Source organism: Gossypium arboreum, chromosome 12 (genome assembly GCF_025698485.1).
Source record: "Gossypium arboreum isolate Shixiya-1 chromosome 12, ASM2569848v2, whole genome shotgun sequence".
Classification (NCBI taxonomy): Eukaryota; Viridiplantae; Streptophyta; class Magnoliopsida; order Malvales; family Malvaceae; genus Gossypium; species Gossypium arboreum.
In genome coordinates, this window is record NC_069081.1 from 89,402,733 (window position 1) to 89,463,680 (window position 60,948).

General features: G+C 34.3%; 4 protein-coding genes and 1 non-coding gene across 5 annotated transcripts; 2 read left to right on the plus strand and 3 right to left on the minus strand.

Moving 5' to 3' along the window:
* The first annotated feature begins 6,427 nt into the window (after positions 1 to 6,427).
* Positions 6,428 to 6,529, plus strand: LOC128286251 (small nucleolar RNA R71). The gene has a single exon (XR_008276794.1). It is a non-coding gene; the product is annotated as a small nucleolar RNA R71 (small nucleolar RNA).
* A 22,951-nt stretch (positions 6,530 to 29,480) lies between these two features.
* LOC108462036 (uncharacterized) lies at positions 29,481 to 30,289 on the plus strand. Its single transcript, XM_017762040.1, has 3 exons — positions 29,481 to 29,771; positions 29,885 to 30,070; positions 30,191 to 30,289. Exons 1-3 carry the CDS (start codon positions 29,481 to 29,483, stop codon positions 30,287 to 30,289), a joined length of 576 nt encoding a protein of 191 aa, XP_017617529.1.
* Positions 30,290 to 36,339: 6,050 nt separating this feature from the next.
* LOC108463553 (hevamine-A-like) lies at positions 36,340 to 37,236 on the minus strand. Its single transcript, XM_017763478.1, has one exon. The coding sequence runs from the start codon at positions 37,234 to 37,236 to the stop codon at positions 36,340 to 36,342; it is 897 nt and encodes a 298-aa protein (XP_017618967.1).
* A 647-nt stretch (positions 37,237 to 37,883) lies between these two features.
* LOC108462037 (putative ripening-related protein 1) lies at positions 37,884 to 38,667 on the minus strand. Its single transcript, XM_017762041.2, has one exon. The coding sequence runs from the start codon at positions 38,617 to 38,619 to the stop codon at positions 38,050 to 38,052; it is 570 nt and encodes a 189-aa protein (XP_017617530.2). The 5' UTR covers positions 38,620 to 38,667; the 3' UTR covers positions 37,884 to 38,049.
* Positions 38,668 to 54,076: 15,409 nt separating this feature from the next.
* LOC108463555 (hevamine-A-like) lies at positions 54,077 to 54,973 on the minus strand. Its single transcript, XM_017763480.1, has one exon. It carries the CDS (start codon positions 54,971 to 54,973, stop codon positions 54,077 to 54,079), a length of 897 nt encoding a protein of 298 aa, XP_017618969.1.
* Between the last annotated feature and the right edge of the window lie 5,975 nt (positions 54,974 to 60,948).

The window sequence follows — 60,948 nt, forward strand, 5'->3', positions numbered from 1 at the left end:
GTACCTTCCCCTTTTCTTCCTCCTTTAGGTCGTATTTATAGGCTTTGGAATGCCTAAGAACCCTCAAAATTAGCCTTTTCCGAATTGGACTTAATTTGGGCTCGGCAGGGATTCGCTCGTGTGACACGCCCGTGTGCAGGTAGTGCTTGAGCCTGTTAGAATGGCACGGGCATGTATTCTACCCGTGTGAGTTATGCTTCGATTCTGCCAAATTGACACGGCTGTGTGGTCTGCCCGTGTGAGGGAGTCTAGGCCGTGTTGATTTCGTACTTTGGCCCATTTTCTCCGTTTTTGGCCTATTTCTCGTTCCTTTCGCTCTCCTATGCTCTTCTAAGTATAAAACATGAAATTACGGTATTAGGAGCATCGAATTCACCAATTCTAAGGAAAAATCATCCATAAAATGTGTTAAGCATGGGGTAAAAATATGTATAAATTACAATTTATCAAATACCCCCACACTTAAGCATTTGCTTATCCTCAAGCAAAATTCTCAACTCATAATCAAAATAAATTCTTCTTAAATTATAATCTCTATCGATAATATCTCAAAATAATCCATAAGTAATCATACATTGAGAATTCAACTGAAAGAACATCAAAGTTTCAAACATTCCAAGTTGAGCATTTTATCATGAAAATATAGGTGTCTCCCCTCATCTAAGTAATTACCTTTGATTCAAAATGTCAAAGAGTTTCACATCTTTACTAAAGATTCACTCAAATCACTCGAGGTGTTTAAGAAAAATAAATGAAGCACTCAATAGTCAATAATGAAAAGTCATTACCATAGGCTTGCATGAAAATCAAATCTCCACCACTATAAATTGAGATGAAACATCAATCAAAAGGTTTTTAGAGGGTTGTAATGTGGCTTTTGGTTAGAAGGTGTGGTCACAAGCTGAGAGAAAGGGTTAGAATCGAGATTGATTTGAAAAATTACCTGGCTAGAAAAATGGCTAGTCATCAATTGCGTACAACAGAACTTTTCTTAGAATATGGAATTTAACTTCTTTAGCTCAGAAGATTACTACTACTAATATGTATACAATTTTTTTTTAAGAATAAGTCAACTTACAAAATAGAATAAAACATAGTTAAGCAACCATTTCAATTCAAATCTCGACAAAAATAGGGATCAAATTAATTTAGGGGATTTCAACAATAATGGGTTAAGGGTTAATATTAAGGGTAATACAAGAAATGACTTGTTAGCTCAACGGGGTTTACTAAGGGTTAATCGTGGAGGTAGGCTTTTCATGGCATGAGTGGGTTAATCCTAAGTGCCTCTATCATCTTGACATATCAAATCAAATAGTGTGGTCTTGACATGCATAATCAAGCAAGTTCTAGAATGACAATTCAATACTGACGCACTCATAATGAAAGTGAGCATGAAAGAATTAATAGATGCTCTAAAAGCTCAAGATCTCACAAAAATTATGGCTTTTTGATGTTTAAACTTGTGAATTCCAACTCAAGATAATACCTAAAATTAGGGTAACAACCTAAAAGATTTTAATTCTTCAAAAATCAACTTATCATGCTTGATTCCCTAATGTCTTAAAGTTTAAACAATAAATGCATAAATGCCTATGTTTTAATTCAAGATATATCAATAAAAGTCATAAATCAATCAAAATTTATCCTAAACATGATATGAGAGCTTTTCAAGAGAACAACGCAATCATTCAGGGATTTTTCTGATTGTGAAATGGATACCCCCTCACGCTTAAGATGTACATTGCCCTCAATGTACAAAGATAGATATAAGAATATAAAAATAAGATAGGGAGAGAAGTGAAACTTCCTGAGTGATGAATGAATTTCCTTGAACTGGAGTTTTGGAGAATAATCAATGTAAGGGTGGAGGAGGATACTCTGGCAGTGGTAGAGGTTCATTAGTCCATAAGTCCTGCGTCAAAAGAATATTATATCTAGTGGTAGCTATGGTCGTGGTCGAGCAGGACATGGTAGTCCTGGAGAACCTTTCCCGGTGGAGTTTTTAGTTCCTATGTGATGATGAGCTTAGGAGCTCTATATAATTGGGATAGGATCAGAAACTTTTTAGGGGGTATAAATAAGAATAATTACTCTTAATGAAATAACCGAAATTGATAATTATAAAATAAAATTATAAAATCTAATAAAAAAATAGTTTTAATAAAAATTAAAAACATAAAATAATAAATAAATATTTTTAAACATCTTCATCGCTGGATGGTTCGCGAGGTGGGACTGGTGATAAGATGTGGAGGTGCTGACAAATCTGCTGTAGAGTAGCATCAATGTTGTCAAATCATTGAAAATACTGCTACTTGAATCGAGTGAGGTGCTCAGAGATGTCAGCATATGAAGCTGCCGCATGAACTGGACGAGAGGGTGGTAGTGGCTGAGACGGTGGGTACTCGGGCTGTGGAGGGACATTATCTGTAATGTCCTTGGAGGCCTCCTACTCGGTAGATTGGGCAAGACGATATTGAGGAGGGTAGGTTCCTCGGTGCTTTTCGATCATTCTCATGCTTAGCATGCTCGAGATGCCTTATGGAGACATCTGACCAATGAGGGTCAATGATGATTCTTGGGCCGCGGTGTTGAGGAGCCCGAAGTGTCGAGCCAACCGAATAACATAAGGGCCATTGGAGATGACCCCCTTCCTATGCCGCTCTGTCTGGTGCTGAATTGCAAGGGCAATGAAATAGGTAAGGTCGATGACGTGCCCGTGTGGCATACACCATAGAAAGTAGGCATCATGAGTGTTGACGACGCCAGTGCTGTCTCGCCTTCCTGTTAACTTGTGAGCCAAAATAGCGTGTAGGTACCTCAGAGATGGAGGGGGAGCCGATGCCTTAGAGCGGCTAGGATTGTAGGTGGCCGAACCTGGTACTAGTGTATCCCAGCACCGTGAAGGAGAACAATGGTTGTGGCAGTTGAGAGCATGTAAGTCATTCTCCTCCTTAAACTCCTCCGTATATAAGTCTAGTGCAGTACCGAATTCTGGGACACTTAGCTGGCGGACTAATCCACCTAGGCAGAATTGGACCGTGTCGAGATCATCGTAGTTTGTCATTACGGTCTGAAGATAAAACATTGAGCATAGTTCCATTGTGAGCTCGAGATATGTAGGCTCGATGATCCCAAAGATAATCTCCCAACGGTCGGTGGTTAGGAGGGCCCGAATCGCATCAGCCAACTGAACTTGTTCTACTACAGCCCAGTCGATGCAGTGGGCTGCAATTAAAGGTTGGGCCCGGAGTATTTGGAAGAGTTTTTCTTGGGGCTCGATGGGGAATTGCAGGAAAGGGTGGCGAATTTTTGCGGTAAGACCCGAGGAAGATGACGATCCCTTCCTTTTCTTTGAAGCAAGGACGTAAACCTTTTTACCACGTGAAGACGACTTTGTATACCTGCAAAAGGAAGAAGAATAATAGTAGGTAAACGAATCTGAAAAGGAGAAAGCCATGAACTTTGAACTAACAATTTCAGCCAAAACTACTAATACTAACCAAACTTAACCAAAATAATCAATTTGATACCATAATTTTGGGACATTAGCAAGGTAATAGCATGAGAATAAGCATAGTAATGGCATGGGTATGACAATAGAATAAGGTTTGCGTAATAACTTGATTCAACATGAAATGTATGATAAATAACCCAAGAATGCAAAGTAAATGATAATAATGAGCAAAATGAAAATAGTATGAGAAAAATGATGATTATTTTGATAATAAGCATTAGAAATAAGTAAAATAGAAGTGAAAAGAGTAAATAAACGCTAAAAGAGAGAAATTAGGCGTCGAGAATGAAGTTGGAAGCAACGCACGGGCGTGGTGAGGAAGGCGTGTGGACTTACAGCAGCTAGGGTTAGGGTTTTTTGGGTGAAGAAGACAATGAATAGTGCAACCTGTTTATATATTTTGGGGCACACGGCCAGGGAACACGCCCGTGTTCCCTAATTTTTGCCCGTGTGACTCGCTATTTTTGAATTTGGGCGCGTCTGATAATTTCCCCCACGCCCGTGTTCCTTGGACGTGTGGGTACACACAGCCGTGTCGTACGACCGTGTCTGGCTTCGTTCGCTTCTCCCACACTCGTATATGTAGGCCCACACCCATGTGAATTTAACAGGTTCGACCACGGGTGTTGACACGGGTGTGTCATACGTCTGTGTTAATTTGGCAGGTTTGGCCACGGTTTTCAGGCACGGGCGTGTCGAACACCCGTGTTGTTTTGGCAGGTTCACCCACAGCCATGTCACACGGTCGTGGCAATTTATCCTAGCCCGTGTTGGGGAAATTTTTGTCTTATTTTCACACGACCCTAAGCACGCCCGTGTGCTTGGCCGTGTCTGTGTGGTAAACCTGTATTCAAGAGCTCCGTTAGTAAGTTAGGTGTTAAACACTAAAATCAAAAGAAGTTAATACAGTTAGTGCTAGGGTTGCCTCTCGAGAAGCGTTTATTTTTAGTCTAAGCTCGACTTACCTCTCCATTGAATGGTCATAGTGGTTCGAGGAGTTTGTACTCCTCATTCCTGCTATCATTCTCATCAAAATAAGGTTTTAGACGGGTGTTGTTTACCTTAAAAGTGCCGAACTTGGGATGACTTACCTCAACTGTACCGGATGGGAAAATGCCAAGTACCGTAAGAGGGATTTCTTCATTCGGTTTGGTAGAGATAATGTGAGGATCTGCGACATCTAATGAAACTTTATCTCTAACCTTAAGTTGATTTGGGAAGGTATTGAGCTTGTTCTGGTGTAGTTTTGATTTATCGTGTGTTCTTGGTTTATGCGTTCGCCATTCATCTAGCTTTTCGATTTGTAGCCTTCGATCTTCATGAATAGGTCCTCTACTATTTCTTGAGAATGGCTCATGTACTTCTTTCAGACTCATTTCCTTCTATTTCTGATGTGTTGCCAGAATTACGAGCTTGAAGGGTGATTGTTTCGTCTCTCACACGAAGTGTGAGCTCACCTGTGCCAACATCAATAATTGTTCTAGCAGTTGCTAAAAAGGGCCTTTCTAGAATGAAAGGAGTGTTGCTATCCTCCTCTATGTCGAAAACAATGAAGTTAATGGGAAATATAAATTTATCGATTTTAACTAGCACATCTTCAATAATACCCCTAGGAAATCTTATAGTTTTATCTTCTAATTGAATGCTCATCCTAGTCTGTTTGGGTTTCCCAAGCCCTAATTGTTTGAACATTTTGTAGGGCATAACATTAATACTAGCCCCTAAATCAGCTAATGCATTATTAACATCTAAACTACCAATTAAGCAAGGAATTGTAAAACTCCCTGGATCTTTTAATTTGTTAGGTGGCTTATTCTGCAGAATAGCTGAGCAAACCGCGTTTAGCTCCACATACGACACCTTGTCCAACTTCCGCTTATTTGCTAAAAGCTCTTTTAAAAATTTCATTACGTTTGGCATCTGTGATAGAGCTTCAATAAACAGTAAGTTAATGTGTAATTTTTTTAAGAGTTTAAGGAATTTACTAAATTGTTTATTTGAGCAGTCTTTCCTTGTCGCGTTGGGGTATGGCACACGAGGTTTATATTCGATATTCACTGATTTGTTTTTATTATGACCTACCTCACCTTGACCTCTGCTCACCATAGTTTCTTGCCTCGGTTCTGGCTCAGGCTCAATGAATCCTTCTTCATCTTGAACATTAATTGCGTTGAGCTGTTCTCTTGGGTTAGGTTCAGTATTACTTGGGAAGCTACCTTGTGGTTGTTCGAAGATTAGTTTGGATAGCTGGCCTATTTGAGTTTCAAGCCCTTGGATCGACACTTGTTGATTTTTAAGTGCTGTCTCGGTATTCTAAAAACGAGTTTCTAACACCGATATAAACTTTGAGAGTATCTCTTCAAGGTTCGGCTTCTTTTACTATTGCTAGGGTGGTTATTGAAAACCCTGAGGATGTTGTGGCCTTTGATTTCCTTGACCGCCCTACGAGAAATTGGGATGGTTCTTCCAACCTGCATTATAAGTGTTACTGTATGGGTTATTTTGGGATCTAGAGTTATTGTTACCCATGTATTGGACTTGTTCCTCCTCGATGCCAGGGTTGAAAGATTGATACTCTATACATGCTCCTCCTCTATTCGAATCGCATCTCATTACTGGATGTACCTGAGTAGAACTACATAAACCATCAATCTTTTTATTTAAGCATTCTACTTGGTTAGATAGCATAGTAACTACGTCGAGGTTGAAGACACCGGCTGCTTTCGTCGACTTTGTTCTTATAACTTGCCACTGATAGTTATTCAGTGACATCTCCTCAATAAATTCGTAAGCCACCTTAGGTGTCTTATTATTGATAGTTCCTCTAGCAGCTGCATCAATCATTTGCCGAGTCGAAGGATTCAGGCCATTATGGAACGTTTGAACTTGTAGCCAAAGCAGTAACCCATATTGAGGGCATCTTCTCAAAAGTTCCTTGTATCTCTCCCATGCATTGTAGAGTGTTTCTAAATCCATCTGCACAAAAGAAGAGATATCATTACATAATTTGGCTGTTTTAGCCGGTGGAAAATATTTTAATAAAATTTTTCGGTCATTTGTTCCTAAGTAGTGATTGACCCTCGTGGTAACGAGTTCAACCACTGTTTAGCCTTATTTCTTAATGAAAAAGGAAACAATCGAAGACGTATGGCATCATTAGAAACGCCATTGATTTTAAATGTATCGCAAAATTCTAGGAAATTTGCCAAGTGAGCGTTGGGATCCTCATCTTGCAAACCATCAAACTGAACAAACTATTGTATCATTTGAATTGTGTTAGGTTTCAGTTCAAAATTATTTGCAGCAATAGCAGGTCTAACTATACTTGACTCAGTTCCTATTAAATTAGGTTTATCATAATCATACATAGTGCGAGGGTCAGGATTCTAATTAACAACAATCGCAGGAGGTAGTGAATTTTCTTGGTTTTCAGCCATCTCCTCGGTTGTGGTTAAAGTATCGTCGTCTCGCTCGTTCTCTGTGTATCTTAAGCTTCGCCTTATTTCTCTTTGGTTTCTGCAAACTGTGCGATCGATTTCACTGTCAAAAAGTAATGGTCCTGACGGGTTTCTTCTAGTCATAAATTATAAAAACCTGCCAAGAGAAAGAAAAAGTAAAGTAATAAATAATAATAAAAATAAAATAAATTTAAATTGCAAAAATAAATGGCTAAAGTAATAAAAATTGAGTGTTCCAAAAACTTGATCGCGATTTTGTGTGATAAGTTTTATAAATTTATAGTTAATAGTTCTTGAAACTCGATGTAGGCAAGTGTACCTATCGAATAGCAGTACAGTTTTAGCAAGACAGGATTGTCGAACCCAAAAGAACTAAAAGTACTAGTAATGATTGTCTTTTTATTATCTAGCCTAAGAATAAGGGGGGTTGTTTTAACTAACTTAATTAACTAAACTAAGAATTCAAAGAAAATAGAATTGGGGGATTACTTTTGAAAAACGATTGAATTAAGACAATACCTAAGGGAGAATCCACCTAGACTTCACTTATTATTCTGACTCCGAATCGAACGATTTATTCATTTATCTTGTTCCGTAAAGATCCCTAAGTTATGTTATTATTCCTATTCAAGACTAATAACGTCTAATCCCTAGATTGAATAGTTGAGACTTTTCTTTAATTAACACCCTAGGGTTGCATTAACTCGATCTATGGATCCCCTTATTAGGTTTCACCCTAATTCGGTAAAATCTTGTCACCCTATCTCTAGGCGCGCAATCAACTCCGCTTAATTATGACAATTGTACTCTTAGACAGGGTCTATTCCTCATCTGAATAAGAGCTTAACTTGAATCAATATCCTAGAATATCAAAACAAGAATTAAGAACACATAATTAAGAACAAGTCAAATATTTATCATACAATTTAGAAAATAATAATAAGATTCGTCTTAGGTTTCATTCCCTTTAGGTATTTAGGGGATTTACTTTATAACTAAAAAGGAAAACATCTCAGAAGAATAATGAATACAAAACATAAAAAAAACCCAAAAATCCTAAAGGGAAATTGAGGGGAGATCTTCAATCTCAATGATGAATCCGACTTCTGAGATGGATCAATAGGCTTTCTTCGAGTAATTCCTTCCTTCCTCTCTGTGCCTACCCCTTTTCTTCCTCCTCTAGGGCGTATTTAGAGGCTTTGGAATGCCTAAGAACCCTCAAAATTAGCCTTTTCCGAATTGGACTCAACTTAGGCTCGGCAGGGACACGCCCGTGTGCGATTACTTAAGGCTGTGCTCGAGCTTGTTAGAATGGCATGGGCGTGTATTCTACCCGTGTGAGTCGTGCTTCGATTCTGCCAAATTGACACGATCGTGTGGTCTGCCCGTGTGAGGAAGTCCAGGTAGTGTTGATTTCGTACTTTGGCCCATTTTCTCCATTTTTGGCCCGTTTCTCTTTCCTTTCGCTCTCTTATGCTCTCCTAAGTATAAAACATGAAATTAACGTACTAGGAGTATCGAATTTACCAATTCTAAGGAAAAATCATCCATAAAATGTGTTAAGCATTGGGTAAAAATATGTATAAATTACGATTTATCAACTGAACCGTATATAGTGAGCCTTAAGAGCCTACCCTAGGTAGAACTGCACCAAACCCTAATGGTTACCCGAGCAGGTGCTTTACTTATTATTCTTCGCTTGCTTTAAACCGTGTATGATGTACTGACTTGCTTTGTTTTACTGTAATTGTATGGCATTTTCATCACAAAAAAGGTGTTGATTCACATTCGGTTGCTAAATAGATAACTTGTTATGGAAAAGGGGTTTCTTGATAAAGTGGAGGATAATATGGCCGTCTAGATATGGGCCGAGAGTAAGAGAAAGGTGATAGTCTTACAGAGGGGTATGTGTCAGAGTTGTGGGATTTTACTCATATCAGCGTAACCAGAATAAACTTCAAGAGATGAAAGAAATATGAGATCAATGGGAAGGCAAGATCAAGTAACTATTCTACTATAATTATGGTGATTTGCCCCATCTACTCGATATCAAAGTGGACAAGCATTTACTTCTAGCTCTCGCCCAATATTGGAACCCTGCTTATAGTTGTTTTACTTTTGGAAAGGTGGATTTGGTACCTACTATGGAAGAGTACACAACCTTGCTCCGTTGCCCAAAGATTCAAGTTGACAAGGCTTATTCCATAGCTGCCAATGTCCTAATGTTCTTAAAAAAGTTGATGAACATCACAAGAATGAGCCAACAGTGGGTTGCAGCCCGAATCAACCAAAAATGTGATAGTAAGTGCATTCCTTGGAGAAATTTGAGAGATTTGATCCTAGCATATCCTGATGTGAAGAAAAGGGTTGATATCTTTGCATTAAGCATTTACAGATTGGTTATCTTCCTTAAAGCTTTAGGGCATATAGACGAATCGGTCTCTGATTTATTTGACTGACTTGATAAAAGGGTCACACCCGTTTCCGTAATTTTGGTCTAAACTTTTAGATCCTTGAACGCATGCCGAAGAGCGAGCGAAGAGAGATTCATCGGATGCGCACAACTCTTACTAGCATGGTTCCACAGCCATTTTTGGAAAGTGGAAAAGGTTTCATATTGAATCTTCTCTGAAGACTATTCTCTGCTAAAAGAGTTAGTGGCTACACCAATACGAGATGATATTACGGAAGAGAAATGGATGATGATGATTCTTCAAAATCTACAAGACGAAGACATCAAATGGAGAGCCCCTTGGATGGTCCCTGATGAGATTCTATATCGGTGTGGTGAGGAATATGGGGGCTGTCGGGTATGCCCCTTTGCTCGCGTTAAGGTAGTACAGATCAAGACAGTTTACACCAGCAACACAAGGGTTAGTTCAGTGCGAGTTTGTATACAAAGGAGATAATTACAAAAAGAAAGTTCGTGAAATATTGAACGATTGGAACTGAACTCGTAGAATGAAAATGTTTGCAACTAACTCGATGACTACCCCTAAGTATAACTGATGGTGGGGGTCAGAGAATCAATGAAAACATCCCTATGTCAGACCAAGAAAACACCTGATCAATGGAAAAATACTTGCAGGTGATCCCATCTAAGCTAGAGATCATCAAATAGGATTTTGAGGGAAAGAGTTTGGAGCTAGAAAAAAGGATAGAGCAATTGCAGGAGGAGAAAATGCAGCTGGAACTGGATGTCGATGTCCAAAAACTAGAAACCGATAAGTTGAGAAAGGGAAAGAGTAAGGCTGAAGAGGATTTAAACAGTCTAAAAACAGACTACAAAAAGCTGCGGAGGTCAATGAGAACCGCTGGTCTCGAAAAAACATCAGAACAATGGCAGTAAGAAATGAAAGAGGAAAAGAGTAGAGCCAGTCAATAGGAAAGGAAATTTTGAGATGCTCAAGCGCAAGAAAACGTTCTACAAGTGAGTTTGGTAGAAAGTCAAAATGAGAAGGTGGGGTTAAGAACTCGGGTGTCAGAGTTAAAAAGATCCCTACATCAGTATCATAGTCGTAACTCTGTAAATGAGTTGAAGGTTAGTCAGAGCAAAATTGAAGAGCTAAAAGGAAAGATAAAAGAATTCGAAATCGCGCTACAAAACTGTGAACTTTGTGTTGAACTCCTGGAAGCAAATAATGAGCAGTGGCAAGAGCAGCTTCATCGATCTCAGGATCAGGTCAAGGATAGGAATTACGTCATGGGTTAAGTTTTGGCTCAAGTACAAGAGGTGGCTGATTATTTACAAACTTTAGCAGTCTAGGTTGATGTACTGAGTTTAAAATACGAGTCAGAGTCAGATCGAGGTCGGGAGTTAGCTTGGCTTCTTAGAAAGGTTAAGGCTTTAAGTGTTAGGGTGAGGCTATATATGTAATCCGTTTTATGTAAAGAAATTTGTTTTCTAGAAAAGTTACTCTAATGAAATTGAATCAGAATCAATGTCTTTTTTGCATGCATTTTATGAAGTAGCATTACATTGCATCATGTGCATTAAATTTCACAAAAAAGATCCTAAAATCATGGCAGTTACCCTGGAATATCGTTATGGTACATGAGGAAAAACTAGAGCAATGGACCAAAGACTAGAAAGATTAGAGAAAATGCAAAGAAAAATGCAAGATCAGCTGTAAATACAGATTGCAAGAGCAATTGGCCAAAATTCAACAATACGTGAGTGATCAGATGCTAGAATCCCAAAGGAATATGATGAGCCAATTAACCCAGTTGCTGATTAGAGGGCTAGAAAAAGGAAAAAGCCTTATGGTCAACTCCGGAGACGATAACAAGGACCTCGCTAACCCAAGCACAACCAAACGCATATCCACAAAGGGTGTCTGTTAACATCCGGCCCCAATGTCAGACAGGTACCTCGGTACCAACAAGTTTCTTGATAGGTTCAGGTTCCAACCCAAGAGACAATCCAGCAAATCCTATTGTCCCTGATCTCGATGATATAGCAGAAATAGAAAAGGCGAGAGTGGAGCTCCCAAAGCAACTTGAAGACTGATGCAAATGGCTAGAAGAGAAATTCAAGGCATTGGAAAACGCTGATTACCATTGTGGAATTGATGCTAAAAACTTGAGCCTGGTTCCAGATCTAATGCTCCCGCCCAATTTTAAGACCCCGAAGTTTGAGAAATATAATGAGACCAGCTACCCCGAAGCCCACATTACGATGTTCTGTAAGAGGATAACAGGATATGTCAATAATGATTAGTTGTTAATTCATTGTTTCCAAGACAGCCTAACCGGGGCTATGGCCAAATGGTATAATCAATCAAGTCGTGCCCAAATTAATTCATGGAAGAACCTGGCGCAGGCCTTCATGAAACAATATGGCCACGTAACAGATATGGCACCCGACAGAATCACACTGGAAAACATGGAGAAAAAGCCAAGCGAGAGCTTCAGGCAGTATGCTCAAAGGTGGAGGGAAGTCGCCATACAAATCTAACCACCTCTGCTAGAAAAGGAAACGACAATACTCTTCATTAATACCCTGAAAGCTCCATTCATTAATCACATGTTAGGAAGCATAACTAAGAGTTTCTCAGACATAATAATATTTGGTGAGATGATAGAAAATGTAATAAGGTGTGGAAAAATAGGAGCTGGGGAAAATGCTAGGAGAACGGCCTCTAGAAAAAAAGGAAAATGAGGTAAATAATGCTAGTACGTATGACAAAGGCTATTCAAAGCCGATTACTGTAAGCCAGTCAAGGGCAGTGTCTACTAGCCCTCAAGGTCCTCTAAGGCAAGAATCCAACAAAGGCAAAATACGGAGAAACTCTAATTTATGCCCATCCTAATGACGTATAGGAAGTTGTACCAAAATTTGTTTGATGCACATGTAGTATCCCCTTTCTACCAAAAACCTATGCAACCTCGATTCCTCAAATGGTACGACGTGAATGCCCAATAGAAGACCACGTGGAAATCACGGGACACTTGATCGAGAACTGCATCGTTTTTAAAAAGTTAATCGAAAGACTCATCAAAATGAGTATTATGAGATTCAGTTATCCATCTAGTATAGAGAATCTATTACCTAGCCATTTTGACAAAGGGGTAAATGCGATAATCAAGAATGCGGGGAAGAGAATGAAGATGAATATAGCAGAAATGAAAACCCCATTGAGATAGGTTTGGAAGAAAATAGTAGATAGTGGATTAATGACACGAGATTTAGGGGAGAAATCCCAAAAAGCAAGGAACTACTGTGAGTTTCATGATGAAGAAGGTCACAAAATTCAAAGATGCAGTGAATTCAGGGTCCTAATACATGGTCTGATGGATAATAAGAAGTTAGAATTCTTTGAGTATACTGAAGGCCCAGAAGGAGAAGATGTGTGCGCCTTAGAAGAAAAATCGACAGAGAAGGTTTATAGGGACAATCATCCAGTGGTAATCATCTCACGACCCAGAATCAATAAAGCCGGAGCAAAAGTTGCACCAAGGGTCATAATCCAGAAACCCATGGCTTTTCCTTATAAAGATAGTGAAAGGGTTCTCTAGAATTATAACTGCAACGTGACGATTCCGGAGAACAGAACCCAATTAGAGCTTTAGAAGAATGTCAAGATGTGGGTTTCTACACGTGCAATGGGAGGCGCTACGACCCATCAAATGCAAAAGCTGAGCCCGCAAAAGGAAAAGCCTTGGCAGTTGAAGAAAAGAAAGAAAAGGCAGCCAGCCTTGAATCGCCTGTTAACGAGCTGGCAATTGAAGAGGAGGTTAATGAGTTTTTGAAATTCTTAAAGCATAGCGAGTATAACGTTGTGGAGTAACTTCATAAACAACTAGCCCGCATATCAGTGATAGCTTTACTCTTAAGCTTGGAGGTACATCATAGCACATTGATGAAAGTATTAAATGAAACTTATGTCGCTAATGATATCTCTGTCAACAAGCTAGACCGTCTAGTTAGTAACATAAGCACTGATAATTTCATCTTTTTTAATGTTGATGAAATACTATTTGGAGGCATGGGATTGACTAAGGCTTTGCACATCACCATCCGCTACAAGGGATATACACTACTAGGAGTGTTCATGTATAACGGATCCGCACTGAATGTCTTGCCTTCATCCACACTAAATAGATTACCAGTGGATAGCTCTCATATGAAGACTTGTTAGAACATAGTGAGAGCATTCGATGGTACCAAAAGAAAGGTGATGGGAAGAATTGTGATACCTCTTTTGATTGGTCCAAACACATATGAAGTAGATTTCCTGGTGATGAACATCAAGCCTTCTTATAATTACTTATTGGGGAGGCCTTGGATTCACTCAGCTGGGGCAGTACCGTCATCACTCCACCAAAAGCTAAAGTTGATAACTGAGGGTCAAATGGTAACGATAAACACTGAAGAAGATATTATTGTATCCGTAACCAGTAACGCGCCATACATTGGGGCAGACGATGAAGCGATAGAATGTTCTTTTCAATCGCTGGAATTTGTAAATGCAACCTTCATCGTCGAAGGGAATAAGATCCCTGTGCCCAGAATATCTAAAGCTACAAGGATGGGCCTACAGCTGACGGCCGGAAAGGGAGCCGTGCCGAGAAAAAGACTAGGGAAATATCTCCAAGGGAGAGTCAATGTACCAATTCTGACAGATAAATGAGATCATTTTGGCTTGGGATATAGGTCAGATGTAAAATAAAAGAAGAAAGAGTTGGAGAAGAAGCAAGAAAGAAGAAGAGCATGATTAAGCGGAGAAGAAGTTAAATGGGAACCGATGAATTTTCCTCAAATATCTAGAAATTTGTGTCAGGAGGAATTATTCGCCCTGAACGGAAGATGACAAGAAAAGAAACTATTGAAGAAATGATGGAAAATCTGAACATCAATGCCATATCTAAAGAAGGAATTTTGGAAGGAAATTTATTAGATATTCGCCATTATATACCTAGAAGTGTTCTGAACAATTGGACTGCGGAAGAGATTCCTGTAGTTTTTAGAGCTAATTCAGAGTAATGTTCAAAACACGCTTGTTGCTTTAAGCCCAGGGGCAATAAGAATCCTTTTGTGAAATTGACTTATGTCCAACATCTTTATTTAAATGAAATGTATCTTTTTGTCTTATTTCAAGCAAATATTATTCTATTCTTTCATTTCATTCATAATCATAATATACAGATAATTATTCTTAGATCCTTTTGTTCTTTGGATTTGTTCTTCATCCCTATAATAGGTCTCTAGATATCAATGATATGAGCGATGCTACTACTAACTCAGAATATCCATTTGAGTGATATATGTGTTTAGAGGAACTTCAGGATTTTGAAGATGACAGAGATTGTAACCTATCTCATGATTTGTTAAAAATCGTAGAATAAGAGGAGAAACAGATTCTGCCTCATAAAGAGTCAATAGAGATTGTGATCTTGAAAGAAGGAAAAGAAGCTAAAATTAGAGCTTGTATTGTCACAGAGATAAAACGAGACCTCATTGAGTTACCTCAAGAATTCAAAGATGTTGTTGCATGGTCATTTCAAGACATACTTGAACTAAGTACTGATATCGTGGAACACCGACTCTCCATAAAGGAAGAGTGCAAGCCAGTTCAACAGAAGCTCCAAAGGATGAGGCCCGATGTTTTGCTAAAAATAAAAGAAGAGGTCAAGAAGCAATTCGATGCTGGTCTCTTACAAGTGGTCAAATACTTAGAATGGGTAGCCAAATCATCTCCGTCCTTAAAAAAGATGGGAAAGTACAAATGTGCATAGATTATAAGGATCTGAACAAAGTTAGCTCGAAGGACAATTTTCCATTGCCCCATATCGGCAGCTTTGTGGACAACACGGTAGGTTATTCATTATTTTCCTTCATGAATGGCTTCTCAGGATACAACCAGATAAAGATGCATCCTGAAGACATGGATAAGACCCCATTTGTAACCATGTGGGGAACATTTTTCTATAAGGTGATGCCATTTGAACTAAAAAAACATGGGAACGACATATCAGAGAGCCATGGTAACCTTGTTCCATGATATGATGCACAAAGAAATTGAAGTTTATATCGACGATATGATCGCCAAATCCCGAACAGAAGAGGAGCATGTGCAAATCTTGAAGAAATTATTCTTGAGGTTGAGGAAATTCTAGCTAAAGCTAAATCCAGCAAAATGTACCTTTGGTGCCAGGTTAGGGAAACTACTAGGATTCATAGTCAGCAAAAAAGGGATTGAGATTAACCCAGATAAAGTCAAAGCTATACAGGAGTTGTCTCCACCGCGCACTCAAAAAGAAGTCCGAGGTTTCATAGGAAGACTAAATTACATTACCCGGTTTATTTCACAATTACTGAGAAATGTGGCCCATATTTCGTCTTCTCAAAAAACACAATCCAAGTGTATGGGATGATGAATGCCAGAAAACTTTTGACAAGGTTAAACAATACCTATCCAATGCCCTAGTACTAACGTCACCTAGTCTAGATAAGTCATTGATATTGTATTTGGCAGTATTTGAGAATTCTATAAGATGTGTACTTGACCAACACGATGAGTTGGGAAGGAAAGAAAGGGCGATATACTACCTCAGTAAGAAGTTCACTGAATGTGAGACAAAGTACTCGCCGATTGAGAAATTGTGTTGTGCCTTAATCTGGACAACTCGAAAATTGAGACAGTACATGTTGTACCACACAACTTGGCTCATCTCAAAATTGGACCCTCTGAAGTACATGATGGAGTCGACTGCTTTGAATGGAAGGATGGCCTGATGGAAAATCTTACTTTCTAAATTTGATATAGTCTATGTGAATCAGAAAGTTGTAAAAGGGAGTGCAATAGCAGATTTTCTATCCAGTAGAGCTCTAAAAGATTACGAGCCTTTGAACTTTGATTTCCCAAACGAAGATCTAATATATATTGCCACCACTGAAGAAGACTCTCAAGAAGGTTATCCTTGGAAGCTAAACTTTGATAGAGCATCGAACGCTGTGGGTAACGGAATCGGAGCATGCTTGGTATCCCTAAACGGAGATCATTATCCCTTCACTAGTAAATTGGATTTTGATTGCACAAACAATATGGCCGAATACGAAGCATGTATCATGGGAATTTGTGTAGCCATAGAATACAAGATCAAAGTGTTGGATGTCTATAGAGATTCTGCACTAGTGATCTATCAACTTAAAGGTGAATGGGAGACGAGAGACCCTAAGTTGATCAATTATCGATGACTGGTTCTGGAGCTAATTGAAGAGTTTGATGACATCACCTTCTACTACCTTCCACGAGATGAAAATCAGATGGCTGATGCCTTGGCTACTTTGGCTTTTACGATCAAAGTGAACAAACAAAAGGATGTGAAATCAATTTAGATGAGTATTTATAAGGCTCTGGCTTATTATTACAATATCGAAGAAGAAGAAGAAAATGATTATCATTCTTGGTACCACGATATACTGCGATATATGAAGAATAGTGAATACCCTAACCAAGCTACTGAGAATGATAAAAGGATGTTGAGAAGACTAGCTAGTAACTATGTCTTCGATGGGGAGATCCTATATAAAAGGAGAAAGGATTAGGTGTTACTAAGATGTGTAGATGTTATCGAGCCAAGAAAATCTTGAAAGAAGTCCATGAGGGCATCTACGGAACGCATGCCAATGGTTTCACAATGGCCAAGAAAATCATGAGATTCGGGTATAATTGGTCTACCATGGAAGGGGACTGTATCAATTATGCCAAAAAATGTCATAAGTGTCAAATTTATGGAGATAAAATTCATGTACCTTCTTCACCTCTACATGTTATGGCTTCTCCATGGCCTTTCTCTATGTGGGGCATAGATGTCATTGGGCCGGTTTCGCCAAAAGATTGAAATGGGCATCGATTCATTTTTGTGGTCATCGACTACTTCACCAAGTGGGTAGAGGCCACTTCATATGCCAATGTTACAAAGTTGGCAGTCAGCAAACTCCTGAAGAAGGAAATTATATGTCGATATGGAATGCCAGAAATGATCATATCTGACAATGTACTGAATTTGAACAACAACATGATATCAGAAGTCTACAATCAGTTCAAGATCAGACACCATAACTCGTCAAACGTATCGCCCAAAACTGAATGGTGCAGTCGAGGCAGCCAATAAAAACATTAAGAAGATCGTGGGGAAAATGACTGAGATTTATAAAGATTGGAATGAGAAGTTACCATTTGCCCTCTATACTTATCGAATGTCTATCAGGACCTCCAAGGGGGCAACGCCTTTCTCATTGGTTTATGGAATGGAGGTTGTTTTGCCCATTGAAGTCGAGATTCTTTCTCTCTAGGTTTTGTTAGAATTGAAGTTGGATGAAGCAGAATGGATCCAATCTCGATATGATCAGCTAAACTTGATTGAAGAGAAAAGGTTGAAAGACGTCCTTCATGGTCAGATGTACTAAAAATGAATGATGCGAGCTTACAACAAAAAAGTTCGTCCTAGAGAATTCCATGAGGGGGACCTTGTATTAAAGAAGATCCTTCTCATACAAAAGGATTTTAGAGGAAAATGGATGCCAAACTGAGAAGGACCTTATATGGTAAAGAAGGTCTTTTCTGGAGGAGCATTGATATTAACTGAAATGGATGGCAAGACTTTGCCTAATCTAGTGAATTCAGATTCAGTTAAGAAATACTTCACCTAAAAAAAAGAAAAAAAAAGAGAGAGGCCAAGGCAAAAACTCATAAAAGAGCGTATTGAGACCAAAGGGGTTTTGAATTGAAAACCCGTGAAAGGGCAATTCAAATCTTGATCAAAGATGGGGTATGTGGTAGTCTTGCTTTCTTTGAATTAATAAGAAGGAGAGATGCTACATCTTGGGGCATCAACAAAGTAATCTAGATCTCCTAAACACATAATTGAGCTCAAAATGGTCCTCAAGAAATTTGTCCAGAGAAGCTCATGCTGCGATATCTGGGGCACCGACTTTCATTGTAACGCCCCATACCTAGCCTAGACATTATGGCCGAATCTGGCGTGTCACATTGAAGAATTTTTTGAAAAACTTGTTTTCATTGAAAACCCTTCTTTAAAATAAAAACCTTGAGTAAAATCCCAGCTTGTATTTGTTGCTTTCAAAGTGATGTGTATTTTAAAAAAACTATTCCTTCTTGTATGATAATAATTACTTTGTAAAATCTCTTTTCAGTTGCAAAAGCTTTATTTCAAACAGATGATCTCTGAAAACTTGTCATTTAAAAATTGAGTTGCGGAAACGTAGTATTTAAAAAAAAGTTATGGTTTAGGAAAAACCATGTTCTACTTCTAACAAATATAAAACATAAAAATAGTAATAATCCTAATTTGAAATAATGACCAGAGGAAAGGCCTTATTACACCCCAAATAAAAAAATAATTTAAAATCAAAATATTAAAAATTACATAAAAGACTAAGTCTAAACTTTTTGCTAGTTGGCCACCTCCGAGTCCCTCCATCCGTCGAACCGCTTACTGAGGATCACCTGAAAAATTTAAAAGGAGGGGTTGAGTTTCAAAAACTCAGTGTGTACAACCCTCAATGAGTATAAAGCAATCATCAGTCATTCTGGGCCTGAGCCCAATTCAATAACAGTGGCCTTTGGGCTTTAGCCCATATTAGCTTCAGTTGGGTCGAAGCCCACATTGCAATAATATCACAATAATACATACATGCAATGATGTACAACCTACCCCAATAATCCAACCGCTACACACCAACTCCGTCCCCCAGTACACATCATGTGGGGATATAAATATCAACCCACCCATCCGTTACACATCAATGGTAACCCGATTGCGGTACTACCTTCATTGCAGTAAGCTGCTAATCAAATATTGGGCTTAATAGCCATCGGTGGTTCCACGGTCGTCAAGCAACCATGCGATCCTCATATACTTCCTCCGTTTCATAATTCCCAACCCATATGCAACCTAAATAAAATATCATATGAATGTAGCAGGTATACATGTAACATCCATAAATCTTATATTCAACACATAGGGGTATTTTAGCCATTTTTTGCCCTTAGAGGCATTTCGGTAATTTCTCTTTATTATGGGTTTATTAACTATCTTGGCCTGTTAACAAGTCCCCGTTGGCTAAAGTGAATAGATACTATGCGCCAGGTAGGATTCCAGCGAAAATGAGGTGAGTCATTAAGACCGCTTAAGTACCAAGCTCTCCCTAGATCCAATCTTAGACATGCATATACCCATTGCCACACTTTAACCCTATGACTTGTCCACAGTCACGATTAATTAATTAATTAATTTTTATGTCTGTTTAAGCAGTTATCAGATACTAGGCCCAAAACCCCTTACAAAGCCCAAACAAGTCTACATACATGCATATGGCCCACTAGGCCTAATCTCATTCATATGGCCCATTAGGCCCAAATCACATTCATATGGTCCATTTGGCCCGAATCAATTCCAAGCCATGTAACCAACATGACTAGTTCATCACTTATTACCAAATCAACAAATTCGTTTATTTTGAGCCCACGGCCCGTTGGGCCGATTTAGCCCATTCCAGCCCAGATGGCCTAAGTATGACCCAGATCCATGAGATCGCTTATGGGGCCTCAGTCAACATATCGATTTCCCCTTACGAGTGTTTGCGCACTCGTAAGACTATCGTAGCCAGACTTTCGGCTTTTCAACATTTCAGGATTTACTGATCTAACGTGTGTGCAATGTATGTACACACCTTCGGCTTTATATCAAGCTATCATAGGGTAGAAGTACACACCTTATCACCTGTAGTACTAAGTATTCATAATCGCCCGAACCTATATTCAACATTATACTCCATTAGTCACATCCCATTAATTCAAAATAAATCCACTACTTACCGAAGAACAACCTATACTTGCCTTGACTAGATTGATCGGCTGCGATCTGACGTAGTCCCCCTTCCGCATCCAGGCGAAAAGTCCCTAACGGTTGACACCTTAGGTCACTTAAACTTGGGAGCCTCTATCCCAACCTCTCTGCTAGACCCCCTTTTTCTATCAACTACTATTTAGCCAGCGATCACACTCTTGAATGAAAGGGAAAAAGAGAAATAAATGGAGAAACCATATGTTAACAAAATTAATGGTATTGGAAAGGATAAAGAAAAATCAGCTTTTAAGAGTGTAGAAACGAAAGAACTTAGAAATATTTAACAAAAGCCGAAGAAGATCTAATTCACTTACCGATCGCGAGATCGCTTCCCAATAAGAAATCAACCCCCAAAGTGTATGAATCAGCTCTTAAATGAAAAAGAAGTAACCAGCTAAGTTAAAGACGGAAGAGGTTGATTTGATTAAAATAGGGAAGAAAAGATCAAGAGTTTGGCTTAAAGAAAAGAGGAGATGGAGGGTTTGAGATTATTCAGGTATTTGCAAAAAACAAAAAACAAAACAAAAGAGTCAAGAGTTTGAAAGAAATTTCCCCCAAGAATATGCGATTGAAGCACACAAAAACAACAAATGCCCTTACTTGCCCAAACAAAACACGTATATATAGGAAAAAAAACCTACACTCCCCAATCTACTTAAACTTGTCAAGTTAAATTCCCTTCAATTTCTCCAATTTTATCACCATCATATCCACACTTAATCCTTATCCTTATCTCCACCGTAACCTTGATTTTAGCCAACAATTGCATTCAAATTGCTTCCACCAAATGGCAATCCTTCCTTGTGTTGTACAACAAAATTGAATTCCATTTTACGCATGAAACCACTCGAACTCCAGCCCTCCAACTTCCAACAAGCTACTGGCCACTGCACTGCCACCTATCTTGTGCTACCATTCGATCACAATTTACTATAAGGCTTATAAGCCTAAGTCTCAGTTTCCTTAAAGAATAAAAATTTAAAACTTTTCCAGGCCTGGGATTCGAACCTGCAACCTCTCAGATCCATAGCACGCTTCTCGCTACTGCCCCTTAGGCGCTCTTGTGCCATATTTCCACCAAACATATTTATAAGGCCTAAACGCTAGCTTCCCTACTAATCATATACGCAATAAAAATTTTTGCCAAGGCCAGGACTTGAACCCTGGACTTCTTGCTTGCTACCAACGCCTTTTGCCACTAGGCCAAGCGTTTCCTTGTGTCAGATTTTACCAGGCCTTATTAATAAGCCTTCCACCTAATGCTCAGGGTCTTTTAAAAAAAATGCAAAATTTTGCTAAAGCCTTGGATTGAACCCAGGACTTTTTCCACACTACCAACCCTTCCTAAATCACTTAACAATTAAACTAAACATGCAATTATAAAATATTTAAACACATTTAAGTTATTTAAGCCGCCTTATAACCGATCCCAAACTCAAGGCCTATTACTTCTAGGCCCAAAATTTCGGGTGTTACATTTATCTTACCCGCTTTTTATTTTAGCAAAATTTGTTATTTTGATTAATTCAATTCATTTCGAGCTTTGCTTCTAATAAATTTCAGTCTTGTCCATTGTTACAATCTTTTTCAAGTATTTTTCATTAAAATAATGATTAATGGACTCATAATATTCACGTAAAAGGAGTTTTTCATATTGCTTTGAAAAGCTTCTAAATAGTACAGGGACCTGAAACAGGACCACTAGTTAGAACTAACCAAACCTAAGAATTGAAAACATTTGGGAAAGAATAGCCCAAATTGTGATTATTTCCTCGGGATTTCTATCAAAGATATCAGCTGAACAAGAAGGAAGGGTAACATGTCGATGATAGAACCTTGATGAACAATGAGTAATGTCAACCTAAGCATTAAAAAGAGGATCATTCTCACAAAATGACATTCTACATTCATGCAAATATCATGCATACACATCTAGTTAGGAGCATTTGATTCATTCTGATCATGACATCCTAATCATTTGGCATAAATAAATGACCATGAATCCGATTTAGAAGGCCATGTTCCCTAGAGGATGGTGTAACAGGATCGGTGAATCCACAAATCCTGTACCCCTGAAGTTGTATTGGGACGGATTAAAGTCATTCTGGCAAGTCTTATCTCTCTGAAGTTGCAGTGGAGCATATTAAAGTCACAGATATTATCTCCCTAAAGTTGTAGTGGAGTAGATCGAAGATAGCAAATTTTATCTCTCTGAAGTTGCAGTAGAGCAGATTAAAGCTATAAACCTTATCTCCCTAAAGTTGCAATGAAGCAGGTTAAAAATAGAAAATCTTATTTTCTTGAGGCTACAGTGGAGTAGATTAAGGCTATCAAGTTACAAATCTTATCTCCCTGAAGTTGAAGTGGAGCAGGTTGAAGTTACAAGTTTTATCTCCCTGAAGTTGCTGTGAAGCAGACTGAAGATGGCGAATCTTATCTCCCTGAAGTTGCAGTGAAGCAGATTACAACCACTAACCTTATCTCCCTAAAGTTGTAGTGGAGCAAGTTAAAAATACAAGTCTTATCTTCCTGAAGTTGCAGTGGAGCAAATTAAAGATAGAAAATCTTATTTCCTTGAAGTTGCAGTGGAGTAGATCGAAGATAGCAAATCTTATCTCTCTGAAGTCGCAGTAGAGCAAATTAAAGCTATAAACCTTATCTTTCTGAAGTTGCAGTGGAGTAGATTAAAGCTACAAATTACAAATCTTAACTCCTTGAAGTTACAATGGAGTAGATCGAAGATAGCAAATATTATCTCTCTAAAGTTACAGTAGAGCATATTAAAGCTATAAACCTTATCTCCTTGAAGTTGCAGCGGACTAGATTGAAACTACAAGTCTTATCTCCCTGAAATTGTAGTGGAGTGGATTGAAACTACAACTCCTCGAAGTTGTAGTGGAGTGGATCGAAGTGACAATTCTATACCTCTGAAGATACAATAGGTGGAATGAGGCTACTTGAAAAAAGGAGCACCAGAGAAATAGAGACTCGGCGAGACCGGGCAAAATTGGTCTTTCTTAAAAGTCTTTACTCCATTCTTGTTACACAACAACGAGCAAAAATGGACAGTTGTAGAAACCCCAATTTGCCCGGGGCCCAAACCAACACCAAAAACCCAAAATACAAGACCAAAATTAAAACATTAATAGTCCAATAATCAAACAGTCCCATTACAAACCAAAAATTAAACTACAAGCCCAAACCCGAATAGCCCAAAACCTAATTACAAACCCTAGCCCAGTGTAGCCCAAACCCAAAACAGAAAAAACAAAATTCTAAACCTTAGGTGCACTGCACCTAGGTCTGCCACCCCTAGCCACTGCCAAGCCTGCTGCCACCGCCACTGTCGCGTCAACACTGCCCTTCACTTGCACCGCCACCTGTAAGGATTAAAAGAAGAAAAGACAGTCGACATAAAAAATTAAATGGAAATCTTGTAAAATGGCTATATAAGCCAAGCCAAAAACTAATGTAATTTTTCAAACATTCTTGGATACAAAAAAAAAAAGTGATTCGAAGCATTCAAATAATAAACAAAAAAAAAGGCAGTTGAAGAAGAGAAAAAAAAAACAAAGCTAACGTGCCAAAGTCTTTGATTTTATTTTCTTTTTCGAAACTATTTATATACACATATATCTCTTTATTTTCTTTTTTTAAAACCATTTCTATATATATATATATATATATATATATTAAAAAGAGTTTTAAAGAAGAGAAAACTTATATTTTTTTTTACTTAGCCAGAAAAAAGGGCGACTTTTAGGCTTCCTGTCGTCACCGGCGACTGGCGACCGGCGTGGTGGCGCTTGGCCAGAGCCATGGCTGGAGAGGAGAGGGTATGAGAGAATTTGAAGGGGGTTTTCAATTTTTTTTTTGGTGAAATGGGAAAGAATGAAAATTTTTAATTTTTTTTTTGACTTATATAGGCCCCCAAAACAACGTCGTTTTGAGCCTTAACCCGAGACCTGACCCGCTCCAGCTTTAGGATCCACTTTTTTTTTACGGAAGGGCTAATTGCACCTTTAGCCCTTCTGCTTTTTAATCATTTCGCAATTAGGTTTTTCTTTATTTTTAATTTTTACCCCATACTTTACTTCGATCACATTTTAGTCCTCATGGGAATGATGTCGTTTTGGAAGAGAAGGGAGAATTCCTCTTTTAGTCCCTCCATGTTATTCGCGTGTTCGGATAGGTCATCCCCTTTCCTTTTTATTTCAGATTTGCCTCAAATTTCTATTTTGAGTTCAATTTTAGTCCTTTTTTGGTTATTTTGCTATTTTAATTTTAAATTAATTAACTTAACATTGTATTATTATTATTATTATTATTATTATTATTATTATTATTATTATTATTATTATCATTACTATTATTATTACTATTATTATTATTATTACTATTATTATATTTCTTTTTGTTCGTTTACCTAATGTTTTACGTAAATATGTTTATTTTATCATTTTATTATACTTACTTATATACTCTTATAATTTCACATTTAGATTATTTGCTATTGTTATTAATATTATGCTTATTACTTGTTATTTATATGATTTTTCTTTTAATTTCAAACTTTATTATTTTTATACTTATTAATATTATTATTTCTCAAGTTGTTTATATATCATTTATTTACGTAATTATTTACTATTTTTAGTTTTAGTTTTTCTCTTTTTATTTGTAATTATCTCGTTTGTTGTGTTAATTCCTTTATTTTATGCTTGTCTTTTTATTAATTTTTTACACGTTACCATCATGATTTATTTACGATTGGTGTTACATTAATCTTGACACATACAATCGCACTCTTTAAAATAAGCAATATTCCACGTTTTTTATTTTGAAAAAAATCATACCCTAACTTACGGGGTTTCAGTTTTCTCGAAAAATCCGAACAAACAAAAGTTTTAAAATTTTTAAAAAAGACGAAAAGATCTTGTTCTAACTTACCGAATATGATTTCTTTCTAAAACCGAAATAATCGAGTATCTTTTAAAATAAATTTTTATGTGTTTATTCTCGTTTCGAGGATTTACGATATGGTGTCCTAACTTACGTGATGTAATTCTTTTTCTCGATTAACGTAATTCTTTTTCTCAATCCTCGACACTAAGACATTAAATAATCAACTAGGTACCAATTTTGGGCATTACGAGGGTGCAAATCCTTCCTCGTACGTAACCGACTGCCGAACCCATTTTCTGAAATTTTTAGACCAAAATCATCGTTTTGATTAATCGAAATTCTTATTAAAATGATCAAATTGTGAGGTGATCCGATCACACCTCATAAAAAAATGATTTGTAACAGCCTAAAATTTCAGTGGTGTCAGAACAGTGATTCGAGATCACTAAATCTGACGACTGGGATTAGAAAATTAAAATAAAATAATATTTAGAAGTGAGAGAGATGTTAGAAATATTTTAACTAGGATAAATTAAAATTTAAATAAAAATTATTAAATAAATTAAGTTGAAAACGAGGTATCGAGACCTCGATATCGTAAAACCGAGCCAAAAATAATTTTATAAATATTTATGGAGTGTTAGTAATATGATGTTAAAATTTTGTTAGAAAATTTTATCGTTTGGGTGGTTAAATAAATAAAAAGAACTAAATTGTAAAAGTGTAAAACTTGTGAAAGTGATTAAATAGCTTAAGTTTCTAATGAGGAAGGACCTAAAGAGAAATTTTCCCAAGGGAGATATTTTGGACGGCAATAGCTGAGAAAAAGTCAGGAAATTAGTGAAATAAGGGCAAAATTGGAATATTTCCAAGATTAACTAAATAAAGTTAGTACTAAATTAGAATTATCTAGGTTTTTCTTCATTTTTCTTCTTTCTCATCAGCTAAAAAGACCATAGGAGGCCTGGAATAAGCTGGTTTTTCATATTTTTGTATCATGCGAGTTTAATTCTTGCTTTTTCTTTATAATTTTTGTGTTTTTAAGACTTTTACAACTAGGTCCTACTATTAAATTCATTTGTTTTTTATTTTGAGTGAAATTGAAAGTTTCCATGAATAATTTATGTAATTTTATGATGATTTAGCATTGATTTGAAGTTTTAATCTTATTATATGATGATTTTATTAAGCAATTTTAGTGGAAATTGATTTTTAGGACCTAATTGTGAAAAAAGTTTGGAATTAAGGTCTAATGATGAAATTATGATTTACAAAGGTTATTAAGTAGTTTAAAGTAATACAATAACGTGTTAAATTGAGAAAAATTAGTTCAATTGGAGGGTTAATTGAGTAGGGACTAAATTGTAAAAATTGTAAAATTTGGGGTAAAAGTACAATTTCAAAAATTAAAGTGCATAAGCTGTAAATTAAAGTAGAATTTGAATAAATACTAATGAATAAATGGAAAAATTTTATATTATAGATCAAGAAATCGAGGATAAAGGAGGAAAAGAGAAAATTCTGGAATAGTTCTAGAAATCTCTACAACTACTGCAAATTGTTTCGGGTAAGTTCGTACGGTTAAATTATTAAATTTCAATATTATTTTATGAATGGTGATTAATATTTATGTATGTTAATTTTTGAAAATAAGTAAATTATGTACAAAAGTTAGGAAATTGAACTGAGTATTTCAGAGGAACGGAACGCAGGAAATGAATACGATCGTTCAGTGAAAAAGATGAATTAACGGTAAATTACCCAAGTAAATCACGATTCAGCATTTGTTGCGAATTCTAGTGTTTAATTTCCGTTTAGCTCTTATGAGCTTCCGTTAACTCATATGAGTTTCAGTTAACCCTTTTGGGGTTTCAGTTCAGCTCTGATGAGCTTTAGTTAGCCTTCGGGATTCCGGTTAGAACTTGTGTGCTTCAGTTAGCCTTTGGGCTTCCGTTTAGCACTTGTGTACTTCAGTTAGCCTTCGGGCTTCTATTTAGCACCTATGTGCTTCATCTAGACTTCGGGCTTCAGATCACGATGTACTCAAATCCGTAAGCCATTCCTTGAATGGACAAGTTGGTAAGTCGTAAATGTAACATGTGGAAAAAGAAATGTAAGTAATGTTATCATTATTATTGTTATTGAGCTCAATTAAGTAATTTTTTTTTGAATAAGATTATGACTTACAGGATGAAAGTAACTTACTTGAAATGTCCATATGATTTGAATTTTGGAAAACTAATATTTGGTAAGATTTATAGTTAAAGCCGACGAACTTACTAAGCTATAGTCAGCTTACTTGTAATATTTATTGCTTTTTTAGATTAACGGGAGGGTCAGAGGATCGGATCATTACGCTCAAATCACACTATTTCAATTTTTCGGTAGATTTTGTTATAAATATTTAAATGGTTTATATGGCATGTATAGGAGCTTATACGACTAACTATGTTTTGTATTAACTCATGAACATATATGATATGAATGGAAATTAACTAAGATGTTTAAATACTACTTGAAAGTATGAATGGATATAATGTTAGATAAAATAAGGACTAGTGATATTGTTACGAAACGAATGTGATTTGGATAAAGATTGTATTTATTGAGTTGTTGTTTGTGTTGAATTGGTTGCAAATTTGAAATTGCAGGGAATGTTAGATGTTTCTAAAGGGATTATATTGAGTTTTTTTAAAATAATAATAATAAAATAAAATAATAAAATAAATTCTGGAGTACTTGAATAAGTCCCTATTCATTTATAATACGTGATTTAGGCCTCGCGGGTTCATAAAAGAGACTTAATGATTTAATTTTAATATGTTTGTTGTTTACTCATGAATTGTTTGTAAATTAACCAATATGTTCGGTAATGCCTTGTAACCCTATTTCGGTAACGATTTGGGGTTAGCGATGTTAAATTTATTGGTATCAGAGCTTCGGTTTAGCCGATTCTCAGAATAGACGTGATGTGTAAAATGTTTAGAAATACATGTCATATAAATCTGTGATAGTGTGATATGTATGATCCGATTTAACCCTTGTTTTTTTTAATAGATTGTAAAGATGTCGGATAGACCTGAACATGCTAAACAAGAAGAAGCAAATAGTAGAGTACAGACATCTGAACAAGGGACAAGTAGTGATGTTCCAATTTCCTTGATGCGAGAACAAGAACTTAGAAACATAATTATTGGAGTAATGAATCAGTGGTATAATGAGAGGATACAGGAAAGGAATCAGACCCAGCAACCTTCTCCCCCTACAGTACCACCAGTAGTACCATCAGTTGCTCCTCCACCTCCTCCTTCGGTAACTGAATCAAGTAAAAGAACTCCGGTAGAAAAACTCAAAAAATTTGGAGCTGAAGAATTTTGGGGTAGGTCAGATGATGATCCAGTAAAAGCTTAGTATTGGCTGCAAAGCACGATAAGAGTTTTTAAAGAAATGACTTGTTCTCCAAATGACTATTTAAGGTGTGATGTTTCCTTGTTAAAAGAAGAAGCAGATCACTGGTGGAAAACAATAGAAGCTGTGGTACCAACCGAGAAACTTACTTGGGAATTTTTCCAGGGTGAGTTTAAAAAGAAATATGTTGGTAAAAGATATTTAGATAAGAAAAAGAGAGAAATTCTTGATCTTCGACAGGGAAATTGGACAGTAGCTGAGTATGAGAGGGAGTTTGTATACCTTAGCAGATATGCTCTAGAGATTATTCCTACAGAAGAAGACATGTGTGTCCATTTTGAAGAAGGGTTGAATAATGAAATCAGAATGATGAAATCAGAATGATGATAGGTGGTACGAAAATTCGAGAATTTGTGGTTTTATCAGATCTAGCTCAAAAGATGGAAGAAGTGTACAATAGAAAGATGCAACAGGAAAGAAGAAACAAAGAATCTTATAAGAGAAGCTCTTCCAAATCATTTTTAGCATTTCTGATTAAAAAGTTTAAGGAGGATTGCATTCGAGCTACATCGCTACCTGAACGATTGAAGACTAGAGTAACTCAACCTGATCGTGGAATATCAATCAGATCAGTTGCTAGTGAAGCCAGTGTACAAAATACTCCCAGGTCTAAATGTCAACACTGTGGAAAATACCATTTGGGAGAATGTAGAGGTAAAATAGGAGCTTGCTACAAATGTGGAACCATTTATCATTTTATCCGGAATTATCCTCTATTACAAAAAGATGAAGAAGAATAGAAGGAGAAATAGATGGCTACTTCTCAGAGAAGTAAACGTACGAGTCAAAGCAGTGCTGCAGGAGCTACTTGTTCGAGTGCAAAAGATTCTGTTGCTCGGTCAGAGGTTAGAGCACTAGCACATATATACGCAATCCGAGCTAGAGAAGAAGCCAGGGCTCCAGACATTATTGCTGGTACTTTCTATCTCTCTAATGTTATTGTATATGCATTAATTGACCCAGGGTCTACACATTCTTATATTTGCACAGTATTAGCATCAGAAAAGAAATTGTCTGTTGAACCAACTGAATATGATGTTCAAGTTACTAATTCATTAGGACAAAGTGTGATAGTAAATTTAGTGTGTCGAAATTGTCCACTGAAATAAAAGGCTGTGAGTTCTCTGCTGATTTAATGTTGCTACCATTTTGGGAGTTCGACGTTATACTGGGAATGGATTGGTTGACAAAACATGATGCTGTGATAAATTGTTGCGAGAAGCAGATCAGTTTGAAATGTCAGACAGGTGATATACTTTCTGTTGAGCCTGAGAATTCAAATGATGTTATCAAAATTATTTCAGCTTTTTTGGCTCAGAGATTAATGCGGAAGGGTAATGAGGTATTTTTAGCTTACATCCTTGATACTTGAGGATCTGAACCAAAACTAGAACAGTTGCCTTTTGTTAAAGAATTTCCTGATGTATTTCCCAAAGAATTACCAGGTTTACCACCAGATCAGGAAGTTGAATTTGTGATTGATGTGGTACCGGGGACAGCTCCTATATTAGTGACACCATATCGTATGGCACCAGCTGAGTTAAAAGAGCTGAAGACATAGTTGCAGGAATTACTGGACAAAAGGTTTATTAGACCGAGTATGTCACATTGGGGTGCACCAGTCTTGTTCGTGAAAAAGAAAGACGGGTTTTTAAGGCTGTGCATAGACTACAGGCAGCTAAACAGAGTTACAATTAAAAATAAATAGCATTTGCCTCGCATTGATGATTTGTTTGATCAGTTGAAAGGTGCTGTTGTGTTTTCAAAGATAGATCTTCGATCCAGATATTATCAATTGAAAGTTAAAGAATGTGATGTGCCAAAAACTGCCTTCAGAACTCGGTATGGTCATTACAAGTTTCTGGTAATGCCTTTTGGTTTAACTAATGCCCCTGCTGCATTTATGGACTTAATGAATCGGATTTTTCAGCCTTATTTGGATAGATTGTAGTTATGTTTATTGATAATATACTGATCTATTCAAAGACAAAACCCGAGCATGCTCAACATTTAAGGATTGTGCTACAAACTTTGCGAGAAAAGCAATTATATGCAAAATTCAGCAAATGTGAATTTTGGCTTCTTGAGGTTGGATTTCTAGGTCACATTGTTTCAGCTGAAGGGATTCGAGTAGATCCGAGTAAAGTATCTGTAGTGGTAAATTGGAAAACTCCAAGGAATGTAATAGAAGTGCGAAGTTTCCTGGGTTTAGCTGGATATTATCACTGTTTTGTTAAAAATTTCTCAATAATTGCTTCGCCTATGACACGATTGTTACAAAAGAATGTTAAGTTTGTGTGGTCTGACGAATGCCAACAAAGTTTTGATCAATTAAAGAAGATATTGACAAAAGCTCCATTATTTACTCAACTAGAATCAGGGGTGTCATATGTTGTATACAGTGATGCATCTTTGAATGGTTTAGGTTGTGTGTTGATGCAGTCGGGAAAAGTGGTGGCCTATGCTTCTCAATAGTTAAAATCATAGGAGAAGAATTATCCTACGCATGATTTGGAGTTGGCAGCAATTGTTTTTGCTTTAAAAATTTGGAGACACTATTTATATGGTGAAAAATGTTATGTGTATACAGATCATAAAAGTTTGAAGTATTTGATGATGCAGAAAGAGTTGAATTTGAGTCAGAGAAAATGGCTTAAGTTATTAAAAGATTATAACCTTGTTATCGATTACCATCCAGGGAGGCTAATATAGTTGTTGACGCACTCAGTCAGAAATCATCTTTGTTTGCACACCGGTCAATGAATGCCCATTTGTCTGTTAGTGAAGATGGATCTGTAATAGTGGAATTGAAAGCCAAGCCTGTATTTCTCCAACAAATTAGGGAGTTGTAAGATGAAGATTCGAAGTTAGTATTAAAGAAACAAATAGCTCGAGACAAGCAGGATTCAGAGTATAGCATTGATGAAAATGGTATGTTATACTATCGTAAAAGAATTTGCGTTCCAAATGATTCAGACTTGAAAAATAATATTCTTTCTGAAGCTCACAGTAGCAGGTATTCTATTCACCCTGGAAGTACAAAAATATATTGTGATTTGAAACAGATGTATTGGTGGCCTGGTATGAAAAGAGAAATTTGTGAGTTTATAGCAAAGTGTCTAATATGTCAATAGGTGAAACAGAACATCAGGTACCAACGGGTTTGTTACAACTTATTATGACTCCAGAGTGGAAGTGGGAACATGTTACAATGGATTTTGTATCCGGGTTACCTGTGACCCCGAAGAAGAAAGATTCAATCTGGGTAATTGTCGATAGATTGACAAAATCAGCACATTTTATTCCAGTCAAAACAGATTTTCCACTAGATAAGTTAGCAGAACTGTATATCTCTGAGATTGTGAGATTACATGAGGTTCCACACATCCATTATTTCGGATCGAGATTCAAAGTTAACATCGAGGTTTTGGAGCAAACTACATGAAGCTTTAGGCACAAAGCTAAATTTTAGTACCGCTTTTTATCCTCAGACTGATGGGCAATCAGAGCGGGTAATTTAGATTTTGGAAGACATGTTGAGATGTTATATACTTGAGTTTGGTGGTAGTTGGGAAAAGTATTTACCACTGGCCGAATTTGCTTACAACAACAGCTATCAATCCAGCATAAAGATGGCTCCATTTGAAGCTTTATATGGAAGAAAATGTAAGACTCCATTACATTGGTTAAATTGAGTGAATCCAAGTTAGTGGGGGTCGATTTAATTCAGGAAACTGAAGAAAAGATTCGGATTATTCGAGATTGTCTAAAAGCTGCTTCGGATCGTCAGAAATCATATGCTGACTTAAAAAGAAGAGAAATAGAGTTTAATGTAGGTGATCAAGTGTTCTTAAAGGTGTCGCTGTGGAAAAAAGTATTACGATTTGGTAGAAAAGGAAAACTATGTCCAAGATTTATTGGACCGTATGAGATTATTGAAAGAGTTGGCCCTGTAGCATATCAGTTTGCTTTACCTCCAGAGCTTGAGAAGATTCATAATGTGTTCCATGTGTCTATGCTGGGACGTTATAGATCAGACCCTTCACATGTGATTTCGCATACAGAAATTGAGCTTCAGTCAGATATGACTTATTCAAAAGAACCAGTAAAGATTTTGGCTCGGGAAATTAAAGAACTGCGGAATAAAAAGGTACCATTAGTTAAAGTGTTATGGCATCGACATGGTTTGGAGGAAGCAACCTGGGAAACAGAAGAGTCAATGAGAACACAGTATCCAAATCTATTCTCAGGTAAGAAATTTCAAGGACGAAATTTCCTAAAGGGGGTAGAGTTGTAACAGCCTAAAATTTCAGTGGTATCAAAACAGTGATTCGAGAGATCACTAAATCCGACGACTGAGATTATGAAATTAAAATAAAATAATATTTAGAAGTGAGAGAGATGTTAGAAATATTTTAACTAGGAGAAATTAAAATTTAAAGAAAAATTATTAAATAAATTAAGTTGAAAATGAGGTATCGAGACCTCGATCTCTTAAAACCGAGCCAAAAATAATTTTATAAATATTTATGGAGTGTTAGTAATATGATGTTAAAATTTTGTTAGAACATTTTATTGTTTGGGTGGTTAATTAAATAAAAAGGACTAAATTGTAAAGGTGTAAAACTTGTGAAAGTGATTAAATAGCTTAAGTGTCTAATGAGGAAGGACCTAAAGAGAAAATTTTCTCAAGGGAGATATTTTGGATGGCAATAGCTGAGAAAAATTCAGGAAATTAGTGAAATAAGGGAAAAATTGGAATATTGCCAAGATTAACTAAATAAAGTTAGGAATAAATCGGAATTATCTAGGTTTTTCTTCATTTTTCTTCTTTCTCATCAGCTAAAAACGCCATAGGAGGCCTGGAATAAGCTTTTTTTTTTTCATATTTTTGCATCATGTGAGTTTAATTCTTGCTTTTTCTTTATAATTTTTGTGTTTTTAAGACTATTACAATTAGGTCCTACTATTAAATTCATTTTTTTTGATTCTGTGAGTGAAATTGAAAGTTTCAATGAATAATTTATGTAATTTTATGATGATTTAGCATGGATTTGATGTTTTAATCTTATGATATGATGATTTTATTAAGCAATTTTAGTGGAAATTGATTTTTAGGACCTAATTATGAAAAAGTTTAGAATTAAGGCCTCATGCTGAAATTCTGATTTACAAAGGTTATGAAGTAGTTTAAAGTAATATAATAAAGTGTTAATTGAGAAAAATTAGTTCAATTGGAGGGTTAATTGAGCAAGGACTAAATTGTAAAAATTGTAAAATTTAGGGTAAAAGTAAAATTTCAAAAATTAAAGTGCATAAGCTGTAAATTAGAGTAGAATTTGAATAAATACTAATGAATAAATGGAAAAATTTTATATTATAGATCAAGAAATCGAGGATAAACGAGGAAAAGAGAAAATTCCAGAATAAACGAGGAAAAGAGAAAATTCCGGAATAGTTCTAGAAATCTCTACAACTACTGCAAATTATTCCGGGTAAGTTCGTATGGTTAAATTATTAAATTTCAATATTATTTTATGAATGGTGATTAATATTTATGTATGTTAATTGTTGAAAATAAGTAAATTATGTACAAAAGTTAGGAAATTGAACTGAGTATTTTGGAGGAACGGAACGCAGGAAATGAGTACGATCGTTCAGTGAAAAAGATGAATTGACAGTAAATTACCCAAGTAAACTGAGATTCAGCATTTGTTGCGAATTCTTGTGTTTACTTTCCGTTTAGCTCTTATGAGCTTTCGTTAACTCATATGAGTTTCAGTTAACCCTTTTGGGGTTTCAATTTAGCTCTGATGGGCTTCCGTTTAGCACTTGTGTGCTTCAGTTAGCCTTCGGGCTTATGTTTAGCACTTGTGTACTTCAATTAGCCTTCAGGCTTCCGTTTAGCACTTATGTGCTTCAGCTAGACTTCGGGCTTCAGATTACGATGTACTCAAATCCGTAAGCCGTTCCTTGAATGGACAAGTTGGTAAGTCGTAAATGTAACTTGTGGAAAAAGAAATGTAAGTAATGTTATCATTATTATTGTTATTGAGCTCAATTAAGTAAATTTTTTTAAAAATAAGATTATGACTTACAGGATGAAAGTAACTTACTTGAAATGTCCATATGATTTGAATTTTGGAAAACTAATATTTGGTAAGATTTATGGTTAAAGCCGACGAACTTACTAAGCTATAGTCAGCTTACTTGTAATGTTTATTGCTCTTTGTAGATTAACGGGAGGGTCAGAGGATCGGATCATCACGCTCAAGTCACACTATCTTGATTTTTCGGTAGATTTTGTTATAAATACTTTAAATGGTTTATATGGCACGTATAGGAGCTTATACGACTAACTATGTTTTGTATTAACTCATGAATATATTAGTTAAGTTAATATAAGTTGATATATGATATGAATGGAAATTAACTAAGATGTTTAAATACTACTTGAAAGTATGAATGGATATAATGTTAGATAAAATAAGGACTAGTGATATTGTTACGAAACGAATGTGATTTGGATAAAGATTGTATTTGTTGAGTTGTTGTTTGTGTTGAATTGGTTGCAAATTTGAAATTGCAAGGAAGGTTAGATGTTTCTAAAGGGGTTATATTGAGTTTTTTTAAAATAATAATAAAAAAATAAAATAAAAAAATAAATTCCGGAGTACTCGAATAAGTCCCTATTCATTTATAATACGTGATTTAGGCCTCGAGGGTTCATAAAAAAAACTTAATGATTTAATTTTAATATGTTTGTTGTTTACTCATGAATTGTTTGTAAATTAACCAATATGTTCGGTAATGCCTCGTAACCCTATTTCGACGACGGTTTGGGGTTAGGGGGTGTTACATGATTGGTGGCGACTCCCACATTTGTTTTTGTTTTCAAAATCAAAGTCAACCTTTTTTTTTTCAAAAAAATGGTGTCGACAATATATATATATATATATATAAATAGTGATTGATATTTCTTTGTAAACATAAAGAAGTTCACAATAAATTTGGATGCAATGGTTAGGCATGCTGTATTTTTAAGGAGAGATATAAATTTGAACTTTAAAAATAACATTATTAAGAGTTGCAGTCACAAATTTCGAATATAGACATAAAACGAGTATAAAGAATATAAAAAAAAATTCAATGTTTAAGTTGCCATTTGATGGCAGATAAAAAATGATATAATTTTGATTTTAATTCCTTTACTATGCTCAAATGGTGAATATCTTTATGCTTTAATTTAGAATAATTTAATTCTTTAATTTTATAACATTATTATTTAATCCAAATAATTTACATTATTAACTATTCTAATTAAATAATAATGTATTTTTATCGAAAACAATCATAATTCATCATGCTGACAATTTTTTTGTTGGATGTATTGAAAAAAAACTCTACATGCATTAGTATTTTAATTAAAATTATAAAAATATAGCATGAAATTATTTTAAATTAAAATATAAAAATTAAATTCAAAATTTAAGTATATAAAAGATACCAAAACCATATTTTAAGACAAGCAACATAATTGAAAGTACATTCATAAAGAAGAACATATATTTATAACATAGACAGATATTGATTATATATAAATTATAAATCTTAGACATGGCTCTTGATGGAAGAGCTATATCCACTTTGACCATCATAATACTTGGACCAAAGCATAACACCACCATACTTGGAGGAATTCTTTATGGCAGGGAGAACCTTCGATGTTAGATCATTTACAGGGATGAAACCGCTACCCGCTGCATCCGGAGCTGCCGGTAGTCCAAGAAAAATATTCGTCGCTGGAATATCCGATGTCCATTGTTTCCATGCATCTTCAAGGTTGGCAATATCGGCCGATGAGTATTGACAAGGAGGGTTGTTATAGAATTGGACCCAAACGTAATCAAATAGACCTGTTTTCAATGCATTTCCGATCCATGCATCAGGGAACGGGCATTGAGGAGCCGCCGTTAAGTACACTTTCTTGCCTTTCTTACTATATCCAGAAAGGTACTTTGCGAGATCGTCCCAGTATTCACCAGTACCTCCCTCGATGTCAAAGTCAATTCCATCAAGGATAGCCGGTCCAAGCGGTCGAGACGACGATGTTCCCCCTAAGAAATTGTTCCAAAGATACGTTGCGACTTGCCTAGCGTCATCTGACGAAGCGAGGGAGTAACTACCGGCGCCTCCACCTATAGAAAGAATCACTTTAACACCTTTGGCTTGACACGATTTAATATCGGAACTTAACCCAGTACAACCGTTGCTATAAGGATCGCAATGACCGGCGAGGTTTATCATTGGAGTTTGGCCATTTCCAAATGTTGCCAAGAAGGCTATATTCACGTATTCATAATTCTCCGTAGCACAAGTGTCGGCTAGGGTGCCTTCGTTGCCATTTTGGCCCCAATAGATGGAAATCCCACCACCATTGGAACCAGTTGCTAGCACCAAAATCATCATGCAGATGAATGGAGCTGATACTTTAAGCTTGAATGCCATGTTGGTAGGCTAGTTTATTACAGGATGGAGTTGTTTGTGTGTTGAAACAATAGTGGTGAAGGTCCAACATTTTATAGCACAGAAATGGGAGATTGTCGTTTAACAAATATTGTGAAATTTTGCAGGTGAGAACGTAGCGTCAACAGTATGCTATACAGTGTCAATATTTTAATGACTACGGTTGATTTGAGGCAAGCAATATATAAGCCAATTTAAATGGCAATGCCTAAGACTTTTTGTTGAACACTAATTCATATGCCATTTATTTATTTTTATCAAATGATGGGCTCATTTCCTTAATTTCTTAACACCCAATGATAAGGCTCGTTATGCAAGGAAAGTTGACAAGAAAACAAAAAGAACCCAATGATAAGCAAGGCCAGGCCCTTTAAAAAATTATCAAATAATAATCTAATATATAAGTTACTTAGTTTATCAAATTTACTTCTAAGGAGTGAGTTAGGAATTTTGTATTGTAGCTTTAAGATAAAATTAAAAAAATTTGAGGGTAAAATTAAAAATTTGGTCTTATAATGATTTAAATCGAATAATTAAAATTTTAGAAAGGGTAAAAGATAAAAATTTTCGGTTAAAATGAACTAAATTAAAGTATTGTATTTTAATAGCGCATAAATAGAATTAGACCATTTAAGAAGAGGACAAGGCCCTAGATTAAGGACCAAACAGTTAAAATTAAAAATTTATTTTCAGGCCTTAGATATAATTAAGGACCAAATATCATATAGTTAAAGAGTAAAGAACCACAATCCTTGCTTGAAACAAAGGTAAATACGGAGAGGCAGAAAAATATAATCAAACATCAGACCAGTATATCTCCATTTCGCCACGTTTATCTCCATACACACCCAAGGCATCCCAAACTGCATCCGAGGCATCGACTATGTTGTTGGCACACGGAGGCTGGTAATCGTGTTCATCATCACACCCCATCGTAGAGTCACATTCATCGACTACCTTAGCTTTAACAGTTTTTCCATTACCATGAATGTTAATATAATTCATACACCGTTTTTTCTTGTTGAACCACCCCGTCGAAAGCGCCACGATCAATTCTGAATCTTTATGATAGTTGTTGTCGCATTCACATGGACCGCCACCGTCCTCCTTCGGACCGAATCCGTTGAGAGTTAGGGTTGCCTTGGTATGACTTGAAACCGGCGGCGAACATGTATACGTGTTATAAAACTTGCCTTCTTGGCAACAATCAGAATCATGGCCTTTGTTACATTTACCTGGAGGAGGCTTTTTCCCTCTAAGCTTGCCGCTGGGTTTGCATGTATCTGCTTCCACCATGAAACAATTTGTAATAACTAAAACAAAGCAAATAAAAAGAAAAATAGTGGGAAATCCCTTCATATTCATATACTTTTTTTAACTAATCCTTGTAATTATACTATTTCTTGGTGCAAAGAACATGAAAATGTTGGGTTTATGTAGCCATAATTTTATCAAAAGTATCGTAAGAAGATGCACAATGTGTCACAGAAGGTTAAATTTTGCCGCATTTTACAAGGCTGGAATCAAGTTAAAATATATCTTGGGAAATCAGGCATCTCAGTTGAGAGCCGTAAGCATCTTTAAACAAATAGAAATGCATTACGCTAAAATATACATTGGGATTTACAATATGAGTGTAAAATATTAAAAGTTAAATTTACAAATTCTAATTGTCGATTGAGTATTAACTCAATTAGCATGGATATTATTGTCAATACAGGAAGACATGAATTCAAGTGCGTTGAAGCGTATTATCATCCTATTTATGGGTTGGAAAGGGGCTATGAGTAGTTCTAAATATGTGTAGTTCTAGACGTGGATTTAAATGTATTTAAATATGTAATAATCTCATGTTAGAGCACATAAATTTGAAATCATATATATTTGAAAGCTTTTTCAAAGCAAAATAAGAAAAAAAAACTTTACTATAATAAACTTGAATCATTAATTAACTTATTTAAATCCTAAAATTATTATTTTAATTTTTTTAAATTTTAACTTTCTTTATATATTTTTAAGAATTTTTTTATAAAAATATATCATTTGGAATTTTATAGTATTTTGAATTTTGAAAATTATTTTTATTTTTGTGTAATTTTTGTTGAGAAGACCAATTTGTTCAATTTCAAAATTAATAGAGACTGAAAGGGTATTTACACCAATCTATTATTCGAATTGTAAAATTCTACTCAACTTGAATTCAAAACTCCAATTATTTATTCGAGTTAAATCAAATAACTCAATCAATTAACTCAAATTTTAAATTTTATTTCAAATTTTTTAAATTGAATCGAGATTTTACTCACTCTAATCACTACTTTACTAATAGAATGAACGTAGATTTTTTTTTGGTGAAAATAATGAAGGTTGATTTAAATATACGTAATAATCTTGGGATAGGAAAGAATCTGCCGGTAGGTTTGGAATCTGACTAAATACATTTAAATTCCCAAAAGCAACACTAAAAAGCTATTATTGTTAGAATCTTTTTATTTTCTTTGGATTTTAATATGGGATAACCTAGGAAAATAGACAAGTCTGTTATCTGTAAAAGAGATTCTCTTTGTCATAATATTGAGCTTTGACTTTAGCATATTCATCTCCAAAAGCATCTGTCAGTCCATATATGTTTTAAGAGAATTTATGTTGTTGTTCCGGTTAAGATTTAAAGATATAATTTTAATGCTTTTAACGAATAAAAAAGGATTAATCTAACCTTATCTCAATTGGCATAGTTGCTATCATACTAACGAGGTGAGGAATTCAAGACCACCGTATCTGAGTCCAAGTTGTGCTCAAGATTGGCAAGATGATGGGCATATTTGTTACCTTCCCTGAAAATATGTTAGGATTTCCATCACCCCCATTTCAACAATTAAGAGCAAGCAATCCCTAAGCGGGTGGATGTCATCTAGAGGCATCTTGAGGAAGTGGACAACGGTGGCATCCAGTTCAACAATAAGAGACTGAATATTTAAACCTTTAGCAAGTTGCAAACCTACATGAATGCCTCATAGCTCAACTTGAAGACCATCCTGTTAGAAAATATGGACATCACATATATAATAAGAGTAATTACATGTTATTATTTACTATCATGATAGGTTAGCCCAAACTAAAAGTGATCTAATTTGGTTAAAATTTTATTGGGCTTTAATTATTAAATAAAGTATGGGTCAAATATATGTAGATACTCTCGTAATTGAATTCTAATCAAATTCTAATTAATGTTGGGCTAATTAGGAATTAGAACTAATATGCCAATGTTATAAATATTAGGGTTATGGTACCCAAATTACACACAAGATATCTTTTCTAATTTCCCATCCTTAGGAAAGGACAAATATTCTCTGAATTTCTTGTGTGTTAATTTGGAAGATTAAATCCCCAAGATCCGAAAAAACTTCAAGGAATTCATGGATTCAGGTACGCTTTTGCATCTAGTTTTATTATTGATTTATTCTTGATGATTTGATATGATAGATCCTGGTTTATTCAGTTTTTTTTAGATTTATTTTACAATTCTAACAAGTGGCATCCGAGCTTTGTCATGTTGAATAATTGAGAATGAATTGATTCTTTATTATTTTTAATTGATTCCTTTTTTTATTTTATGGATTTGATATTTTAATTATATATTATGTTGAATCTTTGAGATTCTTGATAATTTTTGATTTTGGTTCTTTAAATAAAGTTTTAAGGTTTTATAAATATAATCTAGTTTAATATTTGCTATGCTATTCGAAAAGTGAAGGTTTATTTATTTTTTATAATCAATTGATAAAAATTAATTTATGAGATTTCTTTCTCTTCTTTTCACACAATTATTTTATAAATTTTAGTTAAAGTCATTATTAAATTAAAGTTACATACTTAAAACTTTTTACAATTGAAGAATTCCAATTGGGTTGTATAATTGGTTTTAAAAGTTAATTCACTTGATAATTGAATAAATAAATGTTGTTAAGATGTTTTTTCGCACTATTTGTTTTAAAATTTCTATTTGTGGTTGAATGTATATGAAATTATCATCTTTTGTCTTTATTCATGATTAATTATATTTACCATTGAATTCAATTCATATATGCAAATGATTACTTTTGGTTCCTACTATAATTATTTTATATAAATTTTAGTCATTATGGAACCCAACTAAAATTAAAATGTTAATTTGGAATTTTTTTAATATGGTAGCTATGAATTTTCATAAGTGGTTGTGTATATGAATGCTTTTATACAATTTGGGATTCTTTTATATTTAGTGGTTATGATTTTTTTAAGTATTTATGCATATAAAGAAGTTTTATGATAATATCTTTAGTCATTAATAAAATTTGAGTTTACATGAATAAGGCAAGCCAATATTATTTTTCTATTATTATAATTGTGTGTATATATTATGTGTGTATATATATTATATGCATATCAATGATTTTTATGATTAATGCATGATTATAGTTTGTGTGAATAGGTGTTTATAATCATTATTCAACAAGACATCTTTTATAGTTTTATTGGTAAAATTAAGTTTGGATGGATATCGTTGAAGTTGTTAATTTTTTTTTTTTGTTATGGTTATATATTCAATTTTACGAGTGCTTTGGTGCAAATTCATGTCAACTATATACATATTTAAATAATTTGGTTTTAAGTTTGGTTCTATAATAATAGGTTTTGGCATCTTATGGTTCAAAATATTTGGTTAAATTATGATAATATGGTTTATTGTATGAATTGTGGGATATGCCAACTATTATGATTTTGTTTTTTTTAGATTTATTGGCATTCATGTGAATATATGTTTGATCATAAATACAACTTTGAATTTACATGGTAAATTTATGATAAGTTTTCTATTTGATTATGAATACATGTATATGCGTGAATTGTTTTAATGTTTTTATCCATGCCAAAATTATGAATACATGTGCTTGTTAATTATTTGGCTTTGATGCATTATTTATGTTTGGTTTTGATATATATGGTTTTGGAACAAAAAAGAAGAAGAAAGAAATAGTCAAAAATTAAGGTTTTCGATTTTTTATTGCATTATTAAGACAACCTTATTTTGGGTTTTTTCGGAGTTTATAAAGCAATAAAAAAATAGTATTGACATTTGACTATTGGGTAAATTTTAAATTTGAATACTGGTATGTTTATATATTTTTAAAATAACTTAATTGAAGCAATAAGTCACCAAAGTAATTTTTTATAAATTATTTTGTTTTAAAATGTAAAAGGTTGTGTGCACATAACTTAAGTTATGTTAATATTGATCGGCCAAATGAAGGTTAATAATATTACATATGCAACTATAGTAATAAACATGTGACAATTATTCCGTTTTACGTGTGAGCAATAAATTGACCCAAAGAAAGATTTATCATTGGACAGTTTTTATTGTCAATGTTTGATTAAATCAAGATATCACTTACAAGTTAATATTTTGTCCAAAAATAAAATATTAATGGAGTGTCCAATATCTTGAGATGAGATTTACCTTTATTCAAATTATTTTGGTTTAAATTTGAAGTCTTATGTGAGGTTGTTTATGGTTTATGATTTATTCAACTATTATTATATTTGCCAACATCATTGTATGTTGTTTTGGGACAAATATATATACATATATGTATTATTATCTTTTAATTTGATTGAAAAATAAGAAATATTTTGAAACAAATAAATTTAGATTTTGGCTTTAGGTTTTAATTAAGGATGTCTAATATTTTAAATAGATAAGTTGAAACAAAATGCCGCCAAAGTAACATCTTTTACGTAGATTAGCTTATTTAAAATATCAAGATGATTATATGTTTTTGTGATTCATGCGTTTATTAATTGACCCAAAGGTAAGTTAATATTTGACAGAATTTCAACAATATCTGTGGTGATAAATGTATGACAATTATAATATACTTTATGTGAACAATATGTTAGTCCAAAGATTAATTCATTGTTTGACATAATTTATTGTTAATGTTTGATTGCTACAACAAGAGTACCGCTTACTGTTAATATTACTGTCCAAAGACTGGATATTAATGTTGTTTTTGGTATCTTGAGATGGGATTAGCCATTATCCTAAATTTATTGTTTTCTTATGAATATTGATGTGAGCTTATTTATTTTTTGTTCTATATTCAGCTAATTCATCTTCTACTGCCACAATATCTGCTAATATCAATTCTATACCCATACTTAATGGGACTAATTTCAATGAATGGAAACGAGACTTACTTATAGTGTTTGGTTGTATGAACATAGACATTGCACTAAGGGGAGAACAACCCCCTTCTCTCACTGTGGAAAACACCCATTATGTTAAAAAGGATTTTGAGAGGTGGGATCGTTCAAATTGCATGAGTCTAATGATCATGAAGTACAACATTTCAGAAGCCTTTAGGGGCAAAGAATCTAAAAAGATTACTCAGGCCAAAGTTTCCTTGACGAAATTGAGAAACATTTTGCTAAAAATAATAATGTTGAAATGACATCACTTCTGACTTCTTTGATGTCTATAAAGTATAAGGATCAAGGAAATTCTAAGCGATCTAAGGGTTATGAGTTTTATGATCCCACAATTAGGAATATTTTTTAGATGTGAATTGCAACATTCTTTTAGGATGTTGAGTTTGGAGGGAAAAATAAGGTTAAAGACATTGCTTTTAAGGAGGAATTGAATTCTAACTCAGTCCCTACTATCACTTTTGATGATGTTTTTGTTCTCACACCTATCATTGATTAAGAAGTGAATCTAGAACTTTAATAAGAAAATGTTGAACAACTCCCTATTCAAGATGAGGTAATTGTTTCAGAATAACAAACTCAACAATCTCAAGAATAAATGCCATTAAACAGGTCCACTGGAGAAAGGGTTATAATGGCTTTAGTGGAATATTTTGACCTTAAGCTACATCATATGAATATTAAGTTAATGGTTTCTCAATGGTAACATTGATCATATATTTATATGGTGCAATTAGAAAGCTTTGTGTCTACTGATGCAAAGTTAATGATTTGCAAAGAACTTCATTTATGGGCTTAAGCAAACTTCTCGTCAATAATATTACAAATTTTACTAAATGATTATCTCATTCGGTTTAGAGATGAATTTTGTTGATAATCATATAAACCATAAGTTTAGTGGAAGTAAGGTTCTATATTTGGTTTTATATGTTAATGACATGCTGTAACGCCCCTAACCCGTATCCGCTGCCAGAATAGGGTTTCGGAGCATTACTACCACTTGCAAATCACTAAAAAAAATTCACTTAAATACTTATCAATTCAATGCATCAATAAATATATTACCATTCAATCAATGGCTTGGCACTTGCCTAAGCATCAACAACAACACTTGTTAGTGTACTTACACATATTTCATATAAATTCTTATTTTCTCAATATGTCATATTTGAATTTAATACTGTCTTAACTTACATATTTTCCTTATGTTAACATAAAAAGATAATCTCATATGTACATGTCATGATACATATCATTCTCTTACCGTTTCTTTAATAACATATATCATTCATTTCATTATATCAACATTTCATGCACTATCATTTCCTTATATCTTAGGTATATTTATTTCGGTAATGGTTCGTATTAAACTTAACATAATTTAAATTCCATGTACCTATACTTATTTCATTTATCTATCTTATAAATTATTTCATACAACTATTTTGTACATTTATTTCCATATGACCAATTCCTGTAAACATTTCACATTACCATTTTGTATAACCAATTCATTTAACCATTTGTTATATTACCTGAATATTAGTTGTTTAACAGATATCTTGGTGTTTCTCTTCCACGATCTTATTTATCTTCGACATGATGCCATAGTGTCTTTCAACTATGGTCTTACTCATTTTCTGTCATGTTGCCATGGTATCATTCAACCATGGTCTTATTCATTCCCCCGTCACGTTGCCATGGTATCTTTCAACCATGGTCTTACACATTTCATGTCACGTTGCCATGGTATCTTTCAACCATGATCTTACACATTTCATATCAGGTTGCCATGGTATCTTTCAACCATGGCCTTACACGTTTCATATCAGGTTGCCATGGTATCTTTCAACCATGGTCTTACACATTTCATATCAGGTTGCCATGGTATCTTTCAACCATGGTCTTACAAGTTTTATATCAGGTTGCCATGGTATCTTTCAACCATGGTCTTACACATTTTCTATCAGAGAGCACACTCCTGCGAACCTGATTCTTCTGATGGGATTACCGGTCGAGGCTAAATCCTCATAATATAAACTCATAGAGTATTTTCGGGATTACCATCGAGGCTAAATCCTGCAACGACAATTACTCTAATGGCGTGGATCCGAATTACGATCCGAGGCTAAATTGAGACACTAATTGGATTACCGTTCGAGCTAAATCCATTTTACACATATTCTTGGAGGGCTATATCGAGTTAGGATCACCGTCCAGGCTAGATCCTTTTACCGTCAATTCCTTTTCAGAGATCCATCGAATTTTCCTTTCATTCAACCGGGATTTCTTCCCATTTTATCAAATATATCAATGTTTCATCAATTTTCATATAATGAACATTCAAATCATATTCATATAAAAAACATGCATTTCAAGCATTTAAGAATATAATTCAAGTTACACAAACTTACCTCATTGATTGTTCGTGTTTATGATTTCATTATTCTGATATATTTTCTTTTCCATGATCAAGTCTCGTATTTGTGTCGTCCGGATCTTTATAAATAAATTTGATCATCATTTTCATACATTTCATATTCTAATGCATTTAATTAATGCTCCAGGCAAAAATTATCATTTTGCCCCTAAACTTTTAATTAATGACGATTTCATCCTTAGGGTCAAGAAAATAAAATTCTTGCAATTTAATCTTTATTTCCAGCTATTATTATCATACATATCGATAACAGTCCATGAATTCTATAAAATATCAAAATTTTTCACAATTTCAACACTTTTCAATTTAATCCCTAAAACATGTTTTCCCCCGATCTTGAACTGAATTGACAATTTCATTAAATTTTGTAATTTAAATAATAAAATAATCCATTTCATACAATTTAGTCATTTCTAACATTTTTAAAAAATTGCCCATAAAGTTTTACTTTTATTCAATTTAGTCCCTAAGCCTAAAACATGCAAATTAGCCATGCTAGATGAATATTCATACATATTTTCCTCCTCCTCCTCTCCATTCCACATCCTTAATTTATATAACATGCAACAAGTAACATTATCAATAATTTCACTATTTACTTATATGTACATTCAAAACTGTCCATTTGCGTCATAGCCACTAAATTATTTATATATTAAGATACAGAACTCGAAATTAAGATCCGTTAATTTTTCCTGAAACTAGACTCACATGTCTTCTTACCATAAAATTTTCAGAATTTTTGATTTAGCCAATTAGTATAGTTTATTCATTAAAGTCTCTCCTATTTTGCTATTTGGCAGTTCTAACCACTCTTCACTAAAGTTTAATTATCTCTTTAAACAGAATTCAAATGATGTTATAATTTGTTTCTTATAAAAATATACTCATTAAGGAATTTAACCATATAAAGTATGTAACAAAATTATTTTTTATAATGTTTAGTGATTTTTCCAAGTCAGAACAAGGGATCTTGAAATCATTTTGAACCAGTCTCACAAAAATATAAATATCTTAGAATACAGAATTACTTTACTTTCTCTATTTATTTTATATAAAAATAGACTCAATAAGCTTTAATTCCATATCACCCTTATCTTCTAATTCAATTTCTATCATTTTTGGTGATTTTTCAAAGTTAGCCTATTACTACTGTCTAAAACTACTTTAGTGCAACATATTGATTACCAAGTTTATAACACTCCTATTTCCATTTTCTACCATATTTCCCATTATTTTCTCTCATTTCCCTTCACTAATATATCAAAAACATGGAACCATATAAAAGAAAACTCTACATTAACATCAATTCCATGCTTTTCAACAATATTAGACTTAAAAATATATTGAAATCTTAATGTTCTTACCTTTTCTTATTAACTTCAATCTTTAACTTGATTTTCTCTCTCCTCCAGCTTCTATTTCTTGAGTCCAACTTGATATTCTTGCTCCCCATCATCTCCTTGCTATCTTTCTCTCTTGATGGCTATGGAAATTCTTTCAATTTTAGGTGAGAATAATGAATTTTTGGTGAAAAGACTAAATTGTAAAGAAAGAAAACTTCTTTTCTTCTTACTCTTTCTCACGTTGGTTTGCATGGAAAGGAAAGATGATGAAAATTCTTCATCTTTCTTTCCTTATATACTAAATAAATAATAATAAAATAATATTAAATATCTCATAAAATATTAATAAAATAATATTTATTTAATTAATTAATTTAAAATATCATCAACATAATCATTACATTCTAAAATTCTCTCTCTTACTAATTGACCATTTTGCCCTTCATAATCTTTTAGAATTCCATCCTTGAGTCATCATTTAATTTGGTAAAATTGCAATTTAGTCCCTCATAGTTCTTCACTTATTCAATTTGGTCCTAATTTATCCATTTTTCTTAGTTTCTAGATCATTTTACCCTTAAAATATTTACACTATTGGTCCTTCAACTTTTCATATTTACACTTTAACCCCTTAAGTCTTAAGTATTTACTCTTAGGCAACAAAACTTTTCTAACTTTTACAATTTAGTCCTTTCCTGAATCAAGATATCATAATTTACTTCCCAATGTTGCCATAACTCAAAACTTCCCTTTTTATCACTTTATTTCCTTATTTTATTATATCAAGGATAATATATTACTGTAAAGATTTTCGGGGTATTACACATGCTGCTTGTCAATAATAAATATAGTCTCAATCAATGCCCTAAGAATGATTTTCAAATTACAAAAATGCATTAAATTTTTTACATTTTAGCAGTGGAAAGTCTAAGGTACGTTCAGGTTTGTATACTTTGGAATATTGTGTACACTATTGGGATGTTAGGTAGATATTTTAAGCAACCCTAGTTTGGACCATTGGATAGAATCCAAGAGGGTTATAAGGTATTTTCAGATAACAAAAGATTACAGGCTCACATATCGAAGATCTAATCAGTTAGAGATCATCAAGTATACAGAACTCCGATTTTGATGGAATATAGATACAATATTTTGTCACTAAGGTGCAAATTGTGAAAACAAATTGCAGTCTTTTTGTAACACCCCAAACCCAGCCCGGTCGTTAAGGCCGAATCCGACGTGCCACTTTGAAGTCAAAAACCCGTGTTCCCTTTTTAATGTTTAAAAAAAAAATTCGACTTTTGTCAAACTAACCAAGTGAATGGAAGCTGGGCACCAGGTAGGTATCCATAACAAAGGAGGTCAGCCATGAAGGCTGCTTAAGTACCAAGCTCTCCGATTGGATCCAATCTTAGACATGCCCACATCCATTGCCACACTTGGTTATAACAAGTTGAAATTTCTTTGAGTGATTATCTTTGGTAAACCGAATATTCGTGACGTCGTGTTATTTTAAAAAAAAACAAGTATCGTTTTGAAATCACACCCTAAGTCTAGCCCATTTGAATTAGTATCCATCAATTTAAAGTTGTTTTTAATAATATATTCCCAGAAAAATCAAAGAAGAAAATAAAGCTAAAATGGTCTTATTACAACCCAAAAATTAAATAGCAATTAAAAATAACTTAAGAAAACTAGTCTCTTTTTCAAACCCCAAAGTATTCACCATGGCCACTCTAAATCCCTCCCATCTAAGTCACCCACATCAAGGCTCACTGCAAGGTTAAAGAAGGGTGAGTTTGGGAAACTCAGTGTGTAAGGAAAACCCATTCAAAGCCCAAGTCAGCTCAAGCCCATTGGGCCTAAGCCCATTCAGTAATGAGGTACTGGGCGAGCCCTTTTCAGATTACAATAAAGCGGGCCTTAGCCCTTATTCGAGATAACAAGATGGCCCATATGCCCATTTCAAAATACATGCAACATCAAGTAAGCATATGCAAGCCTATTTGGGAGACTACTCAACCCACCAACTACTACACTCCACCCGTACTAGCCATACACTCCATGTGGGAATAGCTTAACCCACCCAAATTAACACTCCACGATTGCAGACCTTCTTGCTCGATTAACGATAAATTGAGGCAAAGCCTCCGATCGTGGACAAGCCACTTTCAAGACTTCCTCCGTCAATATCCCAATCCCATGCATCGATAATAACAACATGGCATGCAGATAAATAACAACGATCAAACATGCATTTAGGTCAATTTAACCCTAGGGGTATTTGGTAATTTATCTACTAGGGTAAAAGCGTAAATTTTCCACTTTTAAAGGTATTTCAGTAATTTATCTATTTTAGGTTTTTCATGCATATTCCTACTTTTCACGTACTAACGAATCACGTCGAGGGTTCTTACCGAATTGGACCGATTGGCCCATCATTCCAATTTTGGCCCATTAAGCCCAAAAATATCGAGGGCACGTAAATCATGCACTTTACAGTCCAAATTTTGCAGCTTACCAAAACATTAATCGATTTACCTCACGAGCATTCGCACACTTTCAAAATCTACAAAATACGGTTTTCGGCATTTCGCTTTTCGACTTTTGCCGATCCGGACTAAGAAAGAGGTGTTTAGTTACACACTGCTTTGCGACGATATCTTGACGAGATCCACACACGAACCGCCTACAATTGGATTACTAACACGTTAATCTAACTATTCAAATACAAACTACGTATTAACCCCTTACAATATTCGGCCAACCACACCTACAGATCATAGTAAGCTTATAAGAAATCAATAAGCAACTCATTAACAAATTTTTGTCAATGTTTACCACATAATCATAATTTCACTGCAAGCTGTCTTCCTGAGCAACAGTCACTAAATCATTTATAACTGGAGCTACGAAACTCCAAATCAAGTGCCGTTAATTTTCCCTTAAAATAGACTCATATATCTTCTATCCATAAAATTTTCAGAATTTTTAGTTTAGCCAATCAATACCAGATTTTTCTCAAAGTTTCCCATGTTTCACTATTTGACTAATCTGACCACTCTTCATTACGAATCAAACTTCTCATTGTACAGAATTCAAAATATGTTTTCGTTTATTCCATTTGAAACTAGACTCATTAAGCTTTAATTACATAATTTATTCAGCTTCTAATTCATCTCCCACAATTTATGGTGATTTTCTAAAGTCACGTTACTGCTGCTGTCCCAAGCAGATTTATTACCAAATCACTCTTTCACACATAACTTGCATGCATGTTTTTTTTTTAAACATGTATATCACCAATCAATCATCACATATCTATGATTTTACTTAAGTATAATCTCCATTTCATCATTTTAAAGCACAACATATTAGCCGATTTTTCCCCTTAGCATCTAAGCACATGCATGCTCATTTGTTTGGTTCAACTTCACATATCTTCCATTTTTCATCGAAAGAACATGAAACAACAACTATTTCCTTCATTTTAATTCATGACCAAATGCTCACAACACAACCAAAAACCAAAATATGCTTCAAGAGTTAAGGTAGAATCAAGAAGAACTCATGAACATCAAGATAGAAGCAAACTACCATGAACTTACCTTCAATTTTCTTCCCCAAGTGACCAAACATTTAAGAGCTTTCTCCTCTCTTTTCTCTTCTCTAACTTTAGGCTATGATGAACAAAGATGGACAAAACTTTGTTCTTTTCACCCCTTTTTCTTTTAATAATATTTCATATTTCATCCATTTAATTCTTTAATACAAAAGACATGAAATTCCCATCATGGAACATTTACCTAAACCATTATCATAGAACATTTACCTAACCCATTATCATGGAATATTTACCTAATCCATTGTCATGGAACATTTACCTAACCCATTATCAATTTGTATCAATTTGTACCATAAATTATGGATATCAAGTGCTCATATTGTCTACAACAACATGATAGCTAGCCACTTCATGTAAAATGGGAGGTTTGTCATGCAAATCCTCCTATTTTGCACTCCTATTTATTTGGCCACTTCAATTTAGCCTATAGCATTTTCAAACATTTTCACATAAGTTTTATTTCATAATTTCACCCCCTTTTTCTTATGGAACAAAAATTAACTAAAATTGTCGGGTTCTATCTTAAGGTTGGGCCTTCTAGAGGCCCACTAACATAATTAAACCTATGCCAACATTCACAGAATTCCCGAAAATTGGGGCGTTACACTTTTATTCCAATAGCAACAGGAGTACATCAAAGTCAAAACACATAGACTTTAAGTTCTTGATTGTTAAAGTAAAAGTTCAAAGTGGCTAGGTACCTATAAAGTATATTAGGACAAACTCCATGATTGCAGATCCGCTTACTAAGGAACTACACCTAAGGTTTTATAAGAGTACACTGCTCATATAGGTGTAATGTCATTTAAAGGATATTTGATTTTAGTGGGAGTTTGTAGTTTTAAATGCTTTTATGTTATAGACATATTTTCAGTTATTTCGGTTTAAAGATATTAAGTTTATTTTTTGCAGAAATAAAGTTTATTTGGTTTATTTACACTCTGATTTTGGTAAGGTTTGATCTCACTAAGGTTTAAGAGGACCAGTTGGAAATAGACATGTTTAGATCATATTGAATGTAATTTTAAGCTACACATCCATACTTGATCTATGTCATTTGGTTGTGTTAATTTACGTGATCATGGATGGATTTAGTTACGATTTATGTAATGAAAGTCGCCTTAGTTCTATGTTAACTTAATTAATGGATGAGATTGTTCGGAATATCTTTTGGATATAATAGTAAAATTTTGAGCTCATAATGTTATATAATAACATGTAATTATAGAGTAATTAGTATATATATGTGGTCAAAGTGGAGATTGTTGGAAAATATAGACATCATATATAAATAAGGGTAATTACATGTTATTATTTACTATCATGATAGGTTAGTCCAAACTAAAAGTGATCTAATTTGGTTAACATTTTATTGGGCTTTATTATTAAATAAAGTATGGGTCAAATATTATGTGTAGATACTCTAGTAATTGAATTCTAATCAAATTCTAATTAATGATAGGCTAATTAGGAATTAATACTAATATGCTAATGTTATAAATATTAGGGTTATGGTACTCAAATTATGCACAAGATATCTTTTTTAATATCCCATCCTAAGGAAAGGGCAAATATTCTCTAAATTTTTTGTGTACTAATTTGGAAGATCAAATCCTCAAGATCCGGAATTCATAGATTCAGGTACACTTCTGCATCTAATTTTATTATTGATTTATTTTTGATAATTTGACATAATATATCCTGTTTTATTTAATTTTATTTTAAATTTATTTTACAATTCTAACACATCCGCCCTTCCAATCTTTCGCAAGAATTCGACCACTCAATCACCCTTATCATTCCGTATTAAACCACCTGCAGATGCAATACCAGTTCCTGCTTTTACTGCTCCATCTGAGTTACGGAGAAGAGCTTCATTTCACCAGCAAAGTTCAAATACAGACAATTTACGTTCTAAGTCACTGAACTTAACATTAAATTTCATGTAAATCACAATTATTTAATTTCTAACATTAACCAAGTAGGTCAATTATGCTAATTTCATTCAATAATTTCATTCATACAAATACCATTAGTTTAGTGTGAAGGGTGAATTGATTCTGAAAGATGATGATGTGACGGTGTCGACGGAAGGTCCCCTGAGATTGCTTTCTCTTATCGGTAAGAGCATGGCTAACTCTGTCATAGTCTGGTTGATGGGTAGGGCTATCGGTTATAGAGCATTGGTGAACAGATTGATGTTGCTTTGGGAACTGGTGGGAGAGTTTCACGTTGTGGATTTGGAGAACGACTTCTTTATTGTTAAGTTCAGCATGGTTCAGGACTATAACAAGGCCCTTTCTGAAGCACATATCTACCCGGAAGCCTTGAGAGAGCTATTCTTAACGCACTCAGCCGTGCATGGAAAGTGGAAGCAGCACATGTCTACCCGGAAGCCAACATGGTGGCAGACCTACTGGCGAAGTTAGCAGCTGATCATGGGCTGGGAATCCAAAGCCCTTTCAGAAGCACCGACTAAGGCACTGCAAATTTTGCAGGAGGATAAGAAAGGCAGATCAATAAGCAGGAGTTTTTTTTTTTTTTTTTAATTAATTCTTTATTTTTCGAATTATCCCATGTTTCATAAAAGAAAATTTTGGACGACTATCAATATATTGCAATGGGTGGATTTTAGTCTGTTAATATTATTTTAATCCAGATTATTCCGACTTTTAATTATTTATGTTTAGTATTAAGATATAATAATTTATTTAGTCATTCAAATTTATTAAAAAAATTATTTTAACTTTTTCCTTCAATTTATTTTTTATTAAATCATCTCAAAATGAATGAAAAATTAATTTTTATTAATGTGACATATATATAGATGACATATCAACATTAATTTAATTTTTAAATTTTAAAAACTAATTAAATGTTGACCTATCATTCATATGTATAAAATATCAACAAAGTTAAAAAATGTTAGTTTTTCCATTTGCATTAACATTAATATTTTTCATTGTCCAGCAAAACATAAAATTTTCCATTCACACTAACATTTTGACCAAAAATTAAAAAAAAAATCAAATTGTTGCAATTAAAGTATAAGCTTAAAATGCAAATTTAGAGAACAAAACCATATTTAAGAGAAGCAATTGAAAATACATTCATAAAGAAGAGCATATACTTATAACAGTCAGATATTGAATATATTAATTCTTAAACATGGCTCTTGATGGGAGAGCTATATCCACTTTGATCATCATAATACTTGGACCAAAGCATAACACCACCATACTTGGAGGAATTCTTTATGGCAGGGAGAACCTTCGACGTTAGATCATTTACAGGGATGAAACCGCTACCCGCTGCATCCGGAGCTGCCGGTAGTCCAAGAAAAATATTCGTCGCCGGAATATCCGATGTCCATTGTTTCCATGCATCTTCAAGGTTGGCAATATCGGCCGATGAGTATTGACAAGGAGGGTTGTTATAGAATTGGACCCAAACGTAATCAAATAGACCTGTTTTCAATGCATTTCCGATCCATGCATCAGGGAACGGGCATTGAGGAGCCGCCGTTAAGTACACTTTCTTGCCTTTCTTACTATATCCAGAAAGGTACTTTGCGAGATCGTCCCAGTATTCACCAGTACCTCCCTCGATGTCAAAGTCAATTCCATCAAGGATAGCCGGTCCAAGCGGTCGAGACGACGATGTTCCCCCTAAGAAATTGTTCCAAAGATACGTTGCGACTTGCCTAGCGTCATCTGACGAAGCGAGGGAGTAACTACCGGCGCCTCCACCTATAGAAAGAATCACTTTAACACCTTTGGCTTGACACGATTTAATATCGGAACTTAACCCAGTACAACCGTTGCTATAAGGATCGCAATGACCGGCGAGGTTTATCATTGGAGTTTGGCCATTTCCAAATGTTGCCAAGAAGGCTATATTCACGTATTCATAATTCCCCGTAGCGCAAGTGTCTGCTAGGGTGCCTTCGTTGCCATTTTGGCCCCAATAGATGGAAATCCCACCACCATTGGAACCAGTTGCTAGCACCAAAACAATCAAGTAGATGAATGGAACTGATATTTTAAGCTTGAATGCCATGTTGTCAGACTAGTTTATTACAGGATGGAGTTGTTTGTGTTGAAACAATGGTGGTGAAGGTCCAACATTTTATAGCACATAACTGGGAGATTGTCGTTTGACAAATATTTGAAATTTTGCGGGTGAGAACGTAGCGTCACGGTATGCTATACAGTGTCAATATTTTAATGACTACAGTTGATTTGAGGCAAGCAATATAAGCCAATTTAAATGGCAATGCCTAAGACTTTTTGTTGAACACTAATTCATGTGCCATTTATCATTTAGGTTTCATTTATATTTGTAAACTAGATTTATCACTTAATTAAAAGAAGTTATAATTTGATCATTAAATTTTTAAAATTAATTTTTTTATCACCGGATATTTTAAAACCTTTTAATTAGTATAATAATAATTTTATACTTTCTTTCGATTTGACTTTAATTATATATAAAATAATAATAAAAATAAAAATTATTTTAAAAGTTTAGAAAATTCTAAAATTAAAATTAAAATTAAAATAGATAAAAGTTTTAAAAATAGATAAAGTAAGATAAAATGAGGAAAATTGTTTTAGCCCTCCAAATTTTCTTTCTGTATTGTCTACACATAAATATCAATTACCCATTCTTGAAATAAACATAGAAAAATAAAAATATTAAGAAAAATTGTTGGTTCTCTTTTTTACCTCTTATGTTTCTTGATATAATTTTTGTTTTAAGAAAATAAAAAAATCATAATATAATTTGAATTTATAATTTGGGTTTTGGAAATAATTTAAATGAATTAAAATTTTGAATTGAGTTTGAAAAAAAGTGTGGTATGTTTTGTATTTTTTTAGACTAAAAGAATGACACTAGAGTCGATTTCATAAGCCTTAGTAATATCAATTTTGAATGTTCTATTGGGATATGAAACTTGACTTGAAATTATTATTAATTTAGTTTTAAGAAACACTTAAAAAAACATTTAATGATCTACCTCTCAGGAGGGGGATTTGTTATTTTGTTTCCCACACATATTAGCAATGTTTTGAAAATTGGATTGGACCAGCTAGTCAAATCACAAACCGGTCCAAACAATATAAAAAAATCATTTGAACCGTGGAAAGTTGGATTGGACCGGTAACTGCAAATTGGACAGGTTTTTGGAAGATTGGGCTCCTTGGGGTTGGATCAAATTGGAAAAATGACCCAATCGACACAAAAATACAGAAAAAAAAAAAACAATAGGCTTACAGCTTGTCTCAGTGTTCTTGGTTGAGAGTTCATAACCCAAGTTCTGGAATGACCTGCTTCTCTTGTCTTCAGTCTTCTCATGTTTCAAGTTCTTTTGAAGATCAAAGTAAAAAGAATAATGATAAATAAATGTGTTGAAGATCAAGGTATATAATTTATTTTAACAACAAACCAAAAAAAAAAGTGATAATAGATAGAAGCGTTTGAAAGTGGGGTTATTCCTTTTTTTCTTACTGTTGCTTCTTTATTAATGGATGAACAACATATTAAATTTTAGGGTAAATTACAAAAATAGTCACTTTTGTTTGCCTCAGGTTACATTTTAGTCACGTATGTTTGAAATGTTACGTTTTAGTCACTTATGTTATTATTTTGTTACGAAGTGATCACCTTTCCGTTAAGTTCCGTTATCTCCCTAATGGTAATCTTACGTGGCAGTCCAACTAGATTTTAAGTGCCAACTTGGATGATGAGAATAGATTTTTAATTAAATAAATTTAATTAATTAAAAAATTTAAACCCTAAATCTTAATTAAAAAACCATTCATCTCCCCCTTTTGTTTAGTTTTCTTTTCCAGATGACTAAGAAAGTTATTATTGTCAGAATTTTTTAATTCACATACAAAAAAAAAAAAGAGGATTCAATGGAGGGTCCAAGTATGTCTTCTTCACCGACAAATTTATGTTCTAAGACTTAAAATCAAATGGTTGTCGACATATAAGAAGATGGTAATTGTTTTTGTTCCTAATCATTGTATTTTCCAATTCTTCACGTTCTTGAATAATTGGTTTCTCAATCTGATTTTTTTCTGATCTAAATCACCTTGTTTGGTCATAATCTCTTTATGGGTATCCCTTTTCTACTACTTAATACGCTTCTTTTAGTTGTTAATATTGATTATTTTAAGTTGAAATTTTGTGGGAACTCATATTTTTCCGAGTAATCATACAGTTAATCCTGTAAATGAATATCCATATCCTTAATAAAATTCAAAAATTATACTCACGCAAAACTCAAGGCTGGCCATGGATCCTATCGTTCAAGCTAAACATCTCAGCATGATCTGATTTGCAAGGCCCCATTATACTATCTGTTGTTACATCTGCTGTTACATCTGATTTATGTCCTGTATCTTTTCATTTTTCAGTCTTCAAGCAAAGTCATTAGAATTTTTGATGAGCAAATTAGTATCTTTGAGTTATTGGAAATTGGCGTGGTTTGAATTATGAAATTCCCTGATAAAATGGTTTCGAGTATAGCTTCAGTGGAAAGAAAAGAATTGTAGTTTTTGGATAAATTCTTCAAGTATAGGGTTAAGGATCGATTTTGCTTTGTGTTAATCATTTTGGAGAGATGAGTATTAGATTATTTTGAACTGATTTTTTCTCCTGGGATTTCAATCTGATACAGTCACTAAATCGATTGAAGCAATGAGGGCTGCAATGGCTCTTGCTACTTTGTAGTATTGGCTAGGTTGTTTTGTTTTATTTGTTTTTTAAAAAACTGTGTTTGAACTTGTTTGAATTGTTCGCAACAATCCTTTTTGTATTTCACTGATTTTGCAAAAAAAAAAAAAAAAGGAATAGTGTAGCCTCTCTACGTTTAATTTTTAATTTTGAAGCAAAGAGGTAAAATTTTAAATGTTGTAATGTTGAATGTCTAAAAATTTGACTTAAAACATGATAAGGACTTCAATCTTACTATCATTTACAGTTTTACCTATTTGCTTTGAAATTAAATGTAAGACTAAATTGCTCGCTTTTATAACAGAGGGATGAATTTGCTCCTAAGTTTAACCTAAAATCTTTACTGTTGAAGTTTGTATCATTTATATTATACCTAATGTCATTATTTCCATGTCTCTGTGTTTAGCATGTTCCATTCAACTTTATATTATTTTCAATACAAGTAAATTAAGGTTTAAATTTCTCTCTCAAAAAAAGGAGAAAGGTTAAAAAATTTTATAATGTAGTTATTCAAAAATAGTTTAGTACTTTTTTTTATATCTGAATATGGTGTTTTCATTTTTCTTTTAAATGTGTTATGTTTAACTTTCTTGAAGAGACAGAAAGTAATTATGTTGCTGTCTCCCAAAACATGGACTTTAATTTTAACTCAGGTGTAGTTTGATGCAAATGTATATGTTCAGCTTTTCATTTTAACTCAGGTGTCAAAATGTGAATAATGATTATTGTTTTCATGTTCTAGATTATGTATTTTAATGCTGTCCAAATGCAAATATCGACTGTTGTACGAATGTCCTAAAATGTTCATAAATTCATTAGTAATGTTGTTTGAAATTGAACTGAAGTTGATATAATGTTTTTTCAGGTTTGAATTGTTGTGCAATTTGTTTATACTAATATAATGTTTTATTTTCCTTTTTTGGCTTAGGGTTTGAAGTTGAACAAAATACTTTAGGTGGAGATTTTTGAGGAGAAGCGTCTGACTCAGATGATAGTTCATATAAAGATTATGAGTCAGGTACTTCCTATTCTGATTCTTTTGAGTCTGATGGTGATAGGGTAGATGAACCAGAGGTTGAACTAGTAGGTGAAATGATACAGAAGGAGTTAGACCACTTACTGGGTTCAAGTTTTTAGGGTTTAGAAGATGATTTTGATAGTAATGATGATGATGATTTGAATAATGACGTTGATTATGATAAATATGGGAATAAAAAGAACCCTCTATTCAATCCTCAAACTGATATGAGGAACCCTATATTGATAAAGGGTTTGGTTTTCTCTAGGAGAGACATTTTAAAAGATGCAATTAAACAGTATGGGAGGATAAATAGGGTAGTAACCAAACTAACTAGGAATGACAAGCTTAGGGTGAAAGCAGTCTGTGTACCTAGTTGTCCATGGACATTATGGGCATCCAAATTAAATCCCAAGGATCCAATGGATGGGAGTTGGCAAATTAAGACCTTAGTCAACCACCATAAGTGTGGCAAGGTAATGAAAAATAAGAATATTACTTCAAAGTGGATGGCTAGACATTATTTACAAAAATTTCAAGTTGATCCCAATTATTCCTTAACATCCTTACAAAATGATATTAGGGTGGATTTTGGAACAATAGTGTCTTAGACTAAATGTATGAGAGCTAAGATTGGGGCTTTGGAACTAGTTCAAGGGAATCACAAAGTCCAATATGCCAATATATATGATTATCTACTTGAGTTAAGGAAAAGCAACCCTGGTACAACAACCATATGTAAATTAGACTGTAGGCTATTTCAGAGGCTTTATATATGCCTTGAAGCATGCAAATCAGGTTGGTTAACTGGTTGTAGGAGAATTATAGGGTTAGATGGCTGTTGGCTGAAGGGATATTATGGTGGAAATTTGGTTGCTGCTGTTGGGGTTGATGCCAATAATTGTATATATCCAGTGGCTTTTGCTGTAGTTAATAGTGAAAACAAACAATCATGGTTTTGGTTCCTTGAGTTGTTACAGAGGGATTTGGAGATCGACAACTCCTACAATATATGCTTCATGTCTGACAAACAAAAGGTACTATAAAGTCATAGTATACGCTAAATTGCTTATATAAAAACGATTGTTGATCATGTTCTTTTAATTGTTTTACAGGGTTTAATAGAAGCGATTTTTTTGTTATTCCCTAATGCTGAATCAAGAAATTGTGCCAGACATCTTTACAACAATTTTAAAAACATGGAAAGATTTAAAGGCCAAGTTATGCGTCTTACTAACTAGAAAGTTGCTAAAGCAACTTTTCCAAGACAATTTGAAGAAGCAATGTCTGAAATAAGGTCACTATCAGAATCTGATGAGGCTTGGCTGCATGACAAGGATCCAAGAACTTGGTCAAGAGCCCACTTCTCAATTAGATGCCAATCTGATCTACTACTGAACAACAACAGCGAATATTTCAACAAGGTTAAAATTTATTTTTTTAAATATGACTATTTATCACTTCATGTTGTATAATTGTTGTTGGAGTTATTTAAGGACTTGCTCTCCTTGTAGATCATTTTAGAAGCTAGAGATAAACTCATCCTAACGATGTTGGAAATAATTAGAAGAAAAGTCATGACTAGGTTAGTTTTTATGAGAGAGGTTGCTGAGAAGTATCCTGGACCTTTATGTCCAAGGATACAGAAGAAGTTGTCTGAAATAGTTAGTCAGTCCAATAAGTAAGTTTTGCTAACTCTTTTTTTCTTAGCTTGAATTCTATTGCTTGGATGGAAAAGTTTTTAACTTTAAAATGTTACTTTATTTATAGTATATGGCCGGTATATGCTGGAAATAAGAAGTATGAGGTAGACTGTAGATTTGGCAACAAGCATGTAGTTGACCTCTTCAAATCCTCCTGTTCATGCAGAAAATGGGACTTGTCAGGAATCCCATGTAAGCATACTGTTTCTTGCATGCAAGTACTTGCTGTGAGCCTTGAAACTTATGTAAATACATGTTACACTGTCACTACCAAGTTGAATATTTACAGCTACTTGATTAACCCTGTAAAAGGTAATAGCCCTAAAACCCTAATCCTTTATGAAATATTATTTATTTATAAAATGTGTTTGACATCTTCAAATTTTTGTGTATAAGTCCTATGCAATGGGAACATGTGAGGGACATGGAACCCATTCTTCCTCCCATAATTAGAAGGCCCACAGGAAGACCCAAACAAACAAGGATGAAGGAAGTAGATGAAGTAAGAAAGAGTGGACCAAAATTAAGCAAAACAAGACAACAAGCTAGCTACACCAAATGTGGAAAAC

Coding starts and splice junctions, on each gene's coding strand:
- LOC108462037 (XM_017762041.2), bottom strand. CDS start 38,619: ATGAATATGAAGGGATTTCCCACTATTTTTCTTTTTATTTGCTTTGTT.
- LOC108463555 (XM_017763480.1), bottom strand. CDS start 54,973: ATGGCATTCAAGCTTAAAATATCAGTTCCATTCATCTACTTGATTGTT.
- LOC108463553 (XM_017763478.1), bottom strand. CDS start 37,236: ATGGCATTCAAGCTTAAAGTATCAGCTCCATTCATCTGCATGATGATT.
- LOC108462036 (XM_017762040.1), top strand. CDS start 29,481: ATGGCTACTTCTCAGAGAAGTAAACGTACGAGTCAAAGCAGTGCTGCA. Junction 29,772..29,884: donor CAACTGAATATGATGTTCAA/GTTACTAATTCA, acceptor CCATTTTGGGAG/TTCGACGTTATACTGGGAAT. Junction 30,071..30,190: donor TAATGCGGAAGGGTAATGAG/GTATTTTTAGCT, acceptor CCACCAGATCAG/GAAGTTGAATTTGTGATTGA.